The following is a 65,323-nucleotide window of genomic DNA, read 5'->3' on the forward strand; positions in this document are numbered from 1 at the left end:
TACCTGCTCCAGTCCCTAGGAAGCCAACTGGTTCTGAAGCCAACTCTTCAGTCTAGTTAGACACAGATGCACCTGTGTGGCCAACTCCCTGACACTTCCAACCCCATCCCGTCCCATCTCCTCTCAGCTGTAGATAGATGTTACCACCCGTTTCCCCCTTTCCTCCATTACTTTCACCAGCACCCAAGCATGCAGCATGTTTTTTTGAAAAATACAGTTCTTGGGCTGGGTATATAGCTGAGTGGTAGAACAGCTGCCTAGCATGCATGGGGTCCTAGGTTTAACTCCCAACATCACCAAAACAAACAGCTCTTGGTCACACTTCTAGCTGTTCCTCTTAGCAGCAAATTCAAACCATTACCCATTTCTAGTACCCCCGCCTTTTCCCTCTGAACCTCCCATATAATCAAGCTCCTACCTTGCATCTGATCAGACTCCTCCACTTATTTCAGAATCAAGCTTGCTTCTCTTGGTTCATTGACACAACTTGCAACCCCCAATGTCAACTTCATAGCCTTTTCTTTCTTTTTTTTTAAAGATCTATTTATTATGTATACAGTGTTCTGCCTGCATGTACTCCTGCAGGCCAGAAGAGGGAATCAGACCACATTACAGATTGTTTAAGCTACCATGTGGTTGCTGGGAATTGAACTCAGGACCTCTGGAAGAGCAGTCAGTGCTTTTAAACTCTGAGCCATCTCTCCAGCCCTCTTTTTTTTTTTTTTTTTTTTTTTTAATCCCCTCATTACTGTAAATAAACCCCAGGGAAGCATGCTAGGCATGGCTAGATTAGTTACTTGTGGGCCTGAACAGCCCTGGAGCCCTTCTCTGTGGTTGAGACAGAGCCTCACTATGTACTAGTGGGATTAGTGTGCACCACCATTGCTGGGTGCTTAACCCTTTGCATTGCTTGTCTTACTCTGAATGTGCTGAGAGTTCTCAAATACCAGCTTAAACCATAACCTTACTTTATACTACAGTTCCCTTGTCTTGACGTGAATGCCCCGCGAAGAGGGACAAAATGAAGATTTTAATTTTATTAATATTGATATTAATATTAGGGTTTCTCTGTGTAGCCTTGGCTGTCCTGGACTTGCTTTGTAGACCAGGGAGGCCTTGAACTCACGAAGATCCACCTGCCTCTGCCTCCCAAATGCTTGAGATTAAAGGCATGCACCACCATGCCTGGCTTATATATATTTGAGGGGTGGGAAAGTAAGACTGGCAGATGACACAACAAATAAATGTTTTGAGTATTTTGCCTGCATGTATTTCTGTATGGGCTTTTGTACCTGGTGCCCATGGAGGGCAGAGGGTATTGGATCCCATGGGACTAGAGTTACAAGATGGTTGAGTTACTATATGGGTGCTGGAAGAGCAGCCAATGCTCTTAAAATGTTAGAGGCGTGTGTGTGTGTGTGTGTGTGTGTGTGTGTGTGTGTGGTGTGCAGACTTCAGGGAAGCCAGGACAAGGGAGAGTGAGGTGGGAAAGGCACAAAGCCAGCCAGCCGTACAGGCAGTATGTCTTGAGGCGACCACAGCTTTAACAGGGAGTCCTTGGTCCCATGGCATGGCTGCATTGAGCCTCAACAGAGAGCGCTCCTGATAAAGGGGCACCTTCTTTGCTGCCTGCTCCTGTCTCCTCTTTTTGCCATTGGACTCCTCTGAGTATTCTCTACCGAAGCCAGCGTACCTAAGGACCTCCTTAGGTGGGGATGCACTATTGGAGGCCCAGGTCACGCCAGCTGCTCCATAGTGACTTCTGCCAGAATTTACTTCAGACAAGAGGACCCACTAGCTGGGTGTGGTGGTACACACTAATCCTAGCACTCAGGAGGCAGAGGTAGGTGGAGCTCCAGGACAGCCAAGGCTACACAGAGAAAGCCTGTCTTAAGAAGTCAATCAATCAATCAATCAATCAATCAATCACAGGATAGCAAAACCAGGCCACAGTACAAAAAGCACAAAGAAACCAGGCCCAAAGTCACTTCATTTTATTTTGGCCTCAGACTCTAAGGCAGCTGTTTCCAGGATCTTCTGCTGAAATGCCCGTCATATCTGAAGAAGACCACATGCCAAGCAGACAGTGGGCACCATGATGGGTACACCCTAAGTGAAAAACCCTACTAGAGCTGGGACCAGATACAGGATACCTAGCTCAGTACCACGCTTCAATTCTGAAATGGCCACAGAGTTGCTAGGGTCACAGCTCTGTAGGCATCCCAGCTGTGCAACAGGAAGGCAATGGGCTAGCCTATCTTGCTACGGGACAATTATGTCCCAAGTGTACAAAGGGCAAGAGGCTACATTATAAAGACACAAAGACACGTGACTCAGCCGGGCGCTGGTGGTGTAAGCCTTTAATCCCAGCACTCGGGAGGCAGAGGCAGGTGGATCTCTATGTCTCGAAAAACCAAAAAATTAATAATAAAATAAAAATAAAGACACGGGACTCCTACCTCTCACTTTCAGTCCCATGGGGCCCTTAGCTGAGGACGCCACCAAAATGTCTGTATTGGGCACCTCCTCTTCTTAATCCTGTGCATAGAGTTCCCATGGCCAGTGTTCTAGGGACCCCCTCCCCAACCACCGAAAAACAAGCTTTGGCTCAGATGCATTTTAATCAATGGGCTGTCCCTCTCTAGGCAGGTTGCCCATCGATCCTGCATAGATGGCCCCCACATGCTCTGCCGACAATCTTCTAGTCACAGGAGCCATCCTTCCAGCCGTCACGCCATCGCTCATCTACTCTTGAGCAGTCAAAGTCAGGCTTGCCCAGTTTCCGATTCACCTCGTTGTGCAGGCGGCACAGCCACTGGCTGAAGGATGCGCGAGTGCTTGTGTCTGGCTGGTTTCTGCCTATCCTTTGTGAGAGAAGCAAAGGAAGAATATAAGGAGGTGTGGGGCGCCAGTCCTTGCCGGTGCTTGGGGGCAGGGAGCTGGGGCACTGCTAAGAACTAAACTCGGAGATGCCTCCATGGTCCCAGGGACTGGGACCACCAAGAGTTTCCTGGGCTTGGACTGACTCCCAGGGCCGCTCACACTCTCACCTAATGGCAAGAGCCTAGAGCAAGATAAACTAAAGCAGGCATTTTACAACCTTGTAACAACTGGGGAGTCTCACCCCAAGGTCTCTAGCCCCGGGGCAGAGTATACACAGGTGGGGCCAGGCACTGGGACTGTTTCTCATTAGCACCAGGAGCCAGTTCAGCAAAAGATTCCCCCTCATTCCTAACTGCAACTGCCCCGCAGGTCCAACCTAGAAATACCTATGGAGAGCAGGTTAGACCTTTGAGAGTGATGCTAATTTATTTCATTTCCCCCTACCCCCTGCCTTTTTTTTTTTTTTTTTTTTAAAGGGTTTCTCTGTGTCACCGTCCTGACTGTCCTAGACTCGTTCTGTAGACCAGGCTGGCTTTCAACTCACAGAGATCCACCTGCCTCTGCTGGGATTAAAGGTGTGCGCCACCAGGCCCGGCTCATTGCCATGTTTAGGGAAATTAGGGAATGTGGAGTCTTAGCCAATCTGCCCATGAAGAATAAGTCAAGAAGTGGCCAGGAAGCCCTTCCTAAAAGGTTTAAGATTAATGATCGGACGTCCCTTTTGGTGATGATCCCTCCTAGCAACCTGTCTCTTCCAATTCTATTTTTCTAGCCCTTCCCCTCCCCCCCATTCCATGACATCAGCCTCCTTCAGTTACAACTTACCTCTTCCTTATGTCTTCCGCACACTCCTCGCAGGGGTAAAACTTGGAAAATATATGTATGAACTGGGCCATATCCTTCTGCTGTTGTGGGGTAGGCATGTCCGGGTAATAGGCGGCCAGCGTGTGGAGGAAAGCCCAGGTGTGGCGACCCAATTCCTCCCGATCCGGTGGACAGTCCTCCCTAAACTTCATGCCCCGCTGCAGAAGTAGGCCGACTGCGTGTCAGTTCGTTCTTACCCAACCAGAAGAAGAAGCCCATGACATTCCAACCCAGTGGCAGATTGCTTGCGTTGAACGCCAGAGGCCTTGGGCTCGGATTCCCAGGCTCAGCAAAAATACTAATAATAAAGGAAACAAGAACGCTCCCTTTCTCAGCTGGCAGCCGACTAAATCGATCGGGCCAGCCAGAAGGCTGAAAGCTCAAAGTCCCAGCCTAACGGTGTGTGTGGGTGAGGGAGGGGGTGGACATGTTCGGGCATAGCCAACCCTGAGGGCTTGGAGCCTGGGGAGGCCGGAACGGGCACCCGGAAACCAGATGTGGGGCGGGGGGTGGGTGGGGGATCGGGACCCGGCGGCCAAGAGGGGCATCTGCACCTTCTGCTGGGTCCGCATCCACGACTTGAAGTCCACGCAGGCCCGGCACGGCCGCTTCCCGTGCTCCAAACCTTGTGGCTCCGGAGCCGCGGCAGAGGCGGCGTCGGCGTCTTCTCTATGCCGTGCGCCGCGGCCCCGCGCGTCAGTCACCAGGTCGTCGGTGGTCTCGGAGCGCGCGCCGCCCGGCAGGAAGGAAAAGAGATTGCCGCGAGAGAAGCCCGGGGGCTCGCCGGGCGCCGCCATCTTACCGGCGTACCAACAGCGGGGCGGAGAGGGCGTCCCGGAGGCCGACCGAGCAAGCGCGCACACCACGGCCACCGCGCGGGAAAGGCTGCCCGGGGCTGGGCTCACGCCGGGGCGGGAGGCGGGGCCTGGCGGCGGGGCGGGGCCGGGGGCCGAGGCGGCGGCCCCGGGCGCGGCGGGGTGGGAGGCCTCGGTATGGGGGGAAGCGGAGCGGGAGGCCCCGGCCGAGGCGGCATAGGTGGCTGGGGCTCGGGCTCCGGTGGTCCTCCTGCGCCTGGTCGCCCGTCGCGAGCCGGACGCGCGTGGTCCATGGTGGGGCTCCGCCTTCCTCCAGAAGTGTAGTGTGTTGTGGAAGGCGCGCTGCGGCTGTGCTGAGAACTCGGGCTGAGACGAGGTCCGAGATGCTTCTCGCGTCACCCCCATCGCTTGGCTCAGACCCTTACCAGGGGCCAAGTTTTAGGCCATTCCGACTTCCGACGTGCCCACCTACACGCTTCTGGGTGCCTTGGCAACGTGCGACGGGACGTGGCCTCACAGAGACCGGGCAGCCTCAGTGGCCAGGGGCGACCTGCGCCCTAGTTACTGTACACCCCTTTTCCCTCGCGGAGTAAACCCTGCGGGTGCGTCCCCAACCTATAGTCTGGATAAAGTATTATTATGCCTACTTAAGCGGCAGCCTCAGGGTTTTTTGTTTGTTTGTTTGTTTGTTTGTTTGTTGCCATATACATTTATATTATTACAGGAATTTTTTTTTTTTTAAACAAGTTGGGTAACTTCGAACTCTGTATGTAGCCAAGTGAAGAAGATGTTGAATTCCTGAATCTTTGCCACCACCACGATGTCAAGTGCTTGATTTAAAAGCCTGCGCCACCACAGGAAGAATTCCTTCCCCGTGTATTCATTCACTCATTCTGCAAATATTTGTACAGTGACTACTGGGCTCCAAGTGCTGTTTCCGGCTCTGAGCAGAACAAGGAACAAGCCTGTCTCTTTAGCCTTTACCCAGTGGTGAAAATGGGAAAAACCCAATCACCAGAATAAAATTTATTTACAAAACTGGTGAAAGCTGTGCATATCATGTGGGAAAAAGCACACCTAAGTTGGAGACCCTCAGGCACGGCACCGGCCTGTAGGATGAGGAATCAGCTCTTGGCATTTTGCAGAAGCACCAGACCCAGGGTCTGGCAAGGGCCTACTTTTTTTTTTTTTTTTTCTTTCTTTCTAAAAACAGAGATGTTGGGCAATTTGGGACAAAGCTATCCTGATCTGATCCCATTCTATTTAGCAAGATTTCTCCTATTTTGTGAGAGTGGATTCGTAAGAGACAGGGAGGACTAGCCAGAGTTGGGGCTCCTCTTGTGCATCTAAGTGAGAGGTGGTGGCAGCTGTGAGTATAAGCGGAGAGCTCCTAGGGTTGGAGGGGTAGAGAAGCTGTCAGAGGGGCTTGAAATTCCTCTAGGTCCCTAGTGGTAGGTACTCACCCCTTTTCCAGCTGCCCTCTTCTGAAAAAGCTAGTGTGTAGGAACCGGTTGTTACAGGTAGTGTCAAGGCTTGGCCAAGGAAAGCGGTTTCATGACCTAATGACACTAGTGACACTGATCTGAGACTTAGCTGCTCAGGAGCCTGAAGCAGGAATGTCTCAAGTTTAAAGCTAGCTTTGGCGATTTAGCAGGACCCTGTCTTAAAAAACAAACAAACAAACAAACAAACAAAAAGCCTGGCTGAATCCCAGCATTCAGGGAGGCAGGCCAGCCTGGTCTACAAAGTGAGTCCAGGACAGCCAAGGCTACACAGAGAAACAAACAACTACAGCAACAACCAAACAAAAAGAAAAGGACCTAGATGTGAGGTAGTTGATTCCAAAGAACAGCACAGAGCCCCACAGGCAAATACAAAGATCGAACTGTTAGGCACACCCTGGCAGGAGGTCACGGCAGGGCAAGGAAGAGGCAGTGGGGCCAGGTGAGGTTGAGGCGGCACTTTGATAGTGGAACTCCTTTCCTCCTTTCTTCCCTTGACTAGGCAAGGAGAGAAGCCCCAGGTAGCAATCCCAGCCCCTTGGTGTCTGTTTCAGAACAGTGCTGCACAAAGGACTTCATTTTCTCCCCTCCACCTGCCCTGGCTTGCTCCTCCCCCAGCCCAGTCTTCCTATGATGAACCTTAGATTTTGTGCTTGAAGAACCAGGAAACTGAAACATTTCCAGGAGGGTGTTAGCTCCGTAGGGACTCCCTCCGCTTAGGGCAGTGTCGGGGAATTCCACTTCACTTCTTCCGGATGCTCAGAAACCCTTTCAAGCACTTTGTGGGAAGCCATCCACAACCATGGCAAATCCAAGACACCCAGTAGCAGGCCATGCTGTAGCCCTGGTGCAGATGGAGCGACTCCAGGTAGGACCATACACCCCAGTCCCTTACTCCTGCCCAGATAGTCTCCAAAGAGGAAGAAGGGTAGTTAGCAAAGTCTGAAAGAGGTGGTATGGTGCCTTGACCTTTTCCTCACAGACATTTGCCTTCTCCGTGTGCTGGTCAGACAACAGTGACACCTTTGTTCGCAGGAGCTGGGATGAGTTTAGGCAGCTCCAGGTAAGCAACACTGGACCTTTACTTAACAAGGAATCTCCCCCAATCCAGAGGCCTCTAGATACATGGCCTCCCTTTCTGCCTGTAGGGGCTCTTGCAGGGACCCTTCCTTTCCTTGGGGGTTGGCTCCACTTTCAGAGACTGACACACGCTTTTCCCAGCAGAAGATCCTTAAGAAAACCTTCCCAGTGGAGGCGGGCCTGCTACGGAGATCTGAAAGAGTTCTTCCCAAACTTCCTGGTGAGGCCTACAGGGGTCGAGGGGACAGGAAGGCAAACAAGTATGGGTGAGTGGGGTCCCACAGTGTGTGCTTTGATACCCGGGCAGATGCTCCACTGCTGACACGTCGGGGGCACACTGGCCGAGGTCTGGTCCGTTTGCGGCTGCTGGACACCTATGTACGGGCACTGCTGGCAACCTCAGAGCACATACTGAGGAGCTGGGCACTCAGTGACTTCTTTGCCCCCAAGCCTCTGGATCTGGAGCCAGGGCTGCCTCCTGGCAGGTGACTAATCTTCCCCTTACTCCCAGCTCATGCACGTGTTGGAAGGGCTGATGGGCTGGGCTGACCTACATATATGTGAGGAAAGGGATAGTCCCATCTTTCCTCCTTATTTCTCACATATGATGGCTTCCCTGCCCAGCCTGGTGATCCTGCCCACACCAGAGGAGCCATTATCCCAACCTACAGGCAGCCTCGCCATTCACAGCCTGGAGGCTCAGAGCATGCACTGTTTGCAGCCTTTCCACACCCGTGACACTAGAGACAGGCCTTTCCACACTCAGGCTCAAGAAATTCTGGACGTATTACTACGGCATCCTTCAGGTAGAGCCACAGCATTAAGAACCTGGGCGTGGTGGCGCACGCCTTTAATCCCAGCACTTGGGAGGAGGCAGAGGCAGGTGGATCTCTGTGAGTTCGAGGCCAGCCTGGTCTACACAGTGAGTCCAGGACAGCCAGGGCTACACAGAGAAACTCTGACTTGAACCAAAACCCAAAACCAAGCTGGGCGCTCTGATCACGGTGGGTGTGGACCTTGGCACTTGAGCCCTTTCCTGGCCTCTTCGACAGGCTGGTGGCTGGTGGAGAACAAGGAGCAACAGATAGCCTGGTTCCCAGCTCCCTACCTGGAGGATGAAGCCCCAGGCCAAGGCCAGAAGTCAGGCCTGACTTTGCAAGGCACTGGTATGAGCCCATCCCTGACACAAGCTTACCACTCTGAATGGGCCCTGTAGCAAGGCTGAGACCCAAGCCCAGGAGGGAGGTGAGAGTGGGTCATTATCATATGGGTGCCCAAGTGGGTTCCAGAGCAGGCCAGGGGGCCTAGAGGCGAGCCCAGAGAAAGGTCAGGACACTGACCTCACAGTCCTATAGTGATCCCCCAATATGTATTCTAGGGAGGCAGTTCTGTGCTACCCAGGGCTATGAGGGCAGTTGCACCGATGAGCTCTCTGTGCCCTCAGGGGCACGTGTGCACGTGCTGGAAACCTCAGACCGTGGCTGGTGGCTGTGCAGGTATAGTGTGTGTGTGTGTGTGTGTGTGTGTATCTGTATGCCTGTGTGGTGGAGCAGTGGCAGGTCCTGCCTGGCAGGAGGGGAACACAGTGTTGGGTAAATTCTTTGTGTGTGTATGTTGGGTAAATTCTTAACCAGGCCCTGCGTTTCTTGCAGGTACCATGGCCGGGTTGGCCTGTTCCCTGCGGTACTGTTGCAGCCCGAAGGCCTGGGCTCCCTCCTGGGCAGGCCAGGGCTCCTGGACAGCGGTGAGGAAGGCAAAGTGGCCGAGGACAGGATTGCTGCCCCTGTGGTACCAACTCGCCCCTGTATGAGTGCCATCCAGAGGCGATGCTGCTCCGTCACCCGCAGAGCACTGCGACAGGACCAAGGGACCCAGGCTCCCCCTTGAAGAAATATTTGTGTGGCCCTGCAGAGAGGGGTCCAGACCTGCCAAGGGAGTGGGTTGAGGGTGGGGCTGTACGGCTGGCAGGGTCGGGTGGCAGCAACGTGCTATTTCCTCTAAATAAAACTGGATTGACTTCACCTAATCTTACTGTGCCCTGAGTGGCTTCAGGCTGGGATGGGGGTGGGTGGTGGGTGGGACGGGGGTGGGTAGGGGGGGGGGTGGGCTTGAACTTCTAGAGCTGAAATCTGTCAGCCAAGTGTGGCCAAAGATTTTGGAGGAAATTGATCAGAGTCATACGAGAAGCCGAGATAGAAAAGTACAACTTTTATATGCCTCACAGGGCTGGGGGAGCAGCAGGGAGTGGGGACAGCTTCATGTTGTGCCACAGGAAGTCCAAGAAGGTGGCTGCTTGTAGTGTCCGGCCAAGCCGCTGAAAGTGTCGCTCTAGAGGAAGACAGAAGAGGTTGGGGCTGGGCTGGGCCTGGGGGGGTTGTCTGGGAACCCACCCGCTAGGTGCTTCCCTGGACCAGGGGCCACGTCACGTACCAGTGTAGGGCAGCAGGGCCTCCAGCGCACCCCGCACACCCTCGTAGGCCAGCAGTTCCTCAGGGGTCTCATGCCGCAGCAGCACACCAAGCACGGCCTGGGCTTCGTGGCAATGTCTGGAATTGGTGTTCCACGTGACACAGAAGCGCAGCAGGGCCTCTGTAGGTAACAGGGGTGGTCACCCTGCTGGTTGGGCCATTCCACCTCATTCTGCCCACTGGGCCAGCCCCCTCCCCAGGCTGGTCCCTTCCAGCCTGCCCACACCTTTTTGGTCTCGTCGCAGTCGGAGCACAGTGGCTTCCAGCTTCTCACAGGCATCAGGGTCCCTCCGGATGGCTGTGGGAGGAAGTCTGAGCTTGAGGAGAGGTTGAGTAATGCTGGAGCCTCCCCCCAATCCCAGCCTCCCCCAATCCCAGCCTCCCCCCAATCCCAGCCTCCTCCTGGCCTAAGCACTGACCCTGGATAACAGTCAGCACCGTGTGGGGACGGTCCAGGGAGATGGCAAGGCCTAGAGCCCGGAGATAGCGCTTCTCATGGAGCAGGTTGTCCAGTTCTTGCTGCCTGGTGGGACAGAGGTAAGGACATGGTCACTCAGAGTGCCCCAAGTGTGAGCCCTGCCTTAACCTGTCTGCTAAGCTGCATAGCAGGGAATGTACAGGGGCTGCTACTACTGACTAGATGCAGGAGCTGGTACTGCTGGGACAGGCAAGGGATGCGGGAGCTGGTACTGCTGGGACAGGCAAGGGATGCGGGAGCTGGTACTGCTAGGACAGGCAAGGGATGCGGGAGCTGGTACTGCTGGGACAGGCAAGGGATGCAGGAGCTGGTACTGCTGGGACAGGCAAGGGATGCGGGAGCTGGTACTGCTGGGACAGGCAAGGGATGCGGGAGCTGGTACTGCTAGGACAGGTAAGGACTGCTGCTGCTGCTGCTAGAATGCAGCGGGTTCTCCTGAGCCCAGACTTACTTGATCACCTGCTCTTCCTGCTTGGCTTGCTCTTCTGCCTGCTCAGCCTCTGTCACATCCTGGGATCATATCAGGGTCAGACAAGGCCCAGTGCTGTCCCTTGCCCTGCCACATCCCACCCCTAAGCATTCACAACCTTCCAGAGAATGATTCTGGAGTCGCTGCCACCAGTGATAGCATGAGCATCCTCTCGGCTGCAGTGCAGCCCCCAGATCTTGTCCTCGTGGGCGTCCAGTGTCCGCACGCACTCATTGCTCTTAATGGTCCACAGCTTCAGGAGCCCGTCAGAGCCGCTTTGGTTGAGAACGGAAGGACTCAGTGCAGGGGCATGTCCCTCACCAGGCACGCCCCCCAGATCTCTCCTAGCCCGCTCACCTAGACAGCAGCTGTGAGCCACGGCTTACAAAGGCCACCTTCAGCACAGACGCATCATGTCCCTCAAATGTCTACAGGGAAGTGATAGAGTGAGCCACGTCCTATGGGCATGAGATGTTACTGGAGAGGGGATGGCACTAGAGGAGATACCTACCTTCAGACAACTGAAGTCCTGCAGTGCCCAGAGCTTGATGGTACCATCAGCAGAGGCTGTGGCCAGCACTTGGTCCATGGGTGAGAACTGGACATTCCAGAGGCCACGTCGGTGGCCCGAGAAAACACCTAACAGTTGGCACTGAGGCAAGGCCCAGAGCTTAGCCGTGCGGTCCTGTGAGCCTGTCGCTAACAGCTTGTCGTTGGGGGAAACAGCCACAGTGTTGATGTCCTAGTGGTGAAAGCAGGTGACAAGACTTAAGACAACCATTTGAGCAAGGGCTCAGCCGCACCCCGTCCCGGAGGCCAACTGTCACTACTTTGTCATGGCAGCGCTGTGTAGTCTGAGCCTGGAGAAGCACGGGGCCACCGTCCAAAGCTGCGTTCTTGGACAACAGGGCTTCAGGGAGGGGCCATAGCTTCACAGTGCAGTCCTGACTGCCTGTCACCAGGAAAGATTCTTTGAGTCTGTAGCCAACAAGAAAGAGGGAGACACGGCTCAAGCCAAAGGACACTGTCAGGAGTGCCGCAGGCTCTGAGCTTCTGCACCATGACCAGAGGGATCATCTTGGCCTGCAGGCTGGCCTACAACACCTCCAAATGCCTCTGCTTGCACCATCGACCCTCAGTGCCCAGCAACTGATTCCAACCCTAGGATCAATGATGGGTCACCTTCTCCAGCAGAGCCGAGCTCCGTGTCCTTCCCATACTGTCCACCTCCCAAGGCCACTTCCAAGAAATCTGCCAGAGCATCTGAGTCTCCCTCTACTTTTTCTCTGTCCCACATCTTTGCTTAAAGCCGCATAGAGTGGCCAAACCAGCACATTCCTTCTCTACCCTGTGCTAGAACCCAATGCCTGGGGCCTCTACCTCCTTGGATAGACCTGGGTCCAGTCCTGATCTACTACCTCGAACAGCAGATGGTGCCCACGCTGTGTGTGTGTCCAGAGCCCTGGGCTACACAGGCCACTTGGCCCGCCTTGTTCATCCTCCAGATGCGGATGTTCTGGTCCTGCAGGGAGGAGGGGTGGGAGAGAGATGGGCACTCGTGGGTCTGTTGACTCAGTTTTCACCTGGGAGGCCTGTTACCTTCATATCTTTTTTTTTTTTTTTTGGTTTTTCAAGATAAGGTGTCTCTGTGTAGCGCTGGCTGTCCTGGAAGCTCAACTCTTTAGACCAGGCGACCTTGAACTCACAGCAATCCACCCGCCTCTGCCTCCCCTGAGTGCTGGGATTAAAGGCGTGTGCACCACACCCGGCCCGCTGCCTTCATATCTTATGGGGTCTCACCTTGGCACAGCTGGCAAAGAGCCACCCCTTTCGGAACACATCCAGGGCCAGGACAATGTCTGGGGGAGAGGTGAAGAGCGGTGGTCAGAGATGAAGTATGGCTAAGGCGCGAGGGATGTCAGAGGGCTTGACCTACCTGTGTGACCGTGGAGAATCTGACAGGCCAAAGTCTGCAGCTCAAACACTTTCAGGCAAGGGCTGTTAGAAGCCACAACAATGTGGGAGTCATTGGGCCCAAGGAACCGGACATCCAGCACCTCCTCGCTGTAGCCAGCAAACTGTGGGAGGCAGGAAGGGCATGAGTGAGGGCCTGTATGGAAGGTGACAGAAAGCCCGAGGCCTGCAATAGGCAGGAACAAGTGCTCACCTGTTTCTGCAACTGTAAGGAACATGCCTCATAGAGGAGCAGGTTGTGATCAGCAGTGACAGTGAGGAGCAGGCCAGCAGTCCGGGCCAGGGTACAATGGGTCAGCTCCTGCCCTAGGCCTGGCATTTGTGGCTGGGTGTATACACACTGCCCAGAAGCTGCCTCCCACACACGGAGGATCCCTGTAGGAGGACAAAGGGGTGTTGGGGGAATGAGGTCCACAGGCTTCACCCAGACCCCTGGTTCACGTGTGGCCGGTGCCACACACCTTGGTCACCAGCTGTTAAGAAGTGTAGACCCGAGTTCTTCACCCCTAGTGCAGGTGCCGGCTCCTCAGGCAACAGCACAGCGGCTTCCGTGCTCTGTGGACGGACAGGATCAGAGCCTAACAAGTCATGCCTCTCATCTCTGCCCCATTCACCAGCCCTGGCCTGCAGGGGCCCATACCTCAAACACCGGAACCGTCTTCGTGGTCTGATAACTCTGAAGGTCCCAAACTATGCAGATCTTGTCACGGCCAGAGCTGAGGAGAAATAGCTCCCTGGGTTCCCAGCTCAGCCTTGGCACCCCACCCTTCCACCCAAGCCCTGTGTGGCCAGCCACTGACCTCAGCATAGTGTGGCCATCCTCGCTAAAGGACAGGGACGTGACAGCACTGTAGTGTGCAGTCAGTACAGCCAGACATGAGCGGTCCTGTAGTGACCACACGCGGATAGACGTGTCCACGGCTGAGGAGAAGAGCAGCAGGCGGGTGGGGTCTGGATGGAAGGCCACCAAACTGAAAGCAGGTAGATTCAAAATGAGCTGTACTCCCAGGGGGCTGGGGGAGGGGGATGCCTCTGCCCACCCTCCTTTCACCACCCCACTCACTGCACAACACCAGGCGAGCCTCCAAAGTGGTGTGTACCATAACGTTGCACAACGTCCCAGACACGTATGGCCCCATCACAGCCACCTGTGGCAATGTGTTTGAGGTTAAGAGTGTACAAAATCCTTGTCCCTGTGCCCTCCGGCATACGCATCTGGCTGGGGTCCTTCCTACCTGTGGCTAACAGTGTAGAGGTGGCATCAAAAGCCATGGAAGCCACGGGAGCTGTGTGGATTGCCTTCCACAGGCGAGTGACAGTGCCTTCTCGCCAGGCCCACTGAGCCAGCAGCAGGGCCCGGCTGGCTGTTACCAGTACCTGGGGGAGGGTGTGGGATAGTACGGCTGGCGGATAAGGCCTATTTGCCAACTCAGCGTGGAAGGGAGGGAGGCACCAGACCTCACCCACCACCCACCCGTCATACTTCTTCATCGGGACTGAGGTCAAAGGTCGTAATGTCCTCTTGGTCCTCCTAAGGGAAGAGTGAGAATACAGATACCATAAGAACGTGCTGCCCTCCCCTCAAGCCCCTCACACCTGCCCCAGCCTGTCCTCACCTGCTCCAGGCTCCGTAGCAAAGCCCCTGAGGCCACATCTAGGATGTTGACTTTGGTACCACAGACACAAAAGAGGTAATGGCCAGACTGGTCCAGCTGGGGATGAAAGGGTCTTAGCCAAGAACCACTCAGTACTCCCAACCTTTCCACCCCTCACTGGCCCTGGGGATAGTTACCTGTGCTTTCCCACCCTTGTAGAAAGGTTCAATCTTTCGCTCGACAGCATAGCTGAAAAGAGAACAAGACACTGAGTGAGTGATCACCTAACTCCTTTGCCCCAGTACCCAGTGCTATCCTAGAGATGAGCCAAATCCTTGATCTTGCAGACAGCCTGGGCAGCAGCAGGAACCCAGGGGCAGAAGGGCAGGAGGATGCTTCACAGTACAGAGAGGCTGAGTCCCAGAGCTAGTTAGTAAGTGAGCATGCCTGTGTGGCTCTTGAGGAGGTGGGCCTGAATCAGGTAAAGGCAGCCCAACAGCAGCCCAGGCTTCAGAAGAGAGGTTTTTAGGGCTCCCTGCTAGCTGAGGGAGGCCAGGAAAAGGTAAGATACTCTCACAGGCTTCACCAGTGAAGTCCAGCATGCTACTGCGCCACCAAGCCTTCCTCCTCAGCCTCATTTGGCTATTTCCCTGCCTAGCTGTCATTTCTGGGATCTGACTAATGCTGTCCTCTTTCTTACTCTCTATACTGTTGTGGTCCAAGCCAACCCACTGCAGTTTCCTGGGGCGTGAGGAGGTGGCCATTCCAGTATCCTTGCTGGGTTCCCTGCATACTCTCTCATCTTTGCTGTCTAGTGCCTTTTTGAAGCGATGACTGTCACTGCACTGCTTAAAGCTTTCCCTTCCCACACATGCTTCTGTGACCTTGACCAGAAGGACCTCTGCTTTTCTTCCTTCCTTCCTTTTTTAAGTTTTTTTGTTGTTGTTGTTGTTTTTGTTTTTCAAGACAGGGTCTCTCTGTGTAGCCTTGGCTGTCCTGGACTTGCTTTGTATACCAGGCTGGCCTCAAACTCACAGTGATCCACCTGCCTCTGCTTCTTTTCTTTTTTTGTTTTTTTTCAAGACAGGAACTCTTGGTGGGTGGTGGGGTAGCACATGCCTTTAATCCCAGCACTTAGGAGGCAGAAACCGGTGGATCGATTGCTACACAGTGAAGCCAAGGCTACACAGAGAAACTGTCTCAAAACAAAACGAAAACAAAAAACAAAAACAAAGATAGGAACTCTCTGTATAGCCTTGGCTGTCCTGGAACTCGCTCTGTAGACCAGGCTGGCCTCGAACTCATAGACCCACCTGCCTCAGGCTAGGATTAAAGGGGTGCCCCACCACAGCCCAGCCTATCTTTCTTTCTTAATGGTCAACATCAAAGGACCCTCACTCCAGGGCCAGGCCCTGTAACAGCTCATCTGCCTCTACCCTGTATGTGGGCTGCTGGGCTGGTCTTCCCACATCCCAATGCACCGCCTCCCAATCCCCTAAATCCACTCCCTGGAAGTCTGCCCATCAAGATAAACCCAGCCTCTAATGCTCTACTCCCAGTTAACCCATCAACAAAGATGCTGGCAGCTCTGAGGCTTCTCTCCAGCCCTTGCTAGAGAGGGATGAAAAGTATTTACCTGCAAACTAGACACTGCAGATAAAGGAGCCTGTTCCTATCCTAGTACTAAACAGCAGCTGTTCACAGCCTGGGGACTGAGCACAGGACTCACGAGCGCCTCGTATCATCAAACTCTTGGTTCTCTTTCCGGGTTCCTCCCCTTTTCCCCTCGCCGTCAGCGCCTCTGCCCAGGACTTACTTGGCTTTGAAGCGGCACACTCCCGCCGCAGTCTCCGCCATGTCCCAGGGCAGCGGATCCCTCCAAGCTCAGCAGCCTTTCGCCGCGTGAAGCAGCTAACGCGTTTGCTGTACTTCAAGGCACGTTGTGATGACATCACCAGCCGCAACTACTTTGACGCCATCAGCCTGCGCGCTGGGAGACAGCTTTACTCTGAGTACCGGCGTCTGCGACCCGGAGAGGAAACAGAAGGCGTTCCCAGCATAGAAGCTGGCAGTGGCTGCCTTGTTGAATGAACTTCTTGCATTTTTATTGTTTATTGGTTTACCATTTTCGTTTTATTATTTGTTTTAATTTCTTTCTTTGTTTTGTTTTTCGAGACAAGGTGTCTCTGTAGCCTTGGCTGTTCTGGAAGTGTTCTATAGACCAGGCTATCCAAAAACTCACAGAGAACCCGACTCCTGGGATTAAAGGCATGTACCACCACCGCCTTGTTTCTAGGCCTTTTATATTTTTTAAAAATATTTAATTTTTAATGTAATTATTTATGTAATTATGTAGTTTATTTACGTAGATAAAATAATTTTTAAAATTTATTTTTATATGTACATTGGTGCTTAGCCTGCATTGTATATCTTTGTGAGGGTGTTGAATCCCAGAAACAGAAGTTACAGTTGTGAACTGCCATGTGGGTACTGGGAATAGAATCTGGGTCCCCTGCTAGAGCAATCAATGCTCTTAAAGCACTGAGCCATCTCTCCAGCCTGGCAGGCCTTTTGTCTTTTTTTTTTTTTTTTAAAGATTTATTTATTTATTTTATGTATGTGAGTACTCTATCTGCATGTACACGTACATAGCAGAAGAGGGCACCAGATCATGTTATAGACAGTTGTGAGCCACCATGCGGGTGCTGGGAATTGACCTTTGGAAGAGCAGACAGTGCTCTTAACCTCTGAGCCATCTCTCCAGCCCAGGCCTCTTTTTTTTTTGTTTTTGTTTTTTTGTTTTTTGTTTTTTGAGACAGGGTTTCTCTGTGTAGCCTTGGCTGTCCTGGACTCACTTTGTAGACCAGGCTGGCCTCGAACTCACAGCGATCCGCCTGCCTCTGCCTCCAAAGTGCTGGGATTAAAGGCATGCGCCACCATGCCCGCCCAGCTTTTGTATCTGGGCTCTCAGGCCTCTTATCTTAATGTGGTTTTAAAAAATACTTTTGGAGAGCTGGGTGTGGTGATGCACACCTTTAATCCCAGCACTCAGAAGGATCGCTGTGAATTTGAGGCCAGATTGGTCTACCAAGTAAGTCCAGAACAGCCAAGGCTACACAGAGAAACCCTGTCTCAAAAAACAAAAACAAAACCTTTGGCCCGGGCATGATTGGAAACACCTTTAATCCCAGAACTCAGGAGGCAGAGGTAAGCAGATCTCTACATTCTAGGCTGGCTTGGTCTACACAAATGAATTCAAGTCAGCCAGGGCTATGTAATGAAAACCTGTCTCAAGCCGGGCGTGGTGGCGCACGCCTTTAATCCCAGCACTCGGGAGGCAGAGGCAGGCGGATCGCTGTGAGTTCGAGGCCAGCCTGGTCTACAAAGTGAGTCCAGGATGGCCAAGGCTACACAGAGAAACCCTGTCTCGAAAAAACCAGAAAAAAAAAAAAAAAAAAAAAAAGAAAACCTGTCTCAAATTAATTATTTATTTTTGGTTTTTCGAGAAGGGTTTTTCTGTGTGGCCTTGGCTGTCCTAGACTCACTTTGTAGACCAGGCTGGCCTCGAACAGCGATCTGCCTGCCTCTGCCTCCTGAATGCTGAGATTAAAGGTGTGGACCACCAAGCCCAGCTGCCTGTGGTTTTCTGGGCCTGATGCTAGGTTGAGAGATGGCTGGGGAGGAATGCAGAGAAGACCAAGGTCAAGAGAACACCACAGATTTGACTTTTAAAAAATGTTTTTAAAGATTTATTTATCTATTTATTGTATGTGAGTGCTTTATCTGCAGAAGAGGGCATCAGATCACATTATAGATGGTTGTGAGCCACTATGTGGTTGCTGGGAATTGAACTCAGGACCTCTGGAAGAGCAGGCAGCACTCTTAACCACTGGGGCATCTCTCCAGCTCCATTGTTTTTTTTTTTTTGTTTGTTTGTTTTTTGTTTTGGTTTTTCAAGACAGGGTTTCTCTGTGTAGCCTTGGCCATCCTGGACTCACTTTGTAGACCAGGCTGGCCTCGAACTCACAGCGATCCGCCTGCCTCTGCCTCCCGAGTGCTGGGATTAAAGGCGTGCGCCACCACGCCCGGCCCTCCATTGTTTTTTTTTGTTTTTTTTAATTTTTATTTATTTTTTGGTTTTTTTGAGACAGGGTTTTTCTGTGTAGTCTTGGTGGTTCCGTATTTGCTTTGTAGACCAGGCTGGCCTTGAACTCACAGATTGACTTCTATTCTTAGTTAAGGGTTTTGAGTCATTTCTGTTAACAGGTAGGAAGCTACTAATTTGGTAGGGAGGCGCAGGAAAGCCCCGGAGAGAAAAGAAGAAGGGAACAGCTTTGCAGGATGGGGAGTACCCAGTGGCAGATGCAGTCAGGGAAGAGTGCAGAGTCTGAGAAATCAATCGACTAGCGGCGGTGGCGCACAGCCAGAGGACAGGCCAGGGGAGAAAGGCCGCTGCCTGATGCTTAAGGTCTGCAGGGGTGACAAGGACAACGGAGCACATAGAGGAAGCGCATAGACGTGAAGCACAGAGGACATGAGGTGTGAGGTGGGCCAGGCTTGGGCTCAGCGTTTATTTAATTCCTCTGTAAGACATTTTGGCCCCGCGCACCCCACATCTCAGTCTCCGGGGCCACCCCAGTCTCCTGTACCCAGGCACTCAGGAGCTGGGAGTCATCCTCTAGGAAGTTACCCAGCTGGGCCAGCTGTCGGCGGATGAAGTTGGTGCTGCGGTAAACTCGATGCACCCGCCCCAACAGGTTCAACAACAGGGTCCGGTTGCGCTCGTGGCGCTGGATCCAAGCGTCACGTAGCTCGCGGTAACAGTTGTGTTGCTCACGCTCCGAGGCGTCCAGAGTGGCTCCACAGCCTAAGGGGCAGCGCTGCGGCCCGCCCTGCTGGCAATGCAGTCGGTGATCATCCAGGACTCCGCGCAGAACCTGCACAGTGCAGCCCTCATTGGGGCAGGCCATCAGCTCGAAGGGACATGCGTCCTGGTGCCCTTTGCGACGAGCCAGAGGGCATGTCACCAAGCACCCAGCTGCAGCATTCTTGCACTAGGGGGTATGGGAAAGCTCAGGATGAATTAAACTGAGGCATTGCTAGCTGGGGCTCCAATGTAATCACTAACCCATGATATCCACTGACTATGGAACAAGTGAACGCTGAAGCCTCCTAAGCTTTGTGGCTTCAAGTTTCTCTATTTTGTAAAGTTAGAGGGCTGAAGAGGAATGGCTTTTCATCCCTGAAAATCACTTATAATCCCATTACACCTGAAGTTCTGTTTTTGTTTTCTGGTTTTTCGAGACAGGGTCTCTCTATTGTAGCCTTGGCTATCCTGGACTCACTTTGTAGACCAGGCTCGCCTCGAACTCACAGTGATCCACCTGCCTCTGCCTCCCGCGTGCTGGGATTAAAGGCATGCGCCACCACTGCCCGGCCTACACCTGAAATTCTAAGGGACCCAGAAAGGATAAACAGCTTGCCCAAAGTCACACAGCAAGCGTTAGACCCATGGTTCATACTCTCCTGCCATGTCTATGACCTTGAGCCGGTACTTGTTCCTACCACTTCTGACACTGGCCCCTGTCCACCTCCCTCCCCGCCCCCCCCCCCCACCCCATGGGCAAGGTCATTCAGAGCTACCTTGACTTGTAGGCGACCAATGGTTTTCTGGAGTCTGTTCACCTGGACCATCTTTCTCCTTTTCACCTTTTTTCTACAGCATGGACAGGTGTTTTGTCTAGAGGGTGATGTTGGAAGTGGAAGAGGGCAGGTGGAAGTCATATGGCTGCCAGAGCAAGCCTTCGTAGGGTAACCCAGCTAGTCCCTCCTTTCTGGCTGAAGGAGGCATAAAGGAGGCACTACAGTGAACTTTTGGCTCCCAAGCTGAAGCTGAGGGCTTCAGACACTAAGGAGGGCACACACATGCTTAGTGTCCCAGATTTTGTAGCTGAGTCTTTTTTTTTTTTCCCCGAGACAGGGTCTCTCTGTGTAGCCTTGGCTGTCCTGGACTCGCTTTGTAGACCAGGCTGGCCTTGAACTCACAGTAATCTACCTGCCTCTGCCTCCCCAGTGCTGGGGTTAAAGGCATGCACCACCACGCCCGCCCAGCTTTTGTATCTGAGTCTTACAGCCTTTGGAACCCAGCATTTGTTAGACTTTCCCATTCTTGACCACACCCCCATCCTCCCATTTTTTCCCAACAGCACCTGGCTAGCCACTGCAAGATGCACTTTTTGCAGAAGACGTGACTGCATGGCAACCTCATCGGCCTCTTGAAAACCCCATGGCAGATGGAACACAGGAAATTGCAGTCAGGAGGGCTGGTAAAGAGGTTGAGATCGTACCCACCACTCTGCAAAAGCCGGGTCAGCGTTAATGCCAAGGCTCCAAGCCCCTGCCCAAGCACTCATACCAGCAGGGCACCTCAGCAATCTTTTGGTAGGGTGGCAAGCTATATAATGAAACCCAAAAGTGGATGTGGTGTCGCCCGCCTGTAATGCCAGAACTCAGGAGGCAGAGACAGTTGAATCTGAGTTCGAGGCCAGTCTGGTCTATAAAGGGAGTACAGGACAGCAAAGGCTACCCAGAGAAACTCAGTCTCAAAAAGCAAACAAACAAACCAACCCAAAAAACAAAACCTCAAGTAGGAAGCCTGGAGGGGTCAACACCCACTTCAAGGATGAATCTGTAAGGGCTGACTCCCCAAGATTGCCAGTTCCTGACTGAAGACGCTGGACTGGCTCTGAAGCATACTAACTAGAGCCTTCTGAAAAGCTTCATTGCCATCCTCAGAGAAAGGACCTTTTCTGGACCAATGGGTAGCTGTCTGGAATTGGGTGCAAATCTCAGAGCTGGTGAAAAGAGGCCAGGGGCTCACCATGATCCGTGTCTGGACAGCAGCTCCACTGAGGCTAAGGACTCAGGAGCCTCCATTTCAAGCTCAGGTGGACCGACATCACAGTGGCATTGTCCAGCTTGGGCCAATCACAGCTCTGGTCCAGAGCCCACTGGGACCTGTGGCCACCTACCTTTTGCTTTCCTCCTTAGGTGTGGCAAGGGAGCTGGAACTCAGTCATCTTGGACCCTTGCTTTGGTTGACTGACCCCTGATGCCTCATCCAGTAACATCCCTCCACCAAGTCTCACCAGCAGGGGTCCTATCCTGTGAAAAAGCCCAGAGGTTTCCCCACACCGTGGGTAGACAACAGAGTTGTGGTATATTCGGTGTAGTGTAGTTGTCCACCCGACTTTTGGACATTACATGGCCCCCTTGGTATAAGAGGTGTTATTGGCTAGGTAACCCTAGTAACAAAGAATACAAAGTAGGCCTAAGGTTACAGCAATGGATCTGCTGTCATTCCCGGGGCCTTTCTTTTTAGCCAGGCAGGGGTGGTGTATGCCTTTAATCCTAACAGACAGATCTCTTTGAGTTTGAGACATCGCCTGGAACTCTATTAGACCAGTCCTCTCTCCAGTGCAGGCCACCACATCCAGGGTTCAGCAGTGTAATCCTAGCATTTAGGAGGCTGAAATAGGGCTGCTAAGGACTGGAGACGGCTCAGTCTGCTCTTCCAGGGGCCACGAGTTCAATTCCCAGCAACCACATGGTGGCTCATAACGATCTTATTATAATGTGGTCTGATGTCCTCTTCTGGCATGCAGGTGTACATGCAGGCTGAACACTCGTGTGCATTAAATAAGTAAAAGCAAATTAAAAAAAAAAAAAAGGAAGTAGTCTGCTAAGTTATAGGCCTTCCCAGAGTACACACCAAGACCCAGTCTCAAAATAAAAGCTGACCGCGAACTCACAAGGATCCGCCTGCCTCGGTTACCCACCCAGATGATGACTGCTCTAAAACAAACACACACGCGGCATTTTAAGTTAAACCATTTTATTTGAGCAAAGAAGACACACGAACCCTGCCATTCTCGCGAGTGAGGCTGCGACGACTTCCCGATCCAGTGGAACCTGCGAAGAAATGGCGTGGTTAGAATCGCTGGTACGAGACAGACCACGAGGGAGGCGAGGCGATCCGCAATGTAGGGGCCTGGGTTTCACCCTCCCACACTGGGGCAGCGGGCGGTGAGCTGAGGCCCCTGTGGCTCTGGGCGCCGAATCTCATCCCCGGCCACAGGACAAAGCGGAGGATGATTTTCAACGAACGCCCGTTTACCAGAGCAACCGGCCGATGATGAGCGACCTACCTGAAAGGAAGAGCTGCAACAGGAACTCGTGGACGCCAGGCGGACCACAAGGCGCCCGCGCGAGCATTTATACTCCCTCCCAGTCCGGACTAGGTCGCGGCTTCCGTAAGGGAAAGTGCGCAAGCGCTGGCAGACGCAGCCAATCACAGGCTGCGAGTGATGTGCATGTCGAGATCTCGCGGCGCTTGGTGCACTATAAAAACTCCTTTCCGCACATCCTCGCTCTTCTTCTTCCTCGGGAAAACACGTGAGTCCGTATTAGCAGGTCACTGCTTTGCGGCCTGGGCTGTGGGAATCCGTGGACATCCGGGCAGCGATACCCTTGGGCGGAAGACGACCCCGTTTCGGAGCTCGGAGAGACCGCCTAGCCTAGGGTTCTGCTGACCTTCCTTTTTTTGTCTATATAGCAAATGGCGGATGACGCCGGTGCAGCGGGAGGGCCCGGAGGACCCGGGGGCCCAGGATTAGGAGGGCGAGGCGGCTTCCGCGGAGGATTCGGCAGCGGTCTTAGGGGCCGCGGGCGTGGCCGAGGTCGTGGCCGTGGTCGAGGCCGCGGGGCTCGTGGAGGAAAAGCCGAAGACAAGGAGGTAGGTCTGGGCCGTGGGCGGGGCGAGGCGGGCTGCTCGCGCTGCGAACGCAGAGGCAGCCCATAGACTGGCTGGTATCTGTCTTCCTGCAGTGGATCCCCGTCACCAAACTGGGCCGCCTGGTTAAGGATATGAAGATCAAGTCCTTGGAGGAGATTTATCTGTTCTCCCTGCCCATTAAGGTATAAGGACGCCTCAGTACAGTACATGGTTTGCGTTGGATGGACCCTTGTGTGCTGGGTTGAGAAAAAGACAACTCTTAATTGACCAGTGGTAGGAAGCAAACATTTCCCACAAATCCCTGTCTTAGGAGTCCGAGATTATTGACTTTTTCCTGGGCGCATCCCTAAAGGATGAGGTTCTCAAGATCATGCCAGTGCAGAAGCAGACACGGGCTGGCCAGCGGACCAGGTTCAAGGTAATGACCTTCTTGGTATGGTGGGACTGTGTAAACAGTGGGGATGAGCGAAAACTCTCTCACTCTGCATAGTTACACTAGGTTTTACCCGTGTGACTTTCGTACGGGGAGAGAGAGAAAAAGAGTTCCTCCGGTACCTTGGATTGGCCTCACGGTGGCCTGTCTTGCCTAGAGGAGCACCACAGGCTCTGGTTGGGATGTGCTGGTGCTGGGAGGGGACAGCAGCCATCTTACCTAAGTCTTTTCACAGGCTTTTGTCGCTATTGGGGACTACAATGGTCACGTCGGTCTTGGTGTTAAGTGCTCCAAGGAGGTAGCCACTGCTATCCGAGGGGCCATCATCTTGGCCAAGCTTTCCATTGTCCCTGTGCGGAGAGGCTACTGGGGGAACAAGATTGGCAAGCCACACACTGTTCCGTGCAAGGTGACAGGCCGCTGTGGCTCTGTTTTGGTGCGTCTCATCCCTGCCCCCAGAGGCACTGGCATTGTCTCAGCTCCTGTGCCCAAGAAGCTACTGATGATGGCCGGTATTGATGACTGCTACACATCAGCCAGGGGCTGTACTGCCACCCTGGGCAACTTTGGTAGGTGCCACAGTTGCTGTGACCTTCCTCAGCTCCGCTGGCTCACAGGGGCCCAGTGTGTGGTTGGTGTTTTAAGGGAGGGGTGGCCCTGCCCCAAAGTGGCTTCTCTGTTCCTAGTGCAGCAGCTCCTTGGTGGGTAACAATTAAAGTCAAGCCACCAACTCTTGTGTACTGTTTCCCAGCCAAGGCCACTTTTGATGCCATTTCCAAGACCTACAGCTACCTGACACCCGACCTCTGGAAAGAAACTGTGTTCACCAAGTCTCCTTATCAGGTATGCTGTTCAGTTGGTGCTGTGTTAGCTGCCTTTTACAGGGCTTTATCTGGATGTACACCTGCATGCCATAAGAGGGCATCAGATCACAATGTATGGTTGTGAGCCACCATGTGGTTGCCAGGAAACTTGAATGCAGCACCATCTCTCTCTAGCTTTCTTCCAGGGCATGTACTAATAATGTGCTGCTTTCTCTCTAGGAATTCACTGATCATCTTGTGAAAACCCACACCAGAGTGTCTGTTCAGAGGACCCAGGCTCCAGCTGTGGCTACCACATAAGGGTTTTTACAAGAAAAATAAAGTGGATTACTTCTATTAATGTTTGTTTGGTTTTCTATCTCCCTGGAATACTTCATCTTTGACTACATAGCTGTGGCTGGTTCCCAGTAGACTACTGTCATGGCTTGAACTCTCATCTGTCAGCCTTAGGGCACTGGAAGAGATGTTGCAGCACATTCAACAGACACGAGAAACAGGCAGTGTGCAACTATCTATCACTTTATTTCGAGAGTCAACTGTCACTGGGTCTCAGGCGGCTGCAGTCTCTTTGGCGGCCCTTCTCTCTTCCAGCATCCTCTGCTTCTGCTTCGCCAGGCACTTTCTGGCAGAGTAATAGGCTCCCAGGTCGTGGTCTAGAAAAAGATGGGGGCATGAAAAGCTTGTCACATGCCTGGGGATTTTAGTAAGCAGGAGCCCAAGCTCAAATCCACAGCTATTTCTGAACAAGTAAGGGATTGTAGTAGAGCTGAGTCACTCACAGCGGTCCTGGTAGGCTTTTGCCACCTTGGCGAACTGCTCCAGTTCCTTTGCGCAGTTCTGCTTGGTGTTCTCGCCCTCCCTCTGCTGACAGGCCTTAAGCCTTTCCTGGATGATGTTGACAATTTCCTGGTCAACTTTGCTGAATAAGGGATAGAAAGGAGTGCCTGTTTGCTGGAGCCATGGGAGTGGTGTGGAGGATGGGGGGTGGAAGGACCCAGAGGGTTCAGGAGACCGTCAAGACTGATAGAACCTAGACTCCTGTTCAGATCTAGTCAATGGACAGCTCATTCTCCATAGGGGAGGAGGTCCCCAATTGTCAGGTCTAGGGGAGGGAGGGGAAAACTGGGAAGATAGAAGCAAGGGGTAACATTTGGGATGGAATCTGAGTAAATTACAATAAAAATATGACCTGGGCGTGGTGGCGCACGCCTTTAATCACAGCACTCGGAGACAGAAGCTGGTGGATCGCTGTGAGTTCGAGGCCAGCCTGGTCTACAAAGTGAGTCCAGGACAGCCAAGGCTACACAGAAACCCTGTCTCAGAAAACAAAACAAAAAAATAATAACTTTGAAAGGACAGAGGCCTGCCTCAGCACAGCAGTGTCCTTCCCAGGAGAGTATGCAGGTACACCGGATAAGGCCATCCTGTGGCACCAAGTCAGTGTTCCCCTTTGCTCACTTACAAGTCCCTTCTCCACTGCATCTCAGCCTCAAAGATACACAGGATGTCACCCTCTTTGCATTCTGTGATGTCTGGCACGCGACGGTACTGTCGGTGATAGTAGTAGGTTCGGTTCTTGGCGTGTTGCTGCTCAATAAACTCTGTGAAGAGAACGCCTCAATCTCAGTGGCCTGTCAGCACATACGGCTTTAGGCTGGGTGTCTACAGTTCCAAGCTTTTACAAATAGTCAAGGTTAACAGCTACCACCTTCAGTTGCACGAGATCACACCTTATGCCCCATACTCAGCTGAAAATGGAAGAACATGCCCACCTACCCCATGGTACCCGGGGCTTGAGTAGACAAGGAGGCTCCATTAAGAATTCAGACTACTAAACCGGGCGTGGTGGCGCACGCTTTTAATCCCAGCACTCGGGAGGCAGAGGCAGGTGGATCGCTGTGAGTTCGAGGCCAGCCTGGTCTACAAAGTGAGTCCAGGACAGCCAAGGGTACACAGAGAAACCCTGTCTCACAAAAACAAAAACAAAACAATAAAACCCTTTTTGCACCACTTTGCACGGGTGAAACTGGCCACCCTGACCATGCAGATGGACAGTAACTTGTCCACTTCAACAAGCGTTTATTGACCCACTACCGTGCACATCAAGGAAAGCGCCTTGCAGGTGTGTTAATTCCCGACCACTATCAGCTTTTTTGTATTTGTTTTGTTTTAGAAACAGGGTTTTCCCTAAGTGGCCCTGGCTATCATGGAATTTGCTATGTAGACCAGGCTGGCCTTGAACCCAAAGATTCACCTGCCTCTGCCTCCCCCAGTGCTGGGATTAAAGGTGTACACCACCACCACCTAAAAGGGCAACCGGGGTCGAGAGTAGCCAGGTTTTACTGAGGGCAGAAAGAATTATGGTCCGGGAGTAGTCCTGGGAAGAAGTGGATTATCTCACGGTGCAGCAGGGGCGAAGGGAGGTCCCCAGAAGTGGTCTGGGGTGCATCTAGGAAACAAACGGGGGGGCGGCTCGGGGCGTTTCCGGGTATCTCGGATAAGGCCGAGGGTGTCCTAGGTGCACTGGGGAGGTTAAGAAACGATTTGGATTCGGGGTCTCCGGGTGCGGAATAGCGACGTGCTATTGGGTGGTGGTTCCGGGGGGGCGGGAACTGAACGTGGGATCCGTGGGGTACCGGGATCTCCACTGAGCGGAAAGATTCCTAGACCCTGTACCTCTCACGAGGGTCACGGGCCGGTCCACGACGAGCTCATAGGCCTTCATCAAGTAGGTGATGGGGTTGGGGAGCGAGGTCTGCGGCGAGGGAGCTGGCGTGCGGCGCGGGGGCTCGGGGTACACATCCTTGTCCCAAGAGTCCGGCATGGCTTAAGCAAGCCCTCTCGGTCGACCTTCCCTCTCACTGCACCACTGGACGGCTCGGCCAGCTAAGGACGCGGGGACCTCTACGCCTGCGCCGAAAGGCAGCAGGTGCGTCTGCGCAGTAGGCAGCCGCGAGGCACCACGGGATCGTGGTTCGTCTCTCCGGCGCCCCCTTGTGGTTCCCAAGGCACCGTAGCATTCTGGTTTTGTTGGACAGAGACCACCAGATTCCTGGAAATGCTTTGCTCTGACCTATCAGCTAAGTTAGCAGGGAACAAGGTAAAAATGGCTTGGAAAAAGCACGCAAGTCAACGACTAATAGAAACACTAAACGCCCTCACTATTCCAGGAAGCCATTCTGGACTGCCCAGCCCTCTGGCCTGCTATGGCTTCTGCTTAGGTGCCTCAGGGGCTGGTGGCCTTCTCTGGAGAGGCAGGGCTTGTCCCGTTATGGTCCATGGGGAAATAGAGTCTCCTACCCTTGGCACAGAGTGCTTTTCCCTGGTTGTGTTCTGGTCTTGAACTCTTGTGAACTGTCCACTGTCCAAACTCTTGAGTTGATGTGTTTAGAACCTAGCTTTTGCAGTCTGGGTAGTGGAAACCTTTTCCTATCTGCCGTCTGGGTGCTGGTCACCTCCTGCCAGAGCTGGGGACTAAGAACACAGCTACTCACTGCAGGGACTTATCATGATCTAGTATTACCCAAACATTAGTTTACGACACTGAACTCAGTGGGCATAGAATCTTAGTGTCTAACGCAAAACCATTACCCCTGAGGGGCATCTTACACCTAGTGGACTTAGTGGTTCTACAGCTACAGAACCTTGATCCTGTAACAATAGACTCAGGACTGAGAAAATAATGTGCACGCCTTTAATCCTAGCACTTGGGAACAGAGGCAGGTGGATCTCTGAGTTCCAGGACAGCCAAGGTTACACTGAGAAATGCTGTCTGGAAGAAGAAGAAGAAGAAGAAGAAGAAGAAGAAGAAGAAGAAGAAGAAGAAGAAGAAGAAGAAGAAGAAGAGAGATAACACAGGGGCACAACCAAACCTGTAGTTAGAGCTACACAAGGAACTGCGTTGGGATGATCATTTGAATCCAGGAGTTCAAGACCAGCTTGGGGAGCCATTTATATAGTTTTATACCTGTACACTTGCTATTTTGGTGGGCAAGTCAGAAAGATTGCCATGAGTTCAAGGCCATGATGGGCTATAATGGGAGACCTTTTCTCAAAAGAAAAAGAAGGGGACAGGTCGTGGTGGCGCACGCCTTTAATCCCATCACTCGGGAGGCAGAGGCAGGCAGATCATTGTGAGTTCGAGGCCAGCCTGGTCTACAAAGTGAGTCCAGGACAGCCAAGGTTACACAGAGAAATCTGTTTCCAAAAAAATAAAAACAAAAACCAAACCACCAAAGGGGGAAAAGAAAAAAAAGAAGGGGCTAGAGAGATGGTTTAGCAGTTGAGAGGTCAGGGCTGGTGAGATGGCTCAGAGGTTAAAGGCACTGGCTGCTCCTCCAGAAGTCCTGAGTTCAGTTCCCAACAACCACATGGTGGCTCACAACCATCTATAATGAGATCTGGTGCCATCTTCTGGTGTGTAGGTGTACATGCAGACGGAGCACTGTATACAGAAGGAAAGAAAGAAAGAAAGAAAGAAAGAAAGAAAGAAAGAAAGAAAGAAAGAAAGGTGAGAGGTCTTCCAGAGGACTTGGGTTTGATGCCCACCACTCACACAGTGGTTCATAACTGTTGGTAACTTCAGTTCCAAAGAATCTGATGTCCTCTTCTGGCCTTCAAGGACACGGTACACAAGTGGTGCACAGACATACAAACAGGCAAAACACCCATACACATAAAATAAAATAAACTTTAATTTTAAAAAAGGAAAACGCCTGGCAGTGGTGGCATATGCCTTTAATCCCAGCACTCAGGAGGCAAATGCAGGTGGATCTCTGTGAGTTCCAGGCTAGCCTGGTCTACAGATCGAGTTCCAGAACAGCCAAGTTGACACAGCGAAACCCTGCCTCAAAACCCCAAAACAAACAAACACTTCCACAAACAAAGCAAAACAAAACCATACCAAAAAAACAACAACAAAGGAAGAAAGAAAAAAGAAAGAAACTAGAAGAGGCCTTGAAAGAATTCTGTTCACTGGCTTGCTCTTCAGGGCTGATTCAGCCTGCTCTCTCATGGAACCTGGTACCACCCACAGTGGGCTGCATCCTCTGACATCAGTTATTAATCAAGAAAAAACTTTTTTTTTTTTGAGACACGGTTTCTCTGTGTAGCCCTGCCTGTCCTGGACTCACTTTGTAGACCAGGCCGGCCTCGAACTCACAGCGATCCACCTGCATCTGCCTCCCGAGCGTCGGGATTAAAGGTGTGTGCCACTACGCCCAACTACATTTTTTATTTTATGGTATTATCTTTTGTGTAGAAGTGTTCTGCCTGTATATATGTCTTCGCCCCACATGCATGGCAGTGTCCATGGAGGCCAAAAGATGTCGGATCCCCAGAGGCTGGAGTTACAGACAGTTGTGAGTCATCATGTTAGTGCTGGGAACTGAACCTGAGTCCTTAGGGATACCAGCCAGAGCTTTTAAATGCTGACCTGTCACTCCAGAGTCAATCATGGTGTCCTTATTGCAGCAATAGAGAACTCTAGCTCTTTTTTTTTTTTTTAAGATTTATTTTATTCATGACATATGAGTGCTTTATCTGCAGAAGAGGGCACCAGATCTCATTGTAGATGTTTGTGAGCCACCATGTGGTTGCTGGGAATTGAACTCAGGACCTCTGGAAGAGCAGGTGGCGCTCTTAACCACTGAGCCATCTCTCCAACCCGAGAACTCTAGCTCTTACAACTCTCAGGATAGGAGACCTCCTTACCAGATTCAGATTTTCCTTCTGGCTGTAGCCTAAGAACAGGACCCCTTATCAGGCCACAGTGGTCCTTGTCCTTAAAGAGTCATCACCCAGTCCCCAGGACCACGGAAGAAAAAAAATGCTATCCCCGGCCCCAGGTGTTCTCACCACTGCAGGCTGCCCAGCTAGTGCCCCTCCCAAGTTTCTTCCTGGCATCAAAATTCATGCTGGGTACAAGAGCTGGCCAAGGAGCCTGCCAGGTGCTAAATCTGGGATCTGGCAGCTGAGTGTACGGGCCCTGTCATTCGACCTCTGGGGCCTGGTGAGGAGGCTCAGTCCTGACCAGCCAGCCGGGATCCACCATGGTTAGTGGGCTGGGGCTACAGCCTGAACAGACTGGCATTTCAGGGGAAGGGGCAGGGGCAATCCTGGTGATGTGAGGAATGGGCTTGAAGGGGCAGCAAAGGGCCAGGGCTATGCTTTGGGGACTAAAAGAGACAAGAGATGGAATGGACAGATCACAGCAGCAACCTGCCCCTACCTTACGGTCTTGGACCCTTCCAGTCTTGCCAGGCTGAGTTCACAGAGGCAGGAAGCCAATGGTGACAGAGACCCCCTCCCCATACCTAAACCTCCATTATTTCCACTCTGTTCTTTTGTAGATGGATGAGGTAGCACTGAGGACCACCCAACCTCTTCCTCGGGCCCCTAGCCCACACTGTAGGTGGGGTGGGAGTACTGAGTTTCCTGGACCATCCTGAAGCCAACCATAGGTAGACCCCAGTTCTGAACTCCTTTCTCCATCCCTAGTCCCACCGGAAGTTCTCTGCCCCACGACATGGACACCTGGGCTTCCTGCCTCACAAGAGGAGCCGGCGGCACCGGGGCAAGGTGAAGAGCTGGCCTCGGGATGACCCCAAACAGCCTGTGCACCTCACTGCCTTCCTGGGCTACAAGGCCGGCATGACCCACACCCTTCGAGAGGTGCACCGCCCTGGACTCAGTGAGTTACGGGAGGGGGGGCAGTGGGGGGGTGCAAGGAGAGGGAGGAATAGAATCTTCCAGATCCTAGGAGCCAGAAATTGCTCTTGTGGGCCAAGTGGAGCCACAATCCCAGAAAAGATGATGTCCCATCCAGGGGAGTTGCCCTCAGGACAGGCAGGATCCCTGTTGGACTTCCTCAAGCCCTGACAGTGAGCAATACCTGGAGGGAGGGCTTTTAGGCATGGAGAAGCTAGGAAAACTGTCCCAGGTAATTAGTTAATGGAACAACCAGAATTCAAAGGGGTGTACCCTGCAGGGCTCGGGAGTGTAATCCTAGCTACTTGGGATGCCGAGGCAGGAGAATCACAGATTCAAGGCCAGCCTGAGTAATTTAGTGAGCCTCTGTCTCAAAATAAAGGGACAATAGCTGGGCATGGTGTTACACAACTCTTGGGAGGCAGAGAGAGGCAGGTGGATCTCTGAGTTCCAGGCCAGCCTGGTCTACAAATTGAGTGTCAGAACAGCAAGGCCCACCCAGAAAAACCTTGTCTTAAAACAAACAAGGGGCTGGAGAGATGGCTGAGTGGTTAAGAGCACTGCCTGCTCTTCCAAAGGACCCGGGTTCAATTCCCAGCACCCACATGGCAGCTCACAACTTCTTTGATTCCAAGATATGACACCCTCACACCAGCACACATAAGTTAAATAAAATATTAAAACAAAAACAAATAAACAAGCAAACAAATACAATGCCAAAAAAAAAAAATCATAAAGGGACAAAAAGATTTGGGGATGTGGCTTAGTAACAGAGTGCCTACCTAGTATGCTCAAAGTCCTAGGTTCAATCTCCAGTATTGTTAAAAATAACAGAAAATTTAAAAGTGCACACTTGACTTTCCTAAATTCTGTTGCATGCACTCATGTGTCACTTGTGGAAATTAGCAATACGCGCTGCCTGTTGTGTGACAGACTTTCCCTGAGGATATGCAACACACACACACACACACACACACACACACACACACACACACACACACACGTCTACTTATTCTACGTAGGGAGTCCATGACAGACCAAACTCTAACTTGATGAACCAATGAGCTTTACTGGGGTAATTACAAATAATGTCGGTTAGGGAGTTACTTAAAGGAGCTGAAATGACTCAAAAGACAGCCACCTTCTGAAGGTCCACACCACCAAAGCGGGAGCCTGGAGCACACTGCACACCCTGCCTGCACAGCTCAGTAGGTCAAAGGGTGGCTTTCCCAGGCCGCTCAGTGGACCTCAGCCTCTTCCAAGCAGCTCAGCTGCTCTCTGCTTCCTCTAAGCTTTTGGGCTGGTCTTTGCTTCTTCTGGCTGGCTGGGCTTGTCTGAGAGTTCGCTTTTGCAGTTTGGCTTGTCTCCGTGTGGTGCTCAGCTGTCTTTAATGTTTATATGCTCTGGGAGAGGGAGGGTTGTAGTGAGTGTGTTCAGTTTCAGGGACTTCCAGAAGTTATTCTGAGTTGTTTCGCTATTGCCTTTGCTGTCTTCCTCTCAGTCTCTCACCTCAGAATGCTCTGTTCCTTGGCCTCCCAGTAAACACCTTTTCCTACCTTTTTATTGAAAATAGATACTAATCCAGGATGGTTGTGCACACCTTTAATCCTAGCACTGGGGAGGCAGAGGCAAGTGGATCTCATGTGAATTTGAAGCCGGTCTGATCTATAGCGTGAGTTCTAGGTCTGCCAGGGCTACACAGAGAAACCTCGTCTTGAAAAACAAAGCAAAAGAATCAAAGACCCAGCCAGGCAAGGTGGCGCACGCCTTTAATCCCAGCACTCGGGAGGCAGAGGCAGGCGGATCGCTGTGAGTTCGAGGCCAGCCTGGTCTACAAAGTGAGTCCAGGACAGCCAAGGCTACACAGAGAGACTTTGTCTCGAAAAACCAAAAACCAAAACCAAAAACAAAAACAAAAAACCCCAAAAAACCAAAACAAAAAACAAAAACAAAACCCCAAAAAACTACGGAAGCAAAAGCTATAGCATTTATGTAGAGGACCTGGCGCAGACCCATGGAGGCCCTGGGCTTGCTGCTTCAGTCTCAGTGAGCGCATATGAGTATCTTTCAGTTAATTTAGAGACACCTGTTCCCCTGGTGTCCTCTATCCCCTCCGGCTCTTAACGCTATCCCCACTTCCTCTTCTGCCTGGTTCCCTGAGCTCTGAGGAGAAGGATTTGATGGGGACATCTCATTTAGAGCTATGTGTTCCAAGGTTGGTTGCTCTCTCTCTCTCTCTCTGTCCTCTCTCTTTCTCTCATTTCTGGCCACAGTCCCTGCATTTGTTCCCATTTTCCACAGAAAGAAGCTTGCCTGATGATGACTGAATCTCTATTCACTGATCTGTGAATATAGCAGAATATCATTAGGAATCATTTTATCACTGTTTTTTTTTTTTTTTTACTTTTTTTTTTCAGAGCTGAGGACCAAACCTAGGACCTTGTACTTGCTAGACAAGCACTCTACCACCGAGCTAAATCCCCAGCCTTTTTATTTTAAAGACCAATGGTTTTTCCCTAGGTCTCTGGCTATTTAGTCTCTGTTTTTTTTTTTTTTTTTTTTTTTTTTTTTTTTTTTGAGTCAGGGTTTCTCTGTGTAGCCTTGGCTGTCCTGGACTCACTTGGTAGACCAGGCTGGCCTTGAACTCACAGAGATTCGCCTGTCTCTGCCTCTCGAGTGCTGGGATTAAAGGCATGTGCCACCACTGCCCGGCTCAAAATGGAAGGTTTTAATCTAGGACAATGGTGACCCTTCTACAGGGGTCACCTAAGACCACCAGAAAACACAGACATTTACATTATGATTCATAACAGTAGCAAAATCAGTTGTGAAGAAGCAGCAAAAGCAATGTTATGGTTGGGTCACCAGTCCCCGAGGAGCTGTATGAAAGGGCCGCAGCATCAGGGAGAGCGAGAACACATGATGTAGGAGGAAACTGGTCCATAGCACTGCCTCAGTCCAGATGCCCGGCATCCCTACCCTTGTGTCTAGCCACATCCACCCTGGCCCTCTCCAGCCCTTAGCAATGCTCTGTTCTGCCCTCCTATGATAGAGACCCTTCATCATGGTAAAGTGGGCATGGCCACCTTTGCTGCCTCCATCTTTCCACTGTGCCTGTTGTTTCCTTCCCTGATATCTTGGGTTTCCCTCCCTCTCACCTTGTCTTCTCCCTAACTTCCTTTAGTCCCTTTCTTTCCTTCCACCTCTCTTCCTGACTCCCTCCTTTCTTCCCTTCATTCATTCCTTCTTTTCCCTTCCTTTTTTCTCTCCTAGGATCGCTTACTAACTTTTTTCTCTTTTCCTTCTTTCTCCTCTTCCTTCCATTCCTCCTTCCTCTCTTCTTTGTTCCTCCCTTTCTTCCAGTTTACTTCCTTCTTTCATTTTTAGAACATCTATTTCAGTTGAGCATGGTGGCTAATGCCCGTAATCCCAACACTTGGGAGGTGGAGGCAAGAGAATCAGGAATTCAAGGCTGTCCTCAACTACACCGCAAGTTCAGTGCTAGCCTAGACTGAAGGAGACTCTTCCTCAATAAAACAAGCTGGGCGCAGTGGCGCACGCCTTTAATCCCAGCACTCGGGAGGCAGAGGCAGGCGGATCGCTGTGAGTTCGAGGCCAGCCTGGTCTACAGAATGAGTCCCAGACAGCCCAGGCTACAGAGAGAAACCTTGTCTCAAAAAACAAAAAAAAAAAAAAAGTAAAGTAAAACCCAAAGCTTATGAGGACCTGACTACAGTGAGCCACCTTGAGCATCTTGGGCTGCCTTATGCAGGTGACCCTCTTGCTCCCTACCCCATCAGCTCAGAAGGTCCCCTCAAATCCTGTTCCTTGGTTTAAACAGAAATTTCCAAACGAGAGGAGGTAGAAGCCGTGACAATTGTGGAGACACCACCGCTGGTAGTGGTGGGCGTGGTGGGCTACGTGGCCACTCCCCGAGGTCTGCGGAGCTTCAAGACCATCTTTGCTGAACACCTCAGTGACGAGTGCCGCCGACGCTTCTACAAGGATTGGTGAGAGCCTTGTCCCAGCTCTGTGCTAGGGCAATGGAGAAAGGGGGAGCCTTGTCCAGGCAGCTAGTGTCTGCGGTGCCTTCGGTTCAAAGAGAGGATGAGGGGCTGGAGAGAAGGCTCAGAGGTTAAGAGCACTGCCTGTTCTTCCAAAGTTCCTGAGTTCAATTCCCAGCAACCACATGGTGGCTCACAACCATCTATAGTGAGATCTTGTGCCCTCTTCTGGCATGCAGGCACACATGGGGGCAGAATACTGTATAAATAATAAATAAATAAAATCTTAAAAAAAAGAGAGAGAGAGAGGGGACGAGTGTACTCTCAGAGAGCTGGAGAGGACACGAGGCTCCCTAAAAAGAGGCGTCAAATATTCAGATCTGCATAGTTGGGCTGGTGAGATGACTCAGGATAAAGGTGTTGGCTGCCCTGTCTGCCAACCTGTCTGAGATGCCCAGGATGGGGTTTGAGGAGAGAACCGACTCTTGAGTTGTCCTCTGACCACCACGTGTGCTTTGTGGTATTTGTATACACCTTATATAAATAAGTGTAAAAAAAAGTCTAATCATCAGGATTACTATATTCCTGGAGCTAATTTGATGAAACTTAAGAATTGACCTGCCTGAGTGTACTAGAAGCCAAAGGGGTGGGGGGTGGGGGTGGGGGGAATCCAGCAACTAAGAAGTTCTTACAGTGCTGGGTGTGGTGGTGCACACCTCAGAGTCAGTACTGGGGAAGCAGAGGCAAGTGGGTCTCTGTGATTTCCAGGACAGCCAGGAGCTATGTTTGCCACAAACACACACACACACACACACACACACACACACACACACACACACACACAGAAAGAAGCTCTTACTTTTAGAAAAGCCTCTTGAGGCCTCTGACCTTCTGTTGCCCTGTCTTGAAAGGGAAGGCCTACCTCCCTGCCCAGGGACTTCATTCCTCCAATACCTTATGGAGACACAGGCCCAGTTTAGCCCTGACCCTCTGTGGGAATTAACTGATGACTTCCAGCCCCAGCAATGGTGCAGGACTGTATGACCAAGGGCAAGTCGGATGACAACTTGAGTCCCTTGCATACCATGGATAAATGAAGGCTATAGGGTGCCGCTCCAACCTCTGCACACCCCTCCCCCACTTCCCTCATCAAGGCAATGACTTGTGAGCCTCAAGGATTCTGTTTTTACTGTTTGTTTGCTGTTTTTTTTTTTTTCTTTCAAGATAGGGTTTCTCTGTGTAGCCTTGGCTGTCCTGGACTGACTTTGTAGACCAGGCTGTCCTTGAATTCACATCGTCAAGATAGGGTTTCTCTGTGTAGCCTTGGCTGTCCTGGACTGACTTCGTAGACCAGGCTGTCCTTGAACTCACATCGATCCGCCTGCCTCTGCCTCCCGAGTGCTGGGATTAAAAGTGTGAGCCACCACTGCCTAGCTTGCTTCTACTGTGTTATTAAGTTAAAGAGTCTCATAAAAATAATAACATGTCTAATATATATGCAGAGGACTTGGTCCAGACATATGTAGACCTTGTGTCTTCTGCCTCACTGTGAGCTTTTCTTTTCTTTCTTCTTTCTTTTCTTTTCTTTTTTTTTTTGGTTTTTCAAGACAAGGTTTCTCTGTGTAGCCTTGGCTGTCCTGGACTCACTTTGTAGACCAGGCTGACCTCGAACTCACAGTGATCCACCTGCCTCTGCCTCCCGAGTGCTGGGATTAAAGGCATGCGCCACCACGCCCGGCACACTGTGAGCTTTTATGAGCCTGGCTTAGGTGTCCTCCATACCCTCTGGCTCTTACAGTCTTTCCACCTCCTCTTCTGTGCCATTCTCTGAGTTCCGAGGGGAAGCATTTGATGGAGATCTACGCTTATATTCCCTCTGTAATTCTACTGGATTATGAGTTTGCCGTTCATCCCGGGCTTTAGCCTTCGGGAACCCTGGCTTCTTCATCTCTAGGATGGACTCATCTTTCTTCCCTTTAGAGCTCCAGTGAGGGCTGCGAAGGAATCTGCACACGGTGTGAGGGAGACTTTAGAGTCATGTTACTGCTGGGCACATGCCTGTAATCCTAACACTTTAGAAGGATCTGGAGTATTAGTCCAGCCTGGGTGACATAGTGGGGGGCGCACACATAGAAAGGGAGGGAGGGAGTGGGAGGGAGGGAGTGGGAGGGAGGGAGAGCAAGAAAATGATTAGGGATGGTCACCGGAAGCAGCCCACGCCCTTAGGGAGGTCCTAGGCCGGGGTTCTTGCTTGGTGGGCTGCAGGTAGAGAAAGAAAGGCATGCAGGACACTGCAGGGGGCTGCCCGGCTGGGTCCTGAGCACTCTGTATATGGCTCAGGCACAAGAGTAAGAAGAAAGCCTTTACCAAAGCCTGCAAGAGGTGGCGAGACTCCGACGGCAAGAAGCAGCTCCAGAAAGACTTTGCTGCCATGAAGAAGTACTGCAAGGTCATTCGGGTCATTGTCCACACCCAGGTCAGCCCACCCCCACCTTCAGCCCACGCAACTTTTGGGTGTCTTCTCCCACCCTCCACTTCCAAAATGGAAAGCCCCGACAAATGTCAGCTTAAAAATAGCACCAGCCCTGGGAACAGGCTCAAGATCTGGCCAGTCACCTCACTGGCCACTCTTGTCCCAGAGGTGAGAGGTCACTGGCATGTGATATGTCAGTGCCATGGGTCATTGTAGTGCCCCTATGGACCACTCAGGCCCCCAAATGTCCTGAAAGGTTTGAGTCTCCAGCCAAAAGTCCAGCATGGAGAGCTGGCTGTACCCAGGATCCAGCTTGATGCTGACTGGTATGTAAGCAAAATGCTCATTCTGGGCTATTCTTTTTTTTTTTTTTTTTTTTTTTTTTTTGGTTTTTCGAGACAGGGTTTCTCTGTGTAGCCTTGGCTGTCCTGGACTCACTTTGTAGACCAGGCTGGCCTCGAACTCACAGCGATCCACCTGCCTCTGCCTCCCGAGTGCTGGGATTAAAGGCGTGCGCCACCACGCCCAGCTCCTGGGATATTCTTTTATTTATTTATTTTGGTTTTTCCAGACAGGTTTTCTCTGTATTAGCCTTGGCTGTCCTGGACTCACTTTGTAGACCAGGCTGGCCTCCAACTCACAGCGATCCGCCTGCCTCTGCCTCCCGAGTGCTGTAATTAAAGGCGTGTGCCGCCATGCCTGGCCATTCTGGGATATTTTTAAGCATATTGTCTTTGGAGAAGTGTTCCCCAGGTACCACAGCAGCAACCCTGTCCCCACTCCTCTCTGGCAGCCCCACTGCCCTCTGAACACAGGCTTTTTACTCTCACACTTGCTGCTTATGGGTAAACATGTCTACTTGATGCTCATCAGTGTGACCTCCAGGGGCCACAGAGGCAGGGGCACACTCATCTAATTCCCGGTGGGCCTCGGGCTTATCAGAAGCATGGTCTACAGCAGGATCTCTGTAAGCGCTTGCGGAGCACTCTGCTGTGATTGAGATGGTCTCTTTCCACCTCTGTGTCCTCTTAGAAAATGCTGCTCATAGCAGCCAGAGCCTCATTGCATGGTCTAATTAGCAACCTATCCTTGAAAGGCGGAGCTCATTCTTATGTCGGCCTGGCTTTGACACCTTCCGGCTCCTGTCTGACCAGACTGGGCTCTTCTCTATTCCACCAAATTTCTTTTTCTTTTTTCTTTCTCTCTCTTTTTTTTTTTTTTTTTTTTTTGTTTTTTAAGACAAGGTTTCTCTGCATATCCTTGGCTGTCCTAGACTTGCTTTGTGGACCAGGTTGGCCTCGAACTCACAGTGATCCACCTGCCTCTGCCTCCTGAGTACTGGGATTAAAGGCGTGTGCCACCACGCCTGGCTCCCATCAGATTTCTAAGGTCTTCCCCGACACGAGGCCTTTTCACATGCTGCTTGCCTCCTCTGTCCTGAGCTCGCTCAGAGCCTTGCCTAGTGACTTTTTGGCTGTTATTGGTCACTTCCTCAGAGAGGCCTTCCCTGAAGTGCTGCTTGTAGTCCGCCAGGACCCTGAGCCCTCTCCAAGTGTTGACTTGCCTTTTTTATGCATCTTCAAAGTAGACGGTGGGACTCCCTGAGATGTGGGATGCCGTGGGCTCAACCTGTGCTGTACATACAGCACCTGGCCTGTGGCGGGAGTATGGCAGTGTCTGTCAATAAATACAAGCGGGGGAAACTTCAGATTACCAGTGGGCTGTCCATCTGCAGGCATGAGGGGGGTCTGTGAACTGACCCCCCTGCTGTGCCTCACAGATGAAGCTCCTGCCCTTTCGGCAGAAGAAGGCCCACATCATGGAGATTCAGCTGAATGGTGGTACCATGGCTGAGAAGGTGGCATGGGCTCAGGCACGGCTGGAGAAGCAGGTGCCGGTGCACAGTGTGTTCAGCCAGAGTGAGGTGATTGATGTCATTGCTGTCACGAAGGGCCGGGGTGTTAAAGGTAGGTCCTGATGGAGACAGTGGCTCCAGGCAAGACCGTTCAGCAGGGGCCGGAGTGGCCTCTCAGCTTCCAGCCTCTCCCATCTACAGGCGTCACTAGTCGCTGGCATACCAAGAAGCTACCAAGGAAGACCCACAAAGGCCTGCGCAAGGTGGCCTGCATTGGTGCCTGGCACCCTGCCAGGGTAGGCTGTTCCATTGCCCGGGCTGGGCAGAAGGGTTACCACCACCGTACAGAGCTGAATAAAAAGGTGTGTTATAGCTCTGAGGGGGTCTCTAGTGGCGTGGCATGACTCAGACACTGATTGGGTTCATGAAGTGTCATCACCAGTTCCAGAGTCAGCTCCCTGCTGTGCTGTTTTTCTGGTAGATCTACCGCATTGGCCGAGGGCTGCACATGGAAGATGGGAAGATGGTCAAAAACAATGCGTCTACCAGCTATGACATCACCGACAAGTCCATCACACCACTGGTGAGGCAGGGTGGCCAGGCTGCCCAATGGGGTCTGATGGGGGTCGGGGAATAGGTCCTAGCTCCAGCTGGGTGCTACCCTGCCCCAAGAGCTCCACATGTGGACAGTATCCCCACAGACTAGGCCCAAGCCCCTGACAGGAGGGCCACGATAGGAGGCCTGACATACCAGTGAGCAACCACCTGGAAGGCTCAGGCCTTGTCTGCTCCTGTACCCTCATACCTCCTGTGAGCAGCTTGTACTGTGGGTCATGGAGTATGGTGACCCAGGAACTAGCGCAGAGTTGATGGAAACAGCCATGGAGCCTGAAGCATGTGTCTGCTACCTTTTGTTTTTGTTTTTCGAGACAGGGTTTCTCTGTGTAGCCTTGGTTATCCTAAACTTGCTTTGTAGATCAGGCTGGCCTCGAACTCACAGCAATCTGCTTGCCTCTGCCTCCTGAGTGCTGGGATTAAAGGCGTGTGCCACCACCACTGGCTATCTTTTTTGTGACTGGTTGAGACAGAGTTTCTCTGGTAGCCATGCTGTCCTGGAACTCACTCTGTAGATCAGGCTGGCCTCAAACTCAGAGATCCTCCTGCTTCTGCCTCCTGAGTGCTGGGATTAAAGGTGTGTGCTGTCACCATCCAGCTTTTTAAAAAAAATATACACAGCATTTCATGTAGCCCAGGTTGGCCCCAAGCTTTCTATGTAGCTGAGGATGACCTTGAAACTCTGGTCCTTGTTTCTGTCATCTGAGTGCTGAGAGCTATGGTTACGCTATAACACCCTGGTTTTCTTCCCCCACCCCCTCTGGGTAGCCCTGGCTATCCCGGAACTTGCTTTGTAGACCAGGGTAGCCTCCAACTCAAAAGATCCTCTGGCCTGTGCTGCCCAAGTGCTGGGATTAAAGGTATGTGCCACCCTGCCTGGCTAACACTTGTTTATTTTGTTTTGTTTTTGCTTTTTTAAACTTTATTTTATGTGAATTGGTGTGAGAATGTCAGATCCCCTGAGCCATCTCTCCAGTCCAGACACCCTGTTGTCGTTGTTTTTCAAGACATAGTTTCTCTGTGCAACAGCTCTAACTGTCCTGGAATTCTCTCTGTAGACCAGGCTGGCCTCAAACTCTCAGAGACCCACCTGCCTCTGCCTTCTGAGTGCTGGGATTACAGGTGTGTAAAACGGCCTCTGGGCTGACACTCTGGTTTTTTTTTGTTTGTTTGTTTGTTTGTTTTTGTTTTTTGAGCGGGGAGGTTTTTTTTTTTTTTTTAATAATTTAAAAACTTTTTCTTAAAAGATTTTATTTAGCTGGGCGTGGTGGCTCACGCCTTTAATCCCAGCACTCGGGAGGCAGAGGCAGGCGGATCTCTGTGAGTTCGAGGCCAGCCTGGTCTACAAAGTGAGTCCAGGACAGCCAAGGCTACACAGAGAAACCCTGTCTCCAAAAACCAAAAAAAAAAAAAGAAAAAGAAAAAGAAAAAGATTTTATTTAGCTGGGCGGTGGTGGCACATGCCTTTAATCCCAGCACTCGGGAGGCAGAGGCAGGAGGACCTCTGTGAATTTGAGGCCAGCCTGGTCTACAGAGAGAGAGTTCCAGGACAGCTAGAGCTGTTATACAGAGAAACCCTGTCTCGGAAAAAAACAAACAAACAAAAAAAGATTTTATTTATTTTTTATTATGTATTTAGTGCTCTGTCTGCATGTACACCTGTGGGCCAGAAGAGGGCATCAGATCACATTATAGATGGTTGTGAGCCACCATGTGGTTTCTGGGAATTGAACTCAGGACCTCTGGAAGAGCAGTCAGTGCTCTTAACCACCGTGCCATCTCTCTAGCCCTGACACCCTGCTTTTTAATGTGGTGCTCAGAACCGAACACGCCAGGCTAGCATTCTTCAAACTGAGCTACTGAGCCAGGACCTTGCTATTACCCAAACTGGCCTTAAACTCAAATCACCCTTTGACGTGCTGGATTTACAGATACACACCAGATACTCAGCAAACTACTGAGCATCAGTGTCTTCCACAAAAAGGTGTATTGTTAAATAAGATAACACAGGAAAAACACTTAGCATGTGGCCCAGCGCCTGCTGCCCTGGTGAGTGGTGCACGTTGTCCCTGCACCCTGGGGTCTGCACACAGAGTTCCTTTCCACCACGGCTCCCTGACTTGTCTGTCCTGACCCTGGCTTGGTCTGGTCTGTCTCCCCATAGGGTGGCTTCCCCCACTATGGGGAAGTGAACAATGACTTCATCATGTTAAAGGGCTGCATTGCAGGAACCAAGAAGAGGGTGATCACACTGAGGAAGGTGAGTGCAGCGTGGTGGGCTGGGTAGTGGACTCCAGTAGCCTGTTCTGTCCTTTAACCTGTCCTGGGGTCCTATGGTGGGAGAATAAAAGAAGGGGTCTGGCCAGAGCGAGTGACTGGTTGAGTCTTCTTTGGTGTGAACTGGAGGTCACAGGAGTTGGGGGTCCTTCATCTTTGACGGCTCTCCTCTCTTGGACCCCCCAAGTCCCTCCTAGTGCACCACAGTCGCCGGGCCCTGGAGACTATTGAGCTCAAGTTCATCGACACCACTTCCAAGTTCGGCCATGGACGTTTCCAGACAGCGGAGGAGAAGCGGGCCTTCATGGTGAGCTAGTTCAAAGCTCCGGAGCCCAGGGGTTCCAGAGAGGAGCTGGAAGGGCGCTTTCGGCAGACCAGTAGCGCAGGCTCTGGGTAGCACTGGTGCTGGTCACAGGCAGCGCTCTTTCTTGACTGACTTTCGTGACTAACGCTCCTCTTTTCTTTCCACCTTAACCAGGGACCCCAAAAGAAGCATTTGGAGAAAGAGAAGCCGGAAACCTCAGGAAACGTATAACATGTCCGGAATGACGTACACTTGGGAGTGCTCCTGCTGTCTTTGTCTTTTTTGTTCAATAAAGTTCTGAGACAGCTCTTTTTTTTTTCTTTTCCCGTTTCTTTCAAGACCAGGTTTCTCTGTGTAGCCTTGGCTGTTCGTGACTCGCTTTGTAAACCAGGCTGGCCTCGAACTTAGAGCGACCCACCTGCCTCTGCCTCCCAAGTGCTGGAATTAAAGGCGTGCGCCACCACACAACTCTTTCACACTCCCTGGGAGGCATGAGGCAACTCTTAAGCCTGGGTCAGAGAGTTAGGGGGTCCCAAACACGGGCCGACTGTCCCAGGGCGCAAGGTTTGGCGCCGGATTAGGAAGGACTAGGCCTACAGCTGGGTGGATGTGCGTCCACCCTAGTTGCACAAAAGTAACAGCTATCCTAAGGCCGAGCCGCTCAACCGGAGCGCCACAAGAACCGGCGAAGCTTCACGGAGGCGGGCGGGGCCTTTTGGAGGCGGAAGTGAGAACCTGATCCGGGGAAGGGCTTGGTCAGATGGGTGGAGTTTAGGGCCTACAGGAAGAGAGGCTCCTCGGGGGCGGGGCTGCTAGGAGGCGGGGTGTAGGGATTCCGAGAGTGACTGTTCTTCTCTAGGGGCGGGGCTTAGGGCGAACTGGGAAGTGATTGGTCATTGGGAAGGGGAAGGGTTCGAGCTCAGATCTGAGAAATTTAGACGTCCCGGTGGGGAACTTTTGCCTGTCCGTGTCGCAGCCATGTCATTCTGCAGCTTCTTCGGAGGCGAGGTTTTCCAGAATCACTTCGAGCCAGGTATAGCCTGTGGCATTAGAGCAGGCATCGCCTTCTGGGTGGCAGTGGAGTCCCTGAGCCAGGATTGGGTTAGTGTGGTCACCGGGGAGAAGCGAGCTTGGGAAAGAAGGATTCGGGGAAGGGGCTGCCCAGGGCATTGGGGAGCCTGAGGACCTGAGAGGAGAGGGGACATTCCGGTAATCTCTGTCCTCAAGGAGGGCAGGCCTTGAATTTCAATGCAGATCTGTCGCGGGGGACGGTGAGGGGGATTCTCTGGCCCGGGTGTTTGGGGTAGTGCCACCCGCATGGTTTCAAAGTGGTCGGGACTTTGGAGCACAACAATGGGATGTGTGGTCCAAGGTCCGCGTTGGAGTTTGCTCTGGCCGTGTTTCTTCTCGAACTCACTTGGGTGAGCGGGCAAGCTCTGCACTTTCCGTTTAGTCCCGAACGGGCCGGCCCAGGAGTCTCTCCGCCCTCTGGGTTGGGGTGTCAGTGGGCTCTTGCCAGTGTAGAAGAAGTTTGACCAGAACACCTTGAGTACAGTATAGCCCCGGGCTGTGAGAAACCTGCTGAATGGCCTTCTTGCTGGGTTCTGCTGATATTGGACTAATTTGGTAAAAAAACAAAAACAAACAAACAAAAAAAACTATGGTACTGGCATCTCTAGGGCGGCTTGTGTTGGATGTCAGTCCACCTAGAGGGCTGGGCTGTGACACTGTGCATCTATGTAAGCTACCTGTGATACGGGTTGCCAGGCAGAGGCCTCCCCCAATCTGTCGTGGCTGTAGCACTCCGGTTCCCTTCAGGCTGCCCTGGCAAGCTAGGCACTCCACTCGGTGTTGCTTCCTCTCCGGTTCCTGACACAGGCTGTACAGTTCGTACTCCAGCGTGTGTGCCCGCAAGTGGTGGGTGATGGATGGATGACTCAGTACTCTGCAGGTTCCCATTTTTAAGTCTTTCAAACAGTTATGTAATTCAGTTTTGCAACCATACCCACCCCTTCCACTCACGTAATCTTTTGGGGACAAGTTGAAACTTTTCTTCCCAGCTGTTGTTTTTCCGAGGGTTCCCTACTTGGCTTGGAAGACTGTCCCCTAGGGCCAGCCTGTTCCTGCTCAGGGAGCAGGCCCATGGCTGGTATCCAGTTGAAGACCCATGACCAGCCAAGATGCCCACTTGGGAGAGGTGACCAAATGGTTACACTGGCAGGGTTAGGGGCTGTGCTGTGTGAATCTTGTCTCAAAAACAAACAAACCTTGTTAGTTGTGGTTTCTTTTTTTTTTTTTTTTTTTTTTTTAAGATTTATTTATTTATTATGTATACAGCACTCTGCCTGCACACCAGAAGAGAGCACCAGATCTCTTTACAGATGGTTGTGAGCCACCATGTGGTTGCTGGGATTTGAACTCATGACCTTTGGAAGAGCAGTCAGTGCTCTTAACCTCTGAGCCATCTCTCCAGCCCCTAGTTGTGGTTTCTGTTGCTTCAACGAAACACCAGGACCAAAAAGCAAGTCGGGTAAGAAAGAGTGTGAACAGCTCTTAGTTCACACTCTATCACTGAGGGAAGTCAGGACAGGAACTCAAGTGAGGAAGGAACCTGCAGGCAGGAGCTGATGCAGAAGCCGTGAAGTTGTGCTGCTTACTGGCTTGCTCCTCACGGCTTGCGCAGCCTGCCTTCTCAGAGAACCATCAGCTCAGGGCTAGCACCACCCACAATAGGCTGGGCCTCTTCCATTGATCACTAACTGAGAAAATACCTTACAGATGGATCTCATGTACGAATTTCTTCAACGGAGACTCCTTCCTCTCTGATGACTTTAGCTTGTCAAGTTGACATACAAAACCAGCCAGTACAGAAATAAATTTTAAAAAAAATCTAGGCAGGTCCTCAGCTACATTCTCTCTTCCTGGGGAACACTACTTTGTTTTAAGTTGACAAAAACTCATTGGCACAAAATCTTTTCTCAAAATAAAGAAAAACATAAAACAAAGCAAAAAACTCAAAGGGGAGCCGGGCGTGGTGGCGCACACCTTTAATCCCAGCACTTGGGAGGCAGAGGCAGGAGGATCGATGTGAGTAAAAGGCCAGCCTGGTCTACAAAGTGAGTCCAGGATAGCCATGGCTACACAGAGAAACCCTGTCTTGAAAAACCCAAACCAGCCGGGCGTGGTGGCACACACCTTTAATCCCAGCACTCGGGAGGCAGAGGCAGGCGGATCGCTGTGAGTTCGAGGCTAGCCTGGTCTACAAAGTGAGTCCAGGATGGCCAAGGATACACAGAGAAACCCTGTCTCGAAAAACCAAAAAAAAAAAAAAAAAAAAGAAAGAAAAGAAAAGAAAAAGAAAAACCAAAACCAAAAAACCTCAAAGGGGCTGGAAATGGCTCAGTGTTGAGAGCAAGCTTTCCCAGAGGATTTGGTTTCATTCTCAGCACCCACATGACAGTTCACTCTGGTCTCAGGGAATCTGACTCCTCCTTCTGGTCTCTTCTGGCTTCTGTGGACACTACATACATGCAGTACACAGATATACATGCAGGCAAAACGCCCATACACACAAAAACAAGTCTTTTAAAAAACATCCAAAACTATGGGCCTGGAGAGATGGCTCAGTGGTTAAGAGCACTGACTGCTCTTTCAGAGGTGCTGAGTTCAATTCCCAGCAATCACATGGTGGCTCACAACCACCTATAACGTGATCTATTGCCTTCTTCTGGTGTGCAGGTGTACATGCAGGCAGAACACTGTATATGTAATAAATAAATAAATCTTTTAAAATTCCAAAACTAAATTGTTAAATTATGCTAAAATGTGAACCATTTCATATCACAGAGCCACTGAGAGCAGCTGAAATGAGCCCAAAGGGTGACTTCTGATCTCCTGTAACTCAGCCAGACATTGCTGGGTGCTGGCTCTCCCAGAGCCAACCAGTGCGCTATGAGCAGGCAATACATGGCCTGGTGTGTGGTTACCTCCACAGTGGGCTCACGGCTCATATTGTCATTTCCTGGGTCCCATGTCAAGGAAAGCTTGTACTAGAGACAGGTGGAGTGGATCAGTGTCTCTGCTTTTGCTCTTCCTCTGCTACAGGTATCTACGTGTGTGCCAAGTGTGGCTACGAGCTCTTTTCTAGTCGCTCAAAGTATGCACACTCTTCCCCGTGGCCAGCATTCACTGAGACCCTCCATGCAGACAGCGTGACCAAGTGCCCTGAGAAGAACAGACCTGAAGCTTTAAAGGTGGGTGTGATAGCCCTAGTGAGTGCTGGGCCAGGTGGGTGAGATAGCCCTGGTGAGTGCCGGGCCAGGTGGGTGTGATAGCCCTGGTGAGTGCTGGGCCAGGTGGGTGAGGTAGCCCTGGTGAGTGCTGGGCCAGGTGGGTGAGGTAGCCCTGGTGAGTGCCGGGCCAGGGAGAGTCTTGGAACTAGTCATACCTTTCTTCCTTTGCTCCTTCATGAGGTTATTCTGGGTCTCCATCTTCAGCAGGGGCACTGGCACCCCAAGATTTGTTGTTGTTGTTTTTGAGACAGGGTTTCTCTGTGTAGCCCTGGCTGCTCTGGCATCAACTCTGTAGAGCGGGCTGGTTTAGAGATCCTACCTGCCTCTGCGTCCAGAGTACTGGGATTTAAAAAAGGCTTGAGTTATCTGCCTTGGGAGAGGCAGGTGGATTGCTGTGAGTTCAAGGCCAGCCTGGACAGCCAAGGCTACACAGAGAAACCCTGTCTTGAAAAACCAAACCAAACCAAACCAAAACAAAAGGCTTGGGTGATCACACCCAGCAGCACCCCAAGATTTTTTTTAAAGATTTATTTTTATTATTTACACAGTATTCTGCCCAAATGTGTGCCTGCACACCAGAAGAGGGCAGCAGATCTCATTATAGATGGTTGTGAGCCACCATGTGGCTGCCAGGAATTGAACTCAGGTCCTTTGGAAGAACGAGCAGTGCTCTTAACCTCTGAGCCATCTCTCCAACCCACATGCTGTGATTTTGAGAGCGCTTCTATCCTGAGAGAACACGAGCACTGGAACAGCTTCCCTGCACAGGCCCCACCCCTCAGCCCTATAGTTAGCTTAGGAAATGGACAGCGGTGGAAACACCATCTGTCTGCAGGAGGCAGGAGACTGACTCTGCGTGTGTGTGTGTGTGTGTGTGTGTGTGTGTGTGTGTGTGTGTGTGTGTGTTGTTTTTCCCAGGTGTCCTGCGGGAAGTGTGGCAATGGGCTGGGCCACGAGTTCCTGAATGATGGCCCCAAGCGGGGACAGTCCCGATTCTGAATATTTAGCAGCTCACTGAAGTTCATCCCTAAAGGTGAGCACTGTTGGCAGCAGGGGGCAGCCTGTTGTAGCTGAGGCAGGTGCAGCAGGGAGACGGGCTATGGATGCTTATCTATTGCCTATGGCACCTGAAAAGCTGGCCAAAGGACAGGGCCAGGGGGCAAACGTTCAGGGGGCCTCGTATGAGGACATCTCGGGAGGGCTTGGCCTTTCCATGTGGCTGGAGTGCTGTGTTGGAGCTATCTCTTTTGTATGTTTGTTTGGTTTTCTTGGAGACAGGTTTCTCTGTGTAGCCTTGGCTGTCCTGGACTTGCTTTGTAGACCAGGTTGGCCTCGAACTCACAGAGATCCACCTGCCTCTGCCTCCCATAGTGCTGGGATTAAAGGCGTGTGCCACCACGCCCACTTCCTCTGAGCCATCTCTACAGCCCTGCCATACAGCCCTTGCTAATCACTCCTCCTCGGCCTATTGTGTCAGCCTCTGGAATGCTGGACTTCCATGTGTGAACATTACACCCAGCTGAAGTAAGACTTAACAATGACGTGGGGTTTTTTTCTCTCTCCCTTCTCTTTTCCAGGCAAAGAAGGCCCTGCCTCCCAGGGGCACTAGGTGAGCCCTGATATGCCAGGATATGCATGCCCACTTTTTGGCAGCCCCACGTTGGTTTCAAAACCCCTTAGGCATTCAGACTTGGGGGCTGGGAGGTGGTTGAAGTGCCAGGAAGGCTCTGAATGCCTTGTCTCTAAATGGAATCACCTTAGATGAAGCACTTTTTGGAAAGTCTCCACTGTTCCACCATGGTGGCCCTGGGGATGGGGCTAAGACATTGGCTGTTTTGAGCCTGTAGGAGACTCTGGGTTTAGGTCATAAGCCTCCTCTTCCCCCTCATCCTGCCACCCACCTCCTTGGCTGTCTGCATTCACCCTGTGGGGCTTGACACTGGGGCTGGGTCCTGGTCCTCACTAAAGCTTGTGCCTGTCTCCTCCGGGCTGTGCAGGAGATGGAAATGTGAATGGACTGCCCTGGCCAACTGCTCCAGCCTTGGTCACCGCATGATCTGCTCTGGCTAAACGCTTCTCTGCCAGCCAGGGTGGTGATGATCTGTGACCTCCGGGGAGGAGCACAGGCCGATGCCGCGGACTCTTGGACCCTTGTCTTCTGGCTGAGAAAACAGCTCTGTTTCACAATCTGTGGATTCAGCTTGCCTCACTCTGGCTTGGGAAAGTGACTGTTGCCTCATTACCTGAGGCAACTGGGGCCCAGTTCTCACCTCTCCCTCCACTTCATACAGCATGGGAGTCCCTCCCAGATAAAGCCACTGTACCTTACTGTGCGTGCTTGGGAGCACTTGACATCTGGAAGAGTGGGGGATGCGGACACTCACCCCACTTTGATTCCTTTTTCGAGTGATCAAACGGAAATCAATAAACATGAAGACTGGGTGTGTTGCCACCTTTATTTACTTTTACTGCAGTGCTAGGAATTGAACTAGGAGGGCTACAAGGGCCACCAGGCCTGACTCCATCTTAATGATGTTTTCACAATACCTACCACCTGCCAGAGCCCCAGGGAGAGGTGGGCCTGCCTCAGCTGTCTCAGAGTCAGGAGGAGGAGTCCTCAGTCCCTGGGAAGGGGTTTGAAGGTCTTGAAGCTTGGAGGAGCCAGGTGTGTGTGTGTGTGTGTGTGTGAAGTGGGCGGGGGTATGGGGGATAGGGGTTTAAAACATTTGCCTGGAGGTGGACTTGTGAATTCTGTGAATTGGCAGCACACCAGTTTGGCCCACTGTTGAGATGCCCCCAGGAATGAGGTGGACCCTCTCTCTGTCTGCTGACCAACTGGGGCTCGTCATTGTGCGTGACCTCCTCAGTGGTCCCAGTCTTGATGTTGAGGGGAGACTCAGAATCCTGCTCTGGGACTTATATATTGAAAAGTAAGTGGACCCAGGCTGCAGGACCTCTGGAGCCCTCTTCAACCTCCAGCAAACTGACTAGTGCCTGGGGCTCCTCTCCTGGGCACTGGGCAGGTGTTAAGCACTGTTCAAAATCTATTTTGTTGTTGTTGTTTTTAATCACTACTAGTGTTAACAGTGAGTCCTTATTCTAACTACACCTGATGTTCATGTGTCCTGTAATTGTCCTAAGTGGGTCCCCAAATGGAAGCTGCTAGACTCTCCCTTGCTACCCTGGCTGCCTTGAGCAAAAGGACTGCCTGACAAATAGCCAGCCAGACTACCCTTACACCAGGCTGCCTTGAACATTCCATGGATTCCTGGAACAAACTACACAATGCTTAAAGTTGATTGCTCTGGGCTCCAGAAGGCACAGCTTCAGCTAAGGCTGTGGGAACCAGTTTATACCAGACTTTTTGCTACCACAAACCTCTGAATTCTAGATCCTGCAGCCATCTCTACCTGGGCCAGAGAAGGAGCACTTCTTTTGGTGACCTAGCAGAAGGACTGTGCTGATGGATGTTGCAAACAAAGAAACAACAAAACGGAGCTGGAGCTGGAGAGATGGCTCAGTGGTTAAGAGCACTGGCTGATCTCCCAGAGGACCCAGGTTCAATTCCCAGTACCCACATGGCAGCTCACAACTGTCTATAATTCCAGTTCCAGAGCACCTGGCACTGTCACACAGGCATAAATGCAGACAAAACATCAATGCACATAAAAAAAGAAAAATCTTAAAAAAAAAAAAAGAACAACAAACAAACCAACCCCAAGCCAGGCTATAGCCAGGCAGTGGTGGCTGAAGGATAGAAGGCTGTAAAGAGCTAGACATGAGAAATGGAAGGAGGAGCTGCAGAAAGCTATGCCTTGGGCCAAAGTTTTTAAGACACTCCAGGCCTAGGAGCTATTAACTCTGGCCACTGTCAAAGTGGGAGGAGTCTTGGCCCGGTAGGCGTGCCCAGAAGCTGGAAGACTAAGGAATCGCAAGTTTCCGAGGTCTAACCAAGAGATAACACTAGAGGGCGCCACGAGTCCACACAGCTCAGCCTCGACGAGCTAGCTGATCTCTCCTATTTTTTGGATGCAAGGCCTGTTGCTTCTGTTGTTGACAGTCACCTTCCAGTCCTTAGGGACATCAATGGGGGATAGTTATATAGACCCCACAGAAGCACTACATGGTTAGAAGTTGAACTGAGGCTGGGCGGTGGTGGTGCACGCCTTTAATCCTAGCACTAGGGAGGCAGAGGCAGGTGGATCGCTGTGAGTTCGGGGCCAGCCTGGTCTACAAAGTGAGTCCAAGGCTACACAGAGAAACCCTGTCTCAAACCCTCCCAGCCCCCCAAAAAAGAAGTTGAACAGAGCTGGATGTGGTGGCACAGGCCTTTAATCATCGCACTCCAGATCTCTGAGTTCAAGGCCTGCCTGAACTATAAAAGGACATTTCAGACCAGCCAGACCTTGTCTCAAAAATAAGTAAATGACAGCAACAAAACCAAGATGAACTGCAAGAAGCAGTACAGTTCCTAGTTACAGATCGTGGCGACCTGGCTCCAGGCTCTGATGAAGTAGGGACAGCAGCCAATGGCTACCAAGAAGGTGCCAGGGAAGACGGTGGGGGTTCCTGGGGGGGCGGTGCCTGGAGCTGCATTTCATGGCAGGGTTTGGACGTCCCTGACAAGTCTTACAGTGGCAGGCAGGCTCTGTACTGACCTGGGGTGGTGCTCCTGACTCTACAGGGGACTTCTGCTTGTCTCCTTTCCTGACTTCATCTGCCCCATAACCTGTCTTTGTTGCAGTGCAGTACAGTGTCCCCCAGGCACCAGGATTGAGACTCCAGTCTCTGGCTAGTGGGATCTTTGGTCCAGGGGATATAGAACATGAGGGACTCAGGTTGTCTGTGCTAGAGGCAGGTGCTTGTCACTGCTGTCATCTTCTGTCCTAGAAGCCAAGTAGGGGCTGGGAACTCTTTTAACACAGTAGGAAAGGGAGGTTCAGGGGGTTGGATTCCTGTCAAGGTCACCTAAGGGGGCTGCCCTTGCCCCCAGAGTGGGCTCTTGCCTGGCTTCCTTTCCCATCAGGGTGAACTCAACAGAACTCTCTGGAGCTGTGTGGATGGAGTAGGTCTCTCTTAAGGGCCCCATCCCCAGGATGAAGCCATATCCGGCCTCCAAAGTGGAAAAACCCCACACAAATCAAGGACATCTGGGCCCACCCTCTTGGCCACAGCCCCTCCCCATCAGTCCCCGCCCAGGCTTGGGCTCTGCAGGCTGCAGGGGTGGGTCTGGTGGTTGAAGGGTGTAGTTTTAAGGGAGGAGGTCTTAGGGCTCTCACGTGTTTAATGCCCCCAGCAGTCCCCCGTGGAGGGAGGGAGGCACTAAGCAATGGTATTAATGAAATGTTATTAATCTTCCAGCGAGGGGCAGCCCTATGCATGCCTGCCCTGCTGCTGTGGAGGCCTAGGCTGTGGATATGTACCCACCGTGAAGTGGGGACGGGCTGCAAAAGAGGCAGAAAAGTTAGATGCAGCAGATGCAGACAGATCCACACAGTCACATTAAAATATTCATGTATGGGGCTGGAGAGATGGCTCAGCGGCTAAGAGCACTGACTGTTCTTCCAGAGGTCATGAGTTCAATTCCCAGCAACCACATGGTGGCTCACAACTATCTATAATGTGATCTGATACCCTTCTCTGGCCTGCAGATGTACATGCAGGCAGAGCTCTGTATATATAATAATAAATAATAAATCTTTTTAAAAAAGCATTTATGTACGTCCGCTGTGCTTAGGTGTGGAATCCAGACTAAGTGTGTTCCTGCCTTTTTGCTTTTTGAGACTGATTGTGAGGTCAAGATAAATTGTGTGTGTGTGTGTGTGTGTGTGTGAGTGTGTGTGTGTGTGTGTGTGTGTGTGTGAAAGTTACCTACAAAAGCAGGATGGAGTGTAGCTCAGCCATAGAACACAGAAAACATGGGTAAAGCCCTTGGTTCTATTCCTAACACTGAAAAACAAACCACATACAAAGGACTGGTTAGTCTCTGATGAGGGGGCACATAGGCAGAGCTCGGTGGTCAGTATGTCCATCTGTCCACGCCTGCTCTGGTCAACTTTCTTTTTTTTCTTTTTTTCGAGACAGGGTTTCTCTGTGTAACCTTGGCTGTCCTGGACTCACTTTGTAGACCAGGCTGGCCTCGAACTCACAGCGATCCACCTGCCTCTGCCTCCCAAGTGCTGGGATTAAAGGCGTGCGCCACCACGCCCGGCTCTGGTCAACTTTCTTCTGCAGGGGCATGTCTAAGGTTCTGCATCCTGAGCCTCTCCTTTCCATCCACTCCACCCATGCTGGCTAGCCCAAGTCTCAGAGGCTACTTACCTGGCTGCCTTGCCTTGGCACATTCAGTGAAATGTGGGCTCCCTCTAGCTTGGGCTATATAGGATCTCTGCCAACCCTGTTTCTTGAGCCTTTATTTTATTTTGTTTTTTATTTTTTGAGATATGGTCTCGTGTAATCCAGGATAGCCTCAAATCTACTACGCAACTGACGATGACCTTGGACTCGATCCTTCAGCTTTTACTGCTATTTTATTTATACAAGCATGCACCACTATGTGTCATTTATGACTTATGTGGTACTAGGAATAGAACCCAAGGCTTTGGGCACACTAGGCAAGCACTTAACCAACTTAGCTACGTACCCAGCCCTTCCCTCTTTGTTTCCTTGAGGCAGGCCTAGGGCTTTTTTTTTTTTTTTTTTTTTAAAGATTTAGTTATTTATTATTGTTTTGCATGCATGTACACCTGCACACCAGAAGAGGACACCAGATCTCATTATAGATGTTTGTGAGCCACCACGTGGTTGTTGGGAACTGAACCCAGGACCTTTGGAAGAGCAGTCAGTGCCCTTAACCTCTGAGCCATCTCTCCAGCTGAGGCCTAGGACTCTTGATCCTGCTATATCTGCCTCCTAAGTGCAGAGATTATGTGTGAGACCTCAGGAGCTTCATGTTTATTTCCAAGTAGAAGGGCAGAACCAGATAGTAGGGAGCAAGTGACCTTCCCAGGGGTTCATGGCTCAGAGATGGGGTTCTACTGTCCCTAGGTCACACAGGAAGAAGCTAGCAGTCAGTGTCTAGGCCTGGGCCCTGCCATTAAAGTGAGCCAAGAGCCAGGTGGAGGATAGCCTGGACATCCCAAGGGAGGGAGGTGGGTAACCCTACTTTTGAGAAACACAGAGGATATTTCTGGAATCAAATTTTACCTTCAAAGAGACAATTCTAGGCTGGCAAGATGTCTCAGTGGGTAAAAGGTGCTTGCTATGCAAGCCTAACAACTCTGAGTTCAGTCCCTGGGCCCCATACAAAAGCTGAAGGAGAGAAATGATGTGTTGGCTCTACCATGGCACCTGTATCCACACAACACATCATATATACAAATAATAAACTTTTCCCTTTCTTTTTTTTTAAATATTTATTTTTATTTTATGTACATTAATGTTTTGACTGCATGTACATCTGTGTGAGGGTGTCAGATCCCCTGAAACAGGAGTTATAGACAGTTGTGAGCTGCCATGCAGGTGCTGGGAATTGAACTCGGGTCCTCTGAAAGATCAGTCAGTGCTCTTAACCGCTGAGCCATCTCTCCAGCCCCAAACTTTTCCCTTTCTATCTTTCTTTCCTTCCTTCCGTTCCTCCTCCTCTTTTGTTTTCTTTGAGACAGGGTTTCTCTGTGAAACCCTAGCTGTCCTGGAACTCTGTAGACCAGATTGGCCTTGAACTCAGAGATCCACCTGCCTCTGCTTCCCAAGTGCTGGGACTAAAGGCATGAGCCACCACCTCCTGTGACATACATAAAGTTCTTCAAAAAGAGGTTCTTTGGGGCTAGAGAGATGGCTTGTTGGCTAAGAGTATATAATTGTCTTTGCGGAGGATTTGAATTCAGGTCCTAACACCCATGTCAGCTAGCTCACAACAGCCTTTAACTTCAGTTCCAGAGGAACGCAATGCCTCTGGCCTTCTTGGGCACTGACACTCACATTTGTATACCCACATGCAGGTCCACACACATACACATAATTAAAATGGTAAATCTTTAGAAAGAAAGAAAGAAAGAAGCAAATAAGAGGTTCTTCCCAAAGTGTTAAGTGGAGTTGCCTTAAGACCTAGAAATTCCCCTTCTAAGCAAAATCCGAAGAACAGCAGAACACAACCACACAAACCCTTGTTCACAGAGGTCCTAGTAGCACTAATATTTACAAGCAGAAGGTAGAAGTTATGCGTAGGTTCTCCAGTGGCGGATGGGATACAGGAACTAACAGACACTAAAAGGAGTGGAGCCTCAATATGCAGCAGCAAGAAAGAACCTGGAAATGGGGGTGCTCACTGGGAGAACCCAGAGGCAGGCTCACAGACACAGAGTGAGCCCACGTCTAGGTAACAGGCCAAGCAAGTCCAGAGAGACCGAAAATGCATTGGTAGCTTGCCACCAGGCATGCCGGGGAAGAAAAAACAGGAAATGACTGCCAATTGTTCTAGGGTCCTTTTTTGAGGATGATTAAAAAAATGTTCTAAAACTGATAGGTGTGAGAGTTGGATCTGTGGTTAAGTGCACCGACTGTTTTTCCAGAGGACTTGGGTCCAATTCCCAGCACCCACACGGCATCTCACAATTGTCTGTAACTCCAGCCCCAGGGGATCAGACACCCTCTTCTGACATCCTCACACACCAGGCACATGTTGCAAAAACAGTCATCCACACAAAGTAAAAAAGAAAATCTAGCCGGGCGTGGTGGTGCACTCTTTTAATCTCAGAACTTGGGAGGCAGAGGCAGGTAGATTGCTTTGAGAGTCCAGGACAGCCAGGGATACACAGAGAAACTCTGTCTCAAAAAAACAAAAATAAAATCTAAAATAAAAATTTTAACTGATGACGGCCATAATTGCACAGCATGATGAGCAGTCTGGAAGTCAATGACCTCTCGCTTTGGATAGTATGTGAATTATACCTCAAGAACACTGTTATTGGGGCTGGAGAGATGGCTCAGAGGTTGAGAGCACTGTCTGCTCTTCCAGAGACCCTGAGTTCAATTCCCAGCAACCACATGGTAGATCACAACCATCTATAATGAGAACCGGTGTCCTCTTCTGGTATTCAGTGTTAGATGCAGATACAACATTGTATACATAATAAATAAATTTTTTAAAAAAGAAGAAGAAGAAGAACGCTGTCATTCCAAAGACTTGGAGGTTCCCAGAGAGCCTGTGGCCGTGGGCTAGAGGAAGGGACTCTATATAATAAGCCCATCTCGTACCTCCTTCAAGGAAGAGCTCGCATCCCCACTCCCATCTCCCTGGCTGCCCTTCAGCTGTGTTCTGCTGTGGAGCTAGGACCCCACTCTCTCTTCTGCCTGGAATGCACTTACCTCCTTGCCGCACCATCACCTCCAGGCCCTTCCCTAACCTCTGCTCCCCAATCAGCATGTACTGAGTACTCATTGCACGCATGCTAGGATCTATGTTAGCTGCTAAGGAGGGCTTGGGAATGCCTGTCACCCTGGATGTCCCCAGATCTGTACCCTTTCCAACAAGAGAGCCAGAGCAAAGGTAGAGAAAGGGAGTCAGCTTTCAAACACTCAACTCATTCCCTGCTCTGGGCCAGCGTCTCCCCAGAGTCCTTCATCCCAGTGGAAAAGGCACCCTGCAGAGGAACTGAAGAGCCAAAGGCAGGAGACTCAGCCAGTGCTGGGGAGATGGAGACTCGCTAGGGACTAAGTGTAGGGATTTGGAGTCCCAAGTGGTGACAAGCTCAGACTGTGTATGTGCAATAGGGCCGAGTGGGACCTCCCTGGGAGTGCTTGGGGGGTGAACCAGCATGTCCGCAACAAATCCCATTTACAGCTAGGTCTGAAGAAGGACTTCTGGGGACCCTACACGTACTAACATGCTTCCCAGACAGGGCTGGGCCAAAAACCACCAACCGCCCACAGGACTGCTGGCACTGGCTTGCCCCGACAAGCAAATACTGCCCTGGTGGTTGTGACTGGGTTGTGGTGCTGTATGTGTCCCTTGGACCTGGCTGCCCTTGGGGTGGGAATTAAATGTCTGTAGGTCACTTAAGTTCTCTGCCCCTCCTGCGGTGATGAGACTTGTTTAGGTGTCATGAGGCCCAGGGACAGCTGATTAACAAACAGAGCAGCTGGCAGAGGTTGGGTATCTGTGTGTGGGCAGGGACTGGAGTGGAAAAGTCGGATGGAGGCAGAGAGAAGACTTAGGCATAGTTACCTTTTTTCTGGTCGGGACAGCTGGTTCAACCTCTTGGGGTTCTTCCTCCTCTGCCTTCTCAGCAAGCAACTCTGGACCTGGTGCGCCTGGAAGAGGAGATGGGGCGTGAGAAGTTCCTGCAGTGTCCTAGCTTGACAGATTCCACACATGAGAGGGCCCCGGGAATCTCTCCACGTTCAGAGGAAGCTCCACAGACCGAACCTAGCTGCCTCCCCTGCCTTCTAATACAGGCCTTTCCAATCCTCTGGGGGAGCCACTTTGCTAATTCCCAAAGGGATAGGCCAGCTCTATCTGTCACATGGACTCTAAAATGGTTACCCGTTCACCCGACAAGCTCTCTCCACAGAGCAGAGCTCCCAGCCTAATGGATGGCTAGAGGACTGTTGGCAAGGAATGCAACGACCTGCCACAGGCTCAAAGACGACTGGGGGCTCCCTCCGCAGGGGACGCAAGCGTGGCTTCATCCTCCCTGCCCAAGCAGATTCCTGGACCCCGTGGCTGCCGACTCTCCCAGTGAAGAGGCTCTCACTCTCGGAACAAGGGCGCCCACCTGTCGCCCTGGTCCCAAAGGGGCGTAAGTAGACTTTCAAAAGAGAGGTCAGGGGCTCCCACTCGTGCAGCCTAGTCGCTGTCTTGTGTCCCCCTCCCCGCCACCACATTCCCGTAGTATATGCGTGAAGACTTTGGAGACCAGCTCGGAAATTAGCAGGAGTTGCAAGTCCCAGGCGCGGTCTAGGCTCGGGACGGGGAGGGGCATCTCAGCCCCGCCCAGCTCCCCGCCCCTTTCGGGCTCGAGGGCTGCTAGGCTGCTAAGCTCAGCCCAGCAGCCGGGTGCCCATGGGCTGAGCGTGCGACAGTCGGGATGCGTGTCTGTCTGAGGTTCCCGTTCCTTGGCCTGGGCGCTGCGCGACCCCATGGCAGGTAGCGGCGGCCTGGGCAGCGGGGCCGGGGACTTCCAGGGCGCGGAGTCGGGGCAGAGCACAGGACTGCGTGCTCCCCGTGCTCCGCTGGCGCTCGTAGCTCTGTTGCTAAGCGCCTACTGCCTCTTCGCCCTCCCCGGCCGCTGTCCACCTGCCGCCCGCGCCCCTGCACCGGTTCCCGCGCCCGCCGAGCCGCCCAACGCCTCCCGCCGTCTGGGAGCGCCCAGCCTGCCGGTGGCCAGCGGCCCGGGGCGCCGGCGCTTCCCGCAGGCACTCATCGTAGGCGTGAAGAAAGGTGGCACGCGCGCGTTGCTGGAGTTCCTGCGGCTGCACCCCGACGTCCGTGCACTTGGCTCTGAACCCCACTTCTTCGACAGGTGCTATGACCGCGGCCTCGCCTGGTACCGGTGAGCGCCCCTGCTGGTCCGCCCCCTTCGTCCATCCGCTTGCGCCTTAGACTGTACTTTCAGCTCAAGGCGGTGTGCTTTTCCGTAACCCAAGATGAATAGGGTAGAATCCCGGGCATTGGGTCTGTATCAAGCCTATTAGGGAAACAGCCTTGACCTCATGGATGAGGCCCCTGAAGGAAAGGCTATTTGTAGCATAGGCTTGCAGGAATTAGCAAATCTGAGGAAAACTGTTATGCTGTTGGTAGGCTAAGGGATTTAGCGAGGTGTGATCTAGCCAGAAGTAGTTTCCAGCCAGTGAGATAACTAGGAATTTAACCTGAAGCCTCATATATTCTAAACAAGTATTCTGCCACTAAGCTATTAATATAAATCTATATGCTATTATAGATTATATTAATATAATCCCGGTGAGACTATTTGTGAGCCTTAGAAATACTTGGAGCTCAGTCATTTTATCATCCCTTGGCGTGCCTCTGTTCCCCATTATAACTCTGGGTAAGTATGGGTAATTATCTGACCACACTAGCCAACTATATTCTAGAAAGTGCCTTTCTCCCCACCCTGCATGAGGGGAGCCCTTGCCTGCTGGAGTCCGGAGAAAGTTAGGTCTGGGCTTCATTGAGGGAAACTGCCCTTTAGATACATTCTCCTGCAACTGGACACCCCAAGTTTTCCCCAGCTGTAGCAGTATGTCCTGGTGGACGGGTCGGGTCGGTCAGACACACGAGGCCCTCCCTGCTGAGTCTGGTCTTAGAGTCTAGAGGCAGGCCCTGCCCACTCCCTGCTATGCAGGCACTGAGGAGGGAGTTTACGTCCCTGTCCCTTCCTGTGGGGAAATGGGCTTTATAGACTGGCTTGCCTCATCTGCAAGCTTGTGCTGAGCTAAGATCACCTGGAGAATCGGTGGGGGTGGGGGAGGGGGTGAGAGGACCCCCCAGGCACGCCAGCCTCCATTTTCCAGGTCCTTCTTAGCCTTGTTAACTTTGCCTTCTGCATTGAGACTGGGGGGTTTGGGAGAGAGCACGCTCCCAAGCCCTGAAGGCTGCTACTACCTGAGGAGAGGCCTCGGAAACACTGGTGTTCCCAGCATGGGGGTAGGGAGTGTTCAGGACGATATAACACAGTTTTAGGCTCCATCTGGAAGTAGTACGTAAGATGCTGGGGGAGGGGTGAAACCCACGGCCTCCATCCCGCTAATCAGGGCTTGCCACTTGAGATTTGCTCAGGAGTGCAGAGTGAATACCTACCTGGCTGGGCTTCTGGACTGTGTAGCCTAGTGCCTTCACCTGGCTATAGCCACAAGGGTTGCCGTGCTCTCCGGTGATCACTCCTTAGGTGATGTTCTTTTCAACCCATCGCATGTATGCCTGGAGCCACTGAAAATGACCACCTGACTCAATATCTCCAGTCCCAGGACCCGGGCTGAGCCCCCAGGACCTGTGGAACTCTGTCCCAGTGTGGGCTGAGGGAGGGAGGTGTGAGGGGAGCAGCCACTGGTGGGGTACTGCTTGGTTTGGACTGTGACCTGCCTCACTCAGGCAGTGACATGAGGATCCACTGGACTCAGCCCTTGGCCCAACCATTCTCCTTCCTGGTTCTCGATTAGATCATTTCTTTGGCTTTGCTGCTGTTGCCTTGGGGACGGGATCTTTTGTAGCTCAGGCTGGCCTCAGATTCCCAGGGTGGCCGAGAGTGAGGTTGAATTCCTCGTCCTCTTGCCTGTATCTCATGAGCGTAGGGGAGGGCAGGCATCGCTGTTATAGTCTCTACTCTGTCGGCCTCTCCCTACCCCCTGTGTGTGTGTGTGTGTGTGTGTGTGTGTGTGTGTGTGTGTGTGTGAGAGAGAGAGAGAGAGACAGAGACAGAGAATACACTGACATGCTCATGTAGGCCAGAGGCTAACTCTCTCAGGAGTCTTTTCCCTCTGTGGGATCTGGGTGTTGAACTCAGTCAACAGATTTGCACAGCGAACACTTTTACTTGCTGAGCCATGTCACCAACCCAAGGAGGACTTTGTTTGTTTTTTTGTTTTTGTTTTTGTTTTTGAGGCAGGGTCTTATTTATGCAATTTGGCTGCCTTGTGTAGACCAGGCAGGCCAGCTTCAAACGCAAAGAGATGGAGGCATGTGCCACAACCACATCCAGCCTATGGGTGTTATGCAGTTTTAGGAGTCGAACTCTGGGATTGTACATACTAGCCAACTGAATTACACTCCCAGCTTCTTAGGCTTTTAAGGCTCTTCTATCTTGGGGGCCATGGCCCCTGACCACTTTCAAAATCACTTACTAACCCACCCACCCTCACCCTCTTAAGTTTTGGGGTGTCTGTCAGCTATATTTTCTGTAAAAACAAGAAGAGGTAAGAAGGGGTATGGGTAGGGGAATCCCTGTAGTTTCTGGGGTTTAAGATCAGGCCATATAAGAGGTGCTAGGATGCTGGGCGTGGTGGCACACGCCTTTAATCCCAGCACTCGGGAGGCAGAGGCAGGCAGATCGCTGTGAGTTCAAGGCCAGCCTGATCTACAAAGGGAGTCCAGGACAGCCAAGGCTAACACAGAGAGACCCTGTCTCCAGAAAAAGAAAGAAAGAAAGAAAGAAAGAAAGGAAAAAGAAAAAGAGGTCCTAGGATATTCAGAGATGGGGAGGGCATTTATTTCCTCCTGTCTGGAGGCGTGGTCCCCTAGCACTCTCTGACACTGGATAAGATCCGTAACCAGTTTCCCTTGGGCTCCTTGGATCTGGCCCAAATGAGGTGTGGGATGCCTAGGGTATGGTGGTGTGCTGGAGGGGCTGGGCAAGCAGGGGGCGTGGTCTCCAGCTGGCTGGGAGCCACAGAGAAACGCAAACCAGATGGGGTGGGTGCAACAGGAGGGACGGTTCATGGAGCTCCATGAGGGAGCTCTGCCCTGGTTGTTCTCACCCTCCACACACACCGGTGGTCTCCTCTCTCCAAGATCACAGGGCGAGGCTTCTGAGGTGCATGGAGGGTAACTGATGCCAAAGATGCCAGGTTGCAGAAGGGCTTGGGGCAGGAGTGGCACCCTACTGTCTCATTGAACTTTCCCTGGCAATGTTGGGGTGCCGTTCCCATGTGTTTCCTGACTATACAAGGTAGATTATTGATGGCAGGGGCCTCTGGGAACAGAAGTCCCATGGAATTCCACCTTTTGGGTGGACCAGGAGGAGACCTGAGGCCTACCATTTTCCCTCAGGACTTCCTGTTCCTTCTCAATCTTAAGATGTTTGCCTATCAAGTGGGGGAGGAGGGTTACTGGGTCAGTGGGTCATCCAGATGGAGGAGGCAGACGCTGCCCTTACAACTTGCATAGGTCAGCTGTGCCTGGGCCCTTGCTCTGCAGCCCTACATGCCACTCACCCTTCTCTGCTCTGGTCATGGGTGACGTCATAAGCCTGGTACTGCTGAGGCTCTCTCTCTCTCTCTCCCTCTGAGACAACATGATCTATCTGTAGTTTATCCTGCTTTCAAAGTCTCCATCAAGCTAGGCATCATGGTGGCGTGTGCCTTTAATTACAGTGCTTGGGAGGCAGAGGCAAGTGGCTGTCTGTGAGTTTGAGTCTGGTCTACAGAATGAGTCTAGGACAGCCAGGTCTGTTACACAGAGAAACCTTGTCTTGAAAAACCAAAAAATAAAAAATAAAAATAGAGCCGGGCGTGGTGGCATACACCTTTAATGCCAGCACTAGGGAAGCAGAGGCAGGTGGATCACTGTGGGTTCGAGGCCAGCCTGGTCTACAAAGCGAGTCCAGGACAGCCAAGGCTGCACAGAGAGACCCTGTCTCAAAAAACCAAATAAATAAAAATAAATCAAATTCTCCATCACATCTGCCTCAGTTCCCAGAGTCCTGAGATTATAGACATGTACCACCATATCTGGGTCTGATCTCGCTCTTGCCTGATCTAATGGGGTACACGCACATATCCCCTGACCATCCTCAGCACCCCCAAACTGATCACCCCCGCATGGCTCCTTTGCATTTTTGCCTGTCCTTTATTTGTAGTTTCTTGGGAGCCTGAACAGAAAGAAGAGAATGAAGGCCGGTGGGTCAGTAAAGCTGGCTTACGTCAGGTGTGCCACCTTGGCCAGAGTGGGTTCTGGGGATTGTCAGTAAGGGGTGAGCAGTGTTTCTGAGAGGATGATGGGAGTTGGTGCTGGGCAGCTGTCTCTCTAAGCCTCTGCCTCTATTGACCTAGTTCCTAGCTTTTCTTTGGAGCTGTTTGCTCAGCTGACCCGCCCCGCCCCGCCCCGCCTCGCCCTACCTCACTGTGTACTAACTGGCTGTCAGGTGCAGTCCAAGGACACCACCTCTCAGGGTGCCTGGGCCTGCCCGGGCCAGGCGCTCTGTGTGGGTTCACTTCAGTTCCTGGCTTCGCTGTTGTCAGCTGACTTTCTCTGAACATTTGGATTAGGCCAACACTCTCCTTCAGAATGAAGGAAATATCGGGAATGCTGGTTCCAGGTGCCCTAAGGCCACTGGGGACTTGGGACAGGCCCCAGGTAGATCAGAGCCATGGCACTCTGCTGGTGACAACTCAATGTCTTGAGGGGATGTAGTTACATGGGGGGGGGGGGTGAGGCCAGTCTTTGGTAGCTGCATTTGTCAGTAATAATTGATGACCTAATTCACGGTCGGTGATTACAGTAAAGAGGCAGGCAGGGTCTGTGCGGGCTGGGCTCAGCGGTGTCTGGTCAAGGCTGGGGTGCAGCAGCTCTGCAAGGGGTTGGTCTGTGGTGTGGGCCTTGCCAGGACTCCATGGAGGTGGCACTTGAAGGAGAAGGGTCATAGAACTTGAAGAATGTCTTTGGTGGCTATTGCCCTCCGAGGTTGTCACTTTGTTTACCCTAGAGCTGTACTGACTAAGGGCAGCCTTGGTTTTGGGCTCTAGTGTGGGCCAATAGTGGATGGGGGTATCCCTGCACTTTAGGAGGGTGGGCCTAAGAGGGGAGGAGCCTTCCTCAGAGGAGGGGGTGGGTTGGTCCCTGGTTCCTGAGAAGAGATGCAAGCTGTGATCACTGTTACTCCTCCTGCCGCTCCACAGGGGTCTGATGCCACGTTCCCTGGACGGGCAGATCACCATGGAGAAGACACCCAGCTACTTTGTGACTCAGGAGGCCCCCCGCCGAATCCATGGCATGTCCCCAGACACCAAGCTGATTGTAGTGGTGCGGAACCCTGTGACTCGGGCCATCTCTGATTACGCACAGACACTCTCCAAGACCCCAGGCCTGCCTAGCTTCCGCGCCCTGGCCTTCCGCCACGGCCTGGGTCCTGTGGACACAGCCTGGAGCGCTGTGCGCATTGGTCTCTATGCCCAGCATTTGGACAACTGGCTCCGCTACTTCCCTCTGTCCCACTTCCTGTTTGTCAGCGGCGAGCGCCTGGTCAGTGACCCGGCTGGCGAAGTGGGCCGTGTACAGGACTTTTTGGGCCTCAAACGGGTCGTCACCGACAAACATTTCTACTTTAACGCTACCAAGGGCTTCCCCTGCCTCAAAAAGTCCCAGGGCAGTGGCCGCCCCCGCTGCCTGGGGAAATCCAAGGGCCGGCCTCACCCCCGGGTGCCGGAGGCAGTGGTTCGGCGCCTGCAGGCATTCTACCGGCCTTTCAACCGCAAGTTCTACCAGATGACTGGCCAGGACTTTGGCTGGGACTGATGAAGACCCAGCTCAGCCTTTCCCTGGACACCCAGTAACTTTAATTTATGTCTGTCTGCCTGGTCATTGCAGGCTGCTGCGGCATGCCGAGTAGAGAGAATGTTTAGAATATAAAATCTGGAACTGTGTTTTTTCCCACTCGGGCCTGAAGGTGGAGGCCGCAGTGGGATCCTAAATCCTAACTCTGTCAGACACTGCCGCCGCCCCTCCCCCCCCAGGAGGTGATCAGTGCATGGTCACATGTCACAGGTGAACTCGTGAGGCTTAGAGAGGTGGGGGCCTGCCCTGTGACACACAGGTGGCTCTGGAGCCTGTCACAGCCACCCTTCAGCCTAAGGAGGCTGAGCAGGGTTGCCCCTAGGTTTAGGATGACCACAGGCTCCAGGGTCTTTGCGTGGTGGGGCAAGGCAAAGGTGACTTGGCCAACTGAGTGTGCTGTATCTACCATCTCATTTCATCCTTGGCCCCGCCTGGAAGCCTTAATGGAATTAGCTGGGCAGGTGAGCGGGTGCTTCTAACAGCCACCAAGTGGTTCCAGAGGAGCCCCACCTGCCTGCCCGCCAGGCGATACTCCCACAATGCCCTGCGTGCTCTCCAATCTTCTGCCTCTACCCAACCAGGGCAGAGCAGGAGCCAATGGCCAGAGCTGGGCAGGCGAGGTACTCTCCCCTGCTCCAGATGCCCCCCAACTGTCTGGATAGTGACCTCTGAGGCCACTCAAGCCCTGTCATACCTGCACTACCCCAGGTCTCTCTAAGGACCCAGCTGCGGCCTTTGCATTCAAGACCCCTCAGGTCTCCTGGCCTGTCCTTGGCTGTGATGCGGCTGTTCCCCTCTGAGATGCTTAGGGCTATTCCTCATCCTGAATGTAAGGGAAGTTCACTGGGCATGAGGCTAGTCTGCCTGCACCTACCTCACCTGGTTGTCAAGGTTCACTATGAGCCAAAGGTCCCACAGGTCACTGTAGCCTCCGTTTTGGCCACATGACTCCATCAGCAGTGTTAACAGAGAGGGTCAGTTAATGTCTGCACCAAGAAGAGGCTCACTGTGAGGAGGAGGAAGGACCTGTGGCAGGCTGCAGGGCCTTGCCTTTGCTCAGGGTGACTTCTAAGCTCACACTCCTGTCTGGAGCTGCTCAGAAAAGCTGGCGCTTTCTCCAGGCCGAGTTGCCCTGGGCCAGGCCAGTGGGGTTGGGGCCTGGCACTGGGATTTCCTTCCAGCACCCACAAAGCAACTGCCATGGCAATGTGCTGGGCAGATGTTGGTCCAGATGCTGGGTGAGAGGAGTGGCACAGCCTCCCCTAGACTCAGACTCTGACGTGGGTGAAGGGAGACATATTCCACACCTGGCCCTGTTAGATGGTGCCCAATGGCTTGGTGCCCGTC

The 65,323-nt window shown here is 52.0% G+C and overlaps 9 protein-coding genes and 2 non-coding genes across 14 annotated transcripts; 6 read left to right on the forward strand and 5 right to left on the reverse strand.

Annotated features, from left to right (window-relative positions):
- Positions 1-2,581: 2,581 nt before the first annotated feature.
- Positions 2,582-4,640, reverse strand: Gfer (growth factor, augmenter of liver regeneration). 2 transcript variants are annotated; one of them, XM_051167841.1, is made up of 3 exons: positions 4,302-4,631; positions 3,709-3,905; positions 2,582-2,864 (listed from the first exon to the last, which is right to left on the reverse strand). In XM_051167841.1, exons 1-3 carry the CDS (start codon positions 4,542-4,544, stop codon positions 2,702-2,704), a joined length of 603 nt encoding a protein of 200 aa, XP_051023798.1. In that variant the 5' UTR covers positions 4,545-4,631; the 3' UTR covers positions 2,582-2,701. The 2 variants fall into 2 exon arrangements, with proteins under 2 accessions (XP_051023798.1, XP_051023799.1); XM_051167842.1 differs by having other exon boundaries at positions 2,659-2,859; positions 4,302-4,640.
- A 2,045-nt stretch (positions 4,641-6,685) lies between these two features.
- Noxo1 (NADPH oxidase organizer 1) lies at positions 6,686-9,156 on the forward strand. Its single transcript, XM_051167662.1, has 8 exons — positions 6,686-6,932; positions 7,047-7,127; positions 7,289-7,364; positions 7,452-7,629; positions 7,769-7,950; positions 8,197-8,310; positions 8,523-8,640; positions 8,797-9,156. Exons 1-8 carry the CDS (start codon positions 6,867-6,869, stop codon positions 9,029-9,031), a joined length of 1,050 nt encoding a protein of 349 aa, XP_051023619.1. The 5' UTR covers positions 6,686-6,866; the 3' UTR covers positions 9,032-9,156.
- Positions 9,157-9,331: 175 nt separating this feature from the next.
- Positions 9,332-16,087, reverse strand: Tbl3 (transducin beta like 3). Its single transcript, XM_051167861.1, has 22 exons — positions 15,945-16,087; positions 14,326-14,377; positions 14,150-14,245; positions 14,017-14,064; positions 13,769-13,910; positions 13,597-13,681; positions 13,334-13,504; positions 13,174-13,249; positions 12,995-13,088; positions 12,727-12,908; positions 12,496-12,637; positions 12,360-12,418; positions 11,978-12,081; positions 11,390-11,537; positions 11,071-11,301; positions 10,917-10,987; positions 10,678-10,834; positions 10,542-10,600; positions 10,032-10,135; positions 9,839-9,910; positions 9,575-9,733; positions 9,332-9,472 (listed from the first exon to the last, which is right to left on the reverse strand). Exons 1-22 carry the CDS (start codon positions 15,983-15,985, stop codon positions 9,363-9,365), a joined length of 2,403 nt encoding a protein of 800 aa, XP_051023818.1. The 5' UTR covers positions 15,986-16,087; the 3' UTR covers positions 9,332-9,362.
- Positions 16,088-18,652: 2,565 nt separating this feature from the next.
- On the reverse strand, positions 18,653-22,402 carry Rnf151 (ring finger protein 151). Its single transcript, XM_051168115.1, has 4 exons — positions 22,336-22,402; positions 20,338-20,536; positions 19,772-19,868; positions 18,653-19,182 (listed from the first exon to the last, which is right to left on the reverse strand). Exons 1-4 carry the CDS (start codon positions 22,400-22,402, stop codon positions 18,703-18,705), a joined length of 843 nt encoding a protein of 280 aa, XP_051024072.1. The 3' UTR covers positions 18,653-18,702.
- Positions 22,167-22,294, reverse strand: LOC127208879 (small nucleolar RNA ACA64). The gene has a single exon (XR_007833143.1). It is a non-coding gene; the product is annotated as a small nucleolar RNA ACA64 (small nucleolar RNA).
- A 91-nt stretch (positions 22,403-22,493) lies between the features above and the next one.
- Positions 22,494-24,528, forward strand: Rps2 (ribosomal protein S2). Its single transcript, XM_051167982.1, has 7 exons — positions 22,494-22,582; positions 22,743-22,922; positions 23,015-23,104; positions 23,233-23,340; positions 23,591-23,924; positions 24,107-24,198; positions 24,399-24,528. Exons 2-7 carry the CDS (start codon positions 22,746-22,748, stop codon positions 24,477-24,479), a joined length of 882 nt encoding a protein of 293 aa, XP_051023939.1. The 5' UTR covers positions 22,494-22,582; positions 22,743-22,745; the 3' UTR covers positions 24,480-24,528.
- Positions 23,394-23,527, forward strand: LOC127208925 (small nucleolar RNA SNORA64/SNORA10 family). Its single transcript, XR_007833176.1, has one exon. It is a non-coding gene; the product is annotated as a small nucleolar RNA SNORA64/SNORA10 family (small nucleolar RNA).
- A 200-nt stretch (positions 24,529-24,728) lies between the features above and the next one.
- Positions 24,729-27,111, reverse strand: Ndufb10 (NADH:ubiquinone oxidoreductase subunit B10). The gene is made up of 4 exons (XM_051167521.1): positions 26,856-27,111; positions 25,642-25,780; positions 24,959-25,098; positions 24,729-24,832 (listed from the first exon to the last, which is right to left on the reverse strand). Exons 1-4 carry the CDS (start codon positions 27,001-27,003, stop codon positions 24,729-24,731), a joined length of 531 nt encoding a protein of 176 aa, XP_051023478.1. The 5' UTR covers positions 27,004-27,111.
- A 2,972-nt stretch (positions 27,112-30,083) lies between these two features.
- Rpl3l (ribosomal protein L3 like) lies at positions 30,084-42,722 on the forward strand. 2 transcript variants are annotated; one of them, XM_051168023.1, is made up of 10 exons: positions 30,084-30,232; positions 30,678-30,870; positions 34,729-34,897; positions 37,232-37,367; positions 39,145-39,331; positions 39,421-39,581; positions 39,701-39,802; positions 41,999-42,094; positions 42,299-42,418; positions 42,590-42,722. In XM_051168023.1, exons 1-10 carry the CDS (start codon positions 30,230-30,232, stop codon positions 42,644-42,646), a joined length of 1,224 nt encoding a protein of 407 aa, XP_051023980.1. In that variant the 5' UTR covers positions 30,084-30,229; the 3' UTR covers positions 42,647-42,722. The 2 variants fall into 2 exon arrangements, with proteins under 2 accessions (XP_051023980.1, XP_051023979.1); XM_051168022.1 differs by lacking the exon at positions 30,084-30,232 and adding an exon at positions 30,447-30,469.
- Positions 42,723-43,393: 671 nt separating this feature from the next.
- On the forward strand, positions 43,394-48,949 carry Msrb1 (methionine sulfoxide reductase B1). Its single transcript, XM_051168116.1, has 4 exons — positions 43,394-43,516; positions 46,321-46,668; positions 47,626-47,740; positions 48,285-48,949. Exons 1-4 carry the CDS (start codon positions 43,394-43,396, stop codon positions 48,314-48,316), a joined length of 618 nt encoding a protein of 205 aa, XP_051024073.1. The 3' UTR covers positions 48,317-48,949.
- Positions 48,950-57,611: 8,662 nt separating this feature from the next.
- On the forward strand, positions 57,612-64,047 carry Hs3st6 (heparan sulfate-glucosamine 3-sulfotransferase 6). 2 transcript variants are annotated; one of them, XM_051168021.1, is made up of 2 exons: positions 57,612-58,229; positions 63,322-64,047. In XM_051168021.1, the coding sequence occupies exons 1-2, from the start codon at positions 57,847-57,849 to the stop codon at positions 63,935-63,937; spliced, it is 999 nt and encodes a 332-aa protein (XP_051023978.1). In that variant the 5' UTR covers positions 57,612-57,846; the 3' UTR covers positions 63,938-64,047. The 2 variants fall into 2 exon arrangements, with proteins under 2 accessions (XP_051023978.1, XP_051023977.1); XM_051168020.1 differs by having other exon boundaries at positions 57,617-58,259.
- Positions 64,048-65,323: the final 1,276 nt, after the last annotated feature.

This window comes from Acomys russatus, chromosome 25, assembly GCF_903995435.1.
Source record: "Acomys russatus chromosome 25, mAcoRus1.1, whole genome shotgun sequence".
Classification (NCBI taxonomy): domain Eukaryota; kingdom Metazoa; phylum Chordata; class Mammalia; order Rodentia; family Muridae; genus Acomys; species Acomys russatus.

Bases quoted from the DNA above. Each gene is read 5' to 3' on its own strand.
- Rnf151 (XM_051168115.1), bottom strand. From the start codon at position 22,402: ATGCTCGCGCGGGCGCCTTGTGGTCCGCCTGGCGTCCACGAGTTCCTG. The intron at 20,537-22,335 runs GTAGGTCGCTCA...TGCTGGTATGAG, and splicing joins GTTGCAGCTCTTCCTTTCAG to TGCTTGGGCAGGGGCTTGGA. The intron at 19,869-20,337 runs GTGCTGTTGGGA...ATCACCCTCTAG, and splicing joins ATCTTGCAGTGGCTAGCCAG to ACAAAACACCTGTCCATGCT.
- Ndufb10 (XM_051167521.1), bottom strand. From the start codon at position 27,003: ATGCCGGACTCTTGGGACAAGGATGTGTACCCCGAGCCCCCGCGCCGC. The intron at 25,781-26,855 runs GTACAGGGTCTA...TTCTCTTCACAG, and splicing joins GCCCGTGACCCTCGTGAGAG to AGTTTATTGAGCAGCAACAC. The intron at 25,099-25,641 runs GTAAGTGAGCAA...TCCCTTATTCAG, and splicing joins ATGCAGTGGAGAAGGGACTT to CAAAGTTGACCAGGAAATTG.
- Hs3st6 (XM_051168020.1), top strand. From the start codon at position 57,847: ATGGCAGGTAGCGGCGGCCTGGGCAGCGGGGCCGGGGACTTCCAGGGC. The intron at 58,260-63,321 runs GTGAGCGCCCCT...GCCGCTCCACAG, and splicing joins CGCGGCCTCGCCTGGTACCG to GGGTCTGATGCCACGTTCCC.
- Noxo1 (XM_051167662.1), top strand. From the start codon at position 6,867: ATGGCAAATCCAAGACACCCAGTAGCAGGCCATGCTGTAGCCCTGGTG. The intron at 8,311-8,522 runs GTATGAGCCCAT...TATGTATTCTAG, and splicing joins CCTGACTTTGCAAGGCACTG to GGAGGCAGTTCTGTGCTACC. The intron at 8,641-8,796 runs GTATAGTGTGTG...CGTTTCTTGCAG, and splicing joins CGTGGCTGGTGGCTGTGCAG to GTACCATGGCCGGGTTGGCC.
- Tbl3 (XM_051167861.1), bottom strand. From the start codon at position 15,985: ATGGCGGAGACTGCGGCGGGAGTGTGCCGCTTCAAAGCCAA. The intron at 13,250-13,333 runs GTCAGTGGCTGG...ATTTCTCCTCAG, and splicing joins GATGGCCACACTATGCTGAG to CTCTGGCCGTGACAAGATCT. The intron at 11,538-11,977 runs GTAGTAGATCAG...TGTTGGCTACAG, and splicing joins GGCACCATCTGCTGTTCGAG to ACTCAAAGAATCTTTCCTGG.
- Rpl3l (XM_051168023.1), top strand. The intron at 39,332-39,420 runs GTAGGTCCTGAT...TCCCATCTACAG, and splicing joins GAAGGGCCGGGGTGTTAAAG to GCGTCACTAGTCGCTGGCAT. The intron at 42,095-42,298 runs GTGAGTGCAGCG...GGACCCCCCAAG, and splicing joins GGGTGATCACACTGAGGAAG to TCCCTCCTAGTGCACCACAG.
- Rps2 (XM_051167982.1), top strand. From the start codon at position 22,746: ATGGCGGATGACGCCGGTGCAGCGGGAGGGCCCGGAGGACCCGGGGGC. The intron at 23,341-23,590 runs GTAATGACCTTC...GTCTTTTCACAG, and splicing joins GCCAGCGGACCAGGTTCAAG to GCTTTTGTCGCTATTGGGGA. The intron at 24,199-24,398 runs GTATGCTGTTCA...CTTTCTCTCTAG, and splicing joins TCACCAAGTCTCCTTATCAG to GAATTCACTGATCATCTTGT.
- Gfer (XM_051167841.1), bottom strand. From the start codon at position 4,544: ATGGCGGCGCCCGGCGAGCCCCCGGGCTTCTCTCGCGGCAATCTCTTT. The intron at 3,906-4,301 runs GTGCAGATGCCC...CTACTTCTGCAG, and splicing joins GGATGCGGACCCAGCAGAAG to CGGGGCATGAAGTTTAGGGA. The intron at 2,865-3,708 runs GTAAGTTGTAAC...TCTCTCACAAAG, and splicing joins GCGGAAGACATAAGGAAGAG to GATAGGCAGAAACCAGCCAG.